Here is a 72,089-nt window from a genome sequence, read left to right as displayed (position 1 = left end):
CTTTATGTACAGAAACAATAAAGGTTTCTGGACAGAACCTTTTACATCAAATTTGGCAGGATGGTCAGAAGGCAAAATTCAATAAGACTAGAGTGGGATCATTAAAAGATGATGATAGAAAAAGCATGAAATCCATGGTAAAAGGGGGATGGGGAGATTTAGAGTGGGACTATAGATATATGAAGGAGTCATATAGTGTGTGGAAAGAAATGAAGAAAGTGTTGGATCAGTGGCCAGAAAAATCTAATAAGAAAAATTCAGAAAGAAAAAAGTACTGAATCGTCACCGGCCTATGTGCAGGCAACGAGCAAAGGATTTCCAATCACAAGAAAAAGGAACTGTGTACTTCACATTCTCCGGTGCGACTTAAATGACTCAAATAATGACAGCATGTCCAGCTAGCACTTCATGATGTGGAAACCCATACAAAATGTCAGACATTGAGATGATATGCAAGAGCTTGCCAAGTGCCACAAACCCTACTAATTCTAATAATGTAAGCAATATGTTTTTATTTGAAAGCAGAGTAGGTAGCAAGATTTATCACATGCTGCCAATACCAAACAGGGAAAGGAGTCACCATCTGCTTTTGTCATAAGGTTTAGAGAAGCATGGGAGCAGGATTATTGGCTGCCTGTTGATAACTTGTTATAATTGATTATGAATATTTGGATCAGTTAATATAATTACCTTAAAGGTTGGGTAGGTAAGAATTGTCTAAAGAACTTTTTTTCAAATTGGCTTAAACTGTCTTTATATACCAATACATAATTAAAATGTAAGTACTTTGAAAAAGAGAGTATAAAAATTGAGTGACTATAGTGTATTTAATCTTCAAAAAACACAGCTCATTAATTCCTACCGGGACGAAACAAGTGATTGGCTTGCGCGACTGTCACTCTCCGTCGCCATGACTACCGCCGCTATTACTGGCTCTGCCTACGTGCGCGCAGTCGCGCACCCGTTTTTAGGTGGGAGTGAATGGAATTAATGAGCTGTGTTTATTGAAGATTAAATACACTAGAGTCACTCAATTTTTTATACTCTCTATTTCAGAGTACTTGCATTTTAATTATGTATTGGTATATAAAGACAGTTTAAACAAATTTGAATAAAAGTTTTTTTAGACAATTCTGACCTACCCTACCTTTAATGTTGTAAATTAATATTACAATCAATTAACCTGTTTGTCCCGTGAACCCTCAAGATTAATTGTTTATTAATTCTAAGAAATTTAAATTTCCGGGGCATGAGAAATGTCTTTCTTACTTTACAGTACTACTAAGAGCAAGTAGACATGATCTATGATTAGAGACTCCAGATATGAGCTTGAGACATGGACAATTTTATGTGTGACATGAACAAGACTTTATTAACTAGACTAAACACTTAAACTACTCTTACATACACATACGTACATGCATACAGCATTGTTTGAAATTCAGCAGATCAACAGCCTTGAGCAAACCATCAGTTAAGTTCTAAAACGCCCTTCTTTAAAAGTGGTAGGGATACTTAATGTTTAAAATAATGAGACTAAGTTTGATACTTGCATGTTTAGCCCATTTGAATTAAACTGTCCTGATGCAATTTGTTGAGGCTCCAGTTGATCTTTGCTGATGTTGTCTTGATGAGAGAGAACCAGTGGGAGTCAGAGGATCTTTGGTGAATGGAAAGACAAGGCTGCCGCAGCCTGTCACAAGCTTGGGGGTCCTTAGAAAACTTTTAGTACAGCATCATCTTCACATCAGGATTTCAGAATGGAACTAAGAGTGAAAGAGGCTAAGAGAGTTGATCTTGTGATCAGTGATTTTTAAAGCATAAAGATGTCACACCCTCTGGGATGATACAGGATTTGTAGACAGTGAGCCATATCGAGCTAAATTAAAAACCACATCACAAGTGTATGTCAAGAAATATCCACTGTCATATGACAAAGAGATTGGCATACATCCAATCATTGATCATTTTTTTGGCACAAGGGGTCCTCATACCAATTAATTCACAATACAATATGCCTACCAACACAGTTGCCAAAGCAGATGGAAAGAGTTGGCATTTAACACAAGATTTGCACACAGTAAATCAATTGATTATACCATTAGCGCCGATTTGTACCTACCATTATGAATTTTATTTCATGCACAAATTATTTTTTACAGTTGTAGATGTTTTGTTTTTGGGTTTGATCATGTCATGTTTCCTTGCCTGTCATGTGATCTCTTGTAAGTCATGTGATACTGCCATGTGTTCCCTTGTCTGATGTGTCATGTTGTCATTGGTTCATTGTTTCATTGTTCACAGGTGTCCCTTGTCTAGTCATTAGTCTTGTGTGTATTTAAGCCCTCATGTTTGCCATGTGTCTTTGTCAAGTATTGTTTCCTGTAGACCACTGTTCGAGTTCGAGTTCGAGTTCGAGTTCGAGTTCGAGTTCGAGTTCGAGTTCGAGTTCGAGTTCGAGTTCGAGTTCGAGTTCGAGTTCGAGTTCGAGTTCGAGTTCGAGTTCGAGTTCAGCCATGATTTTGTTTTATGTTTGGTTTTGTTTGTAATAAACTGCACTTGGGTTCTCATTTACACTTGCCTCCAGTGGATCCCTTTACAGAATACTTGACCTCGACCATGAACCCAGTAGTTGCCCTCCTAAATCTACGCCAGGGAAATCTTTCTCTGGAAAATGTGGAGGAATTTTGTGGACTGTGCTACCAGGTAAAATGTAATGATGTGGCTCTCAAGGACATTTTTCGGTTTGGGCTGAACGATCCGGTGCGGTCCCAATTGCCCAGTATATTGACTATGCCCTTGTGTTAAGCGGCTCAACTCTTACTGTGGGTTTAACAGATGAGGAACACCGCAAACCTCCAGTATCCTCTCAGCCTGAACCACTTCACCATGTCTGCCAAGTCTGAATTTCTTCACGTCATGCCTGCCAAGCCTGAGTCTCTTCACGTCATGCCTGCCAAGCCTGAGTCTCTTCACGCCACGTCTGCCTCTGAGCCAGTGTCTCCGGACAAGATGGCCGCTGCCGAGCCAGTGTCACCGGACAAGATGACCACCACCACGTCACTTCACGTCATGCCTGCCAAGCCTGAGTCTAGGAGTTGTTCTCTTTCATCCACATAAGCCAAAAATACATTTTCTGGATTTTCTCAGTCTAGAATAGCCTGGGAAAACCCAGACAACTTCCAGCAAATTTAGATTTGCTCTGCAAGTAGTCTGGCATTCAAGCCCATTTCTAATCCATCGAAATCGAGGCACCAATCAGAAACGTTGGGGCGTGCTTTACACGATGACGACAGCGCAGCGACAGTGAAGCAGATTTTGTACATTACAAAGACAAAACTTACTTGTGTGTAAGAATAAAAAATACAAAAATACAAAATCAACTATTCTTTTCTTGCTCACATTAATATATCGAGAGATATTGATAGGCTGCTACGACACTAAGATAACATTAATTTAATAGTGGAGGTCAAGTTCTACATGTACATTTTAAGAAGTTGATAAGTATTTTTAAGTAGTAATACACCACGTTACAAGCTTACCTCCGTAATACTCCTCCGAGCAATATTCAGTCGACCAGGACTTGGAGTGTTTGGCCGAAACTTTTTTTAAATGTGTTTTTGACGGAGTAGACTCACGTTGTCTTTTTTTGACGGCGTCTGTCGATCCTGTCGCTTCCCCGTCTTGCTCGTCCTTTAATCATGACCTATACACTGGCAAATCGTGTTCTAATCGCAATATATATGCCTTACAACTGGGGCAAATGCGATCAGAGCTTGATGTTTTCTGTTCGACCGTCAATCCGAGATGTTTCAGTCGGTCTGAGATGCTATTAGTTTTTCCAAATTTTGCAAAAATGTTGATGGAGTGGCGGTGGACACCAGCTATTATCATATTTCTTTTACAAAAACGGCAAAAGTCGTCAGAAGCCATTGCTACATCTTCCTCAAAATCACAAACAGAGAATTGCTGTCTGAGTCTCAGATGTTTCTCCGTCGCTCTGTATACGTCATCTCCTTCATCTCTCTGATTGGTGGTTTTAGGTCTATCCAATTGCGCCCAGAGGCATTTGAGCGACGTCCGTTGGTGACGCCCCCTTTGGAAATGATTTGTCTATGAAGCTTTGCCAGACCATAACTCAGTTACTACTTAGAATGGTCTGGTTTTAACCAGGTGAAGTCTTGAAGGCTCCAAATTCAAACATAATTTCACATTTCTCCTACATAAATTATCCATTTTAAATACACATTCATCTTTCCAGAGGTGAAGTATCCCTTTAATATTAACAGTAGAAAAATGAGAAAACAACCTACCGTATTTTCCGGACTGTGAAGTCACGTTTTTTTAATATCATGAAACACTGTGATTTATTTCAAAGTGACTTATATCAAATAGTCTAAATGATGACTTTCAAAAGTAGGCACGCCAAGAAGGCTATTCACTGTATTTTGGTTCATTTTTGGTGTGCGCCAGAAAGATGTTCAAGGATACAAGGCGCATCATGTTGTTTTCTTTATTTTTGTGGCATTGTGACATGTGGCATTGCTATGTGGCCCAGATCTGGCAAACAGGAGCGGTCCGCCCAAGTGCCATAATTCCACGCTGCATGTGGGCCAGATCAGTATTCCACAAGTGCCAGATCAGTATTCCACAAGTGCCAGATGTGGGCCGGATTTGGGCCGAAACAATGTTGCTATCTGGGAAAGGTGTTAACTGTAATCTTGATCTAATCTAAAACTTACAAAGGATTAAATTCATCACAATTATTTAATGAATTGTCAGCAAAATTTTATAATCATGACAGGCCTAGCTTTATTGCACATTATGAAATTTGGCTGATGATTAATTGTCAGGTTTAGGGATTTGACGATTATGCTGATTAATTTTCTGTTTTAGGGCTTTGTTATACTTTTTTTTGTTTTTTTGTTTGTTTTTTGTTTAAAGCTATCACGTCCCACCACAGAAAAATTCTCATTCCTTCAAAAACCATAGTTGGAGATACAACAGACGTTGAGCATTTGTTTAAAACTTAACCCTCCTGTTACCCTCAAATCTACCAAATGTTTTTTTTACCAATTTGCAATTTAAACCCCCATAATGTGATTTTTTTACCCAAAAGTTTAAGTCAGGTACCCTATGTTTCTTTGTTGACTACTTAAACAGCCCTTTAAATAAAACACCACCAACCCCACCCCCGCCCCTTATACATCCAGAATACCTATTGCACGACTATGGACAAATTAGCAAATCACTATTAAATATCACTGATTGACATAAAATTAAATAATATATATATTTTTGGTGTTTTAATAGCTTTATATGATAATATTATACAATTTATTTTATCAAGGATAGGTTTGGGGTCAATTTGACACTCCCATTGATAGTCTCAGGATGCCTCATTGTTGGCACGACACAGGACTCATGGTAGCGTTCACCTTTTCTTCTCTGGACAATTGATTTTCCAACTTTGCACTAGAATTCTGCTGTCTAATCCTTATACTTCCTGCTGAATTTCAAGTCAATCTTTAATGTTTTTATTGGAGAGGAGTGGCTTCTTTGCTGCCCTTCTTTGCTGCCCACCGGGTCATTGTCCAAAAGTCTTGGCCTCGCTGTGTGTGCAGATGCACTTACACCGCACCTGCTGCCAATATTGAGCAGTTCTGCACTGGTGGTGACATGATTCCCTAGCTGATTCCTCAGGAGGAGAAGGTCCTGGCACTTGCTGGACACTCTGGGATGTCATATAAATGAAGATGACTTGACATGTCCTAAAGCCTTCTTCACTGCAGCCGAACCTCTTTTCTTGAAGCTCTTGATGATCTGGTAAATGGTTCTTTCAGGTGCAAAATTCTTTGCAGCCATTTCCTTACACATGAGGTCATTTTGATGCAAAGATAATGGCTTCACAACTTTCTTTGGAGGAAACCATTGCTAACAGAAGAACACAATGATTGGAAGCACTTCTTCCTTCCATTTATAGCAATCATGTGCTGATGATATGATTAGTAAAATTATGTTAACTGGTCATTTGGTGCCAAGGACAAAAACAGTGAAATTTAGGGTTTTGTGATAAAGCTTTTTTTGCAAATATGTAAAATGCCTCTGATCACTCTGCACAATAATCTAGAAAAATGTGAATCCACATCATAAAAACTGAAGCAGCAAATATTTCAAATTTGTCCAAATTTTGGACACTGTCATTCAAGTGGGAAGTGGGACCATAATAACGTTCCTTTTTTGGAAGGTATTTTATCTGCTAGACCAGGGGCCGTGGATCGGTACCAGTCCGTGGGACATTTAGTACCGGGCCGCACAGAAAGAATAAATAACTTACCGTATTTTCTGGACTATAAGTCGCTCCGGAGTATAAGTCGCATCAGTCAAAAAATGCGCCATGAAGAAGAAAAAACATATATAGCCTAAGTCACACTGGACTATAAGTCGCATTTATTAAAAAAAAATTAAAAAAAAAAAAATGTTACAGACGGGACAGTTCTCCGTTACGGACGTGAGCGCTCTGAAAGCGGCACTAAAATACTGCTTTTTATACTTTCACAGAGATCTCAAACAGAAAGCACAAAGCCTGTTTTTAAATTTAATTTCGTTTTGTATTAATTGTATCTTAATTTTAATCAATGTTTCATCAACCAATTGCCTGGATTGAATAAATAAGAAGTAAATATATTAGAAAATAGACAATCACGACACGGAGGCGCCGGCGCGTGAACTGGAGCTTGTCTCATAAATTAACCGAAACTCAGTGATAAGGTAGCCTACTTGCCTCACAGACCTGAGACATATATAGAAAGCTTGAAATGTCTACTTTTAAGCAGAACAATTCAAAACGAAAGAAAACTGACTGTTTTCTGCTTATGTAATTCATTTGAAATGTGCATTTCTCTCTGGTGCGTTCACTACTGCGAAGATCGCAAGTCAGCATCGTCAACTTCATCTTTCCAGCCGACACTGACACAGAAAATACTTGTTTATTAGTAAACAATTAAAATGTCTCTTGCTATATTTTACATATTCATAATCATTAATTTTCCCGTTTCGTTGTGACAGCTTTTAGGTGCTTTATTGGCAGCGCCACCCTTACATGTTACATGAACGCATCAGCACCGAAAACATGGAAAAAAATTGTTTTCTTTTGAAGGGGCATTTTGTTTGTGTTCAGGCTTTCTCGGTTGTCTTTAGGCGCGATGTTACGAGGACGCTGCTAATAAAGTTGCGAGTAGGCCGCTTATTATTATATTTAAAAAATACCCCAGTTTCTATGCCGGTCGTATCATTTTATTTTGATGTATTTATCCGCCACACCTTAAAGGCCGGTCCGTGAAAATGTTGTCTGATATTAAACCGGTCCGTGGTGCAAAAAAGGTTGGGGACCGCTGTGCTACATGAGACAACATGAGGGTCAACACTAGGAGTCACTAGGAGGCTCATCTGAGGAGGATGCCTCATAATCTGGGTCCTCCTCGACATTATCGTCTATCTCAGACTCAGACACATGACTATGTCACTGTCACTTTCAAAGAACTATGCCAAAGTCTAAACACAGAAAACCTTTGCATAGCGGTCATTTTCAATTGAGAGAGAGAGCATAAAGAGAGAGCTCACAGAGCACAAAGAGAAATGTTTTATAAGGCTTCTGTGGAAGCTTTCATATTTGCTCTTCCCCTATATTATGTTTTCCCCTCCCCCATGGCACCAAATATCAAAGTTCATGCAAGAATTATGTTTTCCCTTCCTTGGAAATATATAATTGGCACTGGAAATATCTAATTTCTTGTGAGGATTATGATTCCCCCCTCCACTATATTGTGTGAATTATCAGTGGTTCTTCGCAATACTTCAGGTAGGCCTATGGTAATGTTAGGTTAGGACCCTAAAGCAGAGGGAAGTTCATAAAATCTCAAGTTATAATGACCTCAATATCATCCAAAACAAATGTGTGATTTGTGTCAAATCACCAATGTGTGAACAACCAAAAATTTGATATTTCTTATATGTTTTATACAGCAAAATGAGCCTGGGGTCAAATTGACCCCAAAGAACACCGATGCTTCAAAATGTGCACAGAAAATTTAAAAACATATCTTCATGTGATGTGTAGTTCATGAACGATTCGTTCATTTTGAACGAATCTTTAATATGACTCGGGACTACCGAGTTGTCTCAGAGATTCGTTCATTTTGTGTTGACCGCACATGCGCATTACGCAACATATTGGTTCTGAATCTGTACTGGAAACAGAAATGATTAGTTAATCTTTCGAGTCTCGAGTTCGGGTTCGGGTCCGAGTCTTTCGTTCTTCCTGTCAGTCCCATAGAGGCTATGCTGTCAGTACCGGAAAGAGAAAAGATTAGTTAATCTTTCGAGTCTCGACTCTCGAGTTCGGGTCCGAGTCTTTCGTTCTTTCTGTCAGTCCCATAGAGGCTATGCTGTCAGTAACGGAAAGAGAAAAGATTAGTTCATCTTTCGAGTCTCGAGTTCGGGTCCGAGTCTTTCGTTCTTCCTGTCAGTCCCATAGAGGCTATGCTGTCAGTACCGGAAAGAGAAAAGATTAGTTCATCTTTCGAGTCTCGAGTTTGGGTTCGGGTCCGAGTCTTTCGTTCTTCCTGTCAGTCCCATAGGCTATGTCAGTAACGGAAAGAGAAAAGATTAGTTCATCTTTCGAGTCTCGACTCTCGAGTTCGGGTCCGAGTCTTTCGTTCTTCCTGTCAGTCCCATAGAGGCTATGCTGTCAGTAACGGAAAGAAAAAAGATTAGTTCATCTTTCGAGTCTCGAGTTTGGGTCCGAGTCTTTCGTTCTTCTTGTCAGTCCCATAGAGGCTATGCTGTCAGTACCGGAAAGAGAAAAGATTAGTTCATCTTTCGAGTCTCGAGTTCGGGTTCGGGTCCGAGTCTTTCGTTCTTCCTGTCAGTCCCATAGGCTATGTCAGTAACGGAAAGAGAAAAGATTAGTTCATCTTTCGAGTCTCGACTCTCGAGTTCGGGTCCGAGTCTTTCGTTCTTCCTGTCAGTCCCATAGAGGCTATGCTGTCAGTAACGTAAAGAGAAAAGATTAGTTCATCTTTCGAGTCTCGACTCTCGAGTTCGGGTCCGAGTCTTTCGTTCTTCCTGTCAGTCCCATAGAGGCTATGCTGTCAGTAACGGAAAGAAAAAAGATTAGTTCATCTTTCGAGTCTCGAGTTCGGGTCCGAGTCTTTCGTTCTTCCTGTCAGTCCCATAGAGGCTATGCTGTCAGTACCGGAAAGAGAAAAGATTAGTTCATCTTTCGAGTCTCGAGTTTGGGTTCGGGTCCGAGTCTTTCGTTCTTCCTGTCAGTCCCATAGGCTATGTCAGTAACGGAAAGAGAAAAGATTAGTTCATCTTTCGAGTCTCGACTCTCGAGTTCGGGTCCGAGTCTTTCGTTCTTCCTGTCAGTCCCATAGAGGCTATGCTGTCAGTAACGGAAAGAGAAAAGATTAGTTCATCTTTCGAGTCTCGACTCTCGAGTTCGGGTCCGAGTCTTTCGTTCTTCCTGTCAGTCCCATAGAGGCTATGCTGTCAGTAACGGAAAGAAAAAAGATTAGTTCATCTTTCGAGTCTCGAGTTCGGGTCCGAGTCTTTCGTTCTTCCTGTCAGTCCCATAGAGGCTATGTTGTCAGTAACGGAAAGAAAAAAGATTAGTTCATCTCTTGAGTCTTCGGGTTTGAGTCCTTCGTTCTTTTGTCACGTGACTTGTCACCGTATTGAATACTAATTCACAACCTTTTTACAAACAAGCGCGTAGTTATTTTTTTATTTAATTTTTTTACTTTTACAGTTACGTGATGCGTTTCTGTTCTCAAATGTATATAGGCTATATTTGTGAATTTCTGTCATGAAGATTATTTCCTATAACATTGAATGTGATATTTAAGAGTTGGCTAATGCAAGCTTTATCCGTGGGGGAAACCACTTTGATGAGACTCGTTTACAGTGGATTGTAATTTTCAGTTAATATCATAGACATATGATATTAATTGAATTAATAATGAATTAATTTATGTCAAAATTGCACATTAGTCACTCAGAAATAAATTACCGTTAGGTCTATTTCACAAAAGAAAGAGGACACACTTACTTCTTCGAGTCGCATCTGTTACTGTTTATCTGGTAGTTACAGGACATATTTACATCACATTTAGAAAGAATGATAATTTCTACAAATATATGACACCAAAAATACGACCTGAGGAGCTAGCACTCTCTCGACTCCCATACAGATATTTTCAGTCAGAGAAACAGAGGAAGCTCCCGAAAAAAAAGTTGCTTTATTTTATGATAGTCCGGTATAATGAGACGAGACGTAGGCTACTGACAGATAAAATAAAAACATGATTGTGATAGCTTTTATGATTGGTCTGATTTCTTCAAGCGTTCACTATGTTTTTTTACTATGCGTATCTTCAAGCGTTTACTATGTTTACTATGGTAATGGTTAGCGCGCAAAGTCTTTTGCATCACAAACACAAGGCATTCAAACATGAACGAGAGTTAAATTATTTTAAAAGTCTTTAATGCTGACAGAATCATCCGGCGCTGCCGTCTCCCGACTCAGGTGAACTCCGCCTCTGTTCGTAACCACTCCTCTAGCCCGAGCTGGCCCGCTCTGGCCCAAGGTATTTGACGGGCCAGAAATCCTGGCCGTTGGCCCCCGAGTAAGCCCCGATCAAGCCCCGGAAGTGACAGTGGAAACGCGACTGGCCCTGGCACGCACTAGCACGGCCCGGCCCTGGCCCGACAGTGGAAACGCGTAATGAAAATCGGCCAGCTCGAGGGGCGGCACCAAGCATGCATTTGAAAATCTCACAGCACGCAATTGGATAACACTACGACCAAACACAACAATAAACCCCATACGCTTAGCTACCAGCGGAGCTAACTGGTAGATTAGACTCTTCCGGTCGGCAAAACAGCAAAAACACCCTTCTTGCAAAGGAACGATTCGAGCGCCGTCTTCTGTTCCTCTTTTGGGAAAAAGCCAAGTCTAACTCGTTCATTGTAGCGGCCAAAGCCGTTTCAAACCACTGCTATTTATCCATAGGCATCTTGCAATGTTTACTGATGACTTCGACATCACAGCGCTGTCGTCATCTGTTTAGCTCGCCACTGGCCCGCCTATATCAGATAACCCGATGTGATTGGTGCAGCTCAGATCGAGGGGCATATTTAATGAGCTCCATTGCTCGACACCAGAGTAACTCGCTGAGCAAATTCAACTTGTGCTCTCGCGAGAACTCTGGTTTACCAGGGTAATGGGTTTGTGGCTTGAAGAACGAACGACTCGAACCCGAAGACTCGAGAGATGAACTAATCTTTTCTCTTTCCGTTACTGACAGCATAGCCTCTATGGGACTGACAGGAAGAACGAAAGACTCGGACCCGAACTCGAGACTTGAGAGATGAACTAATCTTTTCTCTTTCCGGTACTGACAGTATTGCCTCTATGGGACTGACAGGAAGAACGAAAGACTCGGACCCAAACCCGAACTCGAGACTCGAAAGATGAACTAATCATTTCTGTTTCCGGCCCTGCTGTAGCCTATCACACATGGCACGGCACTACCCAGCAGACAGATCAGAGTCAGACACTGACGAGTCGACAACTAACGTCTCGAGACACGAGAGGAGGAGGAGAACAAACGTGATAAATATGAAGTTGCAAAGGAAAGAACGTCTCGGATCAGGAGTTGAGGTGAACTAACAGAGTCAGACTGAAATAGCCTGAATTTAAGACCCAACAACTAATCAATTAATAAAACATTTCGGTTTCTTATAATTTGGCTTTGGCTGCATTACCCTATAGTTTATTTTTATTCTTTTTACAAATGTAATCAACATTTTCGTAAGTAGGCTACTAGATGTGTTGGGATATTTAACATGCCATTTTAATTATATTATGCTGAAATGAACGAAATGACTCGAAAAAAGATTCGTTCATTTTGCTGAACGAGACTCAAAGATCCGAGTCAGTAAAATGATCCGAACTTCCTACTATTTTTTTTCCTTCTGACCTTCTCTCGACGCTTCACTCTCCAGTCCAGTGGGTGGCGGTAAAGCACATTCATTTGTTTATACCACCATTAAACATCAGAGGAAGGAGATTCGTTTTCAGCTTGATATCTGGTGTTATGTCGTGGCAGAGTAGGCTACGTACGGTTTTGTGTTGTGGTAACGTTACTGGCTTAATACAAACTGTTACAAAGATAGAATAGAAATATTTATTTTTTAAACAGGTCAATAAATGCCTGTAGCCTAATATCTCTATCCAAATAGACGTGACTAAATTTTGAGGCAAGCAGGAATATCTGAAGGAGTATCAACTGAACTGAGATCTGCTGCTGTGAAGATGGTGTTTGTTAAAGAGGAGAGTGAGGAGGACATGAGTGAACCAGAACCCTGGAGAATAAAACACGAGGAACAGGGAGGTTGGTGTCTATTCTTCATTCATCTTTAAAGAGGTCACATATACCCTTTTACAAAGGTTTTTTTGATTGTTTTTTTTTTGTTGGGGGGTGTACGAATATGTTTTCAAGCCATGATTCACGGACAATGCAAGCACGTCTTTCACAGGACATTTCTGGGTATTTTTTTTTTTACATTTACATTTATTCATTTAGCAGATTTAATTTCATTTATTGATTTTTGTTTTTATTACACACTTTAGATACGACGTTTTTACACAAATATGCTAATCCAAACAGTAATCGAATTCTCTTTTGCTTATTCCGTAGGCGCGGATTATTTAAAGGGAATATCATGACTTCATAAAGCTCAGAAAAATCGCGTTGTAGTCCAAACGAGCCGTTCGTTTTAGTTCTTGAAAAGGTTGTTAAATTGTTAAATACAATATCTCCATTTGAAGTGGACTTTTAACATTGCAGCTATCTGTTTTATGCTCAAACAGCAACATTACAGACTGACTAAATTTGAAAAAATTAAAAAGCATAAAAAGACCCATTGTGGGTTTTATACAGGTTTCCTGCGGTTTTCCACTTAAATAAAAACTCAACGAATGAAAGTAAATTATTATTATATTATTTATATTTGTACCCTCAAATAAAAACGTAGTATACATAGGGCTGTGTATCAACAACAAAGTCATCCTGATACAGAGGCCACAACAATAAGATATATCATGATACAGATCTGCACTAAAACCTGCACCAAGACCAGGTTTTCTTATTGTTCTTTAAGAACATAAACATTAATGTACTCATTCTAATTCATTTGTTGCAATGTACTAATGTCTACTATATTTATAAAATCATATTTACATTGCTGTTATCATTGCACAAATTAACACACACTCTAAGAAACTCTCATGAAAGAAAATGTATTAAAAAGTTAGAAGCTAAAGTAATGTACTTCCTTCACAGTAGCTCACTCAAAGACATTGAGACAGTCACTCACACAGATCGCACTGTGCGCACAGAATCATTCAAGCGAAACTGAAACAGAAACCAGCATTGGGCTCACGTACCCTACCTCTCATTCAGCACAAATCCAAAAATGTCTATAGTCCCGATGTATTTGGAAGCAAAACTGTTATTTATTATGTAAACTGAGCTAGGGCTGGGTGATATGGCCAAAAAAAATTACCACAATAATTTTTTTTATATCCGTCGATACGATATTGATAATTATCACGATAAATGTCAAATCTTTATTTCTTTCAAGTTTAAAAGGCAAATTTTTGCTCCTAAGTGAAAGTGGTAGAAACCAGAGCATTAATTGTGATTTTAAACTACTCGTTATTGTCAGAACATATCATGACAAACACTTGCCAAACAGGTGAACATTTCACAAATCTGAGGTAGAACATTCAAACATTTGTCATTCTTCCTTAACAAAATAAATATCTTAATAGAAAAATTAATTTCTTAGTTTCTGCATGTGCTCATTTTATTTGGTAAAATGTAATATTCTGACTGTTTGAGTTTTATTAAAATAAACCATTGGTCATCCAGTATCATGCATTTAGATCATAACAACAGATAAAACCAGACATAGCCTACAGCACCTTACTATCATGGCAAAATATAACTTTATGGTTTCTATGGTATTTGTATGAAAAACAGTAGCCTTAAATACATTATTAAATACTGTAATTATATTCCATTAGTCCTTTAATAAATTGTCTATATTAATAATTTAATACAATTCAATATGTATATCCCACATTTCATGGTGCAGTTAATATTACTAGGCTAACGTTACAGTAAATCCATGGTAAATGATGGGAATTTGTAGACGGAAAAGCCTTCAGACTGTATTGTTGCGCACAGTGTTTCTCCAGTTTGTCAGCGCTGTTTCATCTGCCTTTAAACTGGTTTAAATCACAGAGACATTGTGTTCTTCGCTGAATTCAAGCGCTTCTCACTGGATCTCGTGACCGAGAGCGATCAGAGTAAATGCTACTCTAGTGAGCTCGCGCTGCGCTGCAGTTTGGACTTTGAGCCGAGCGGATAAATGGTCCGTGTGGCGCGCGGTTCAAATGAGTTTCGTTCCTCCTTTGACGCATAAACATTATCGAACATTTATCGAACTCTTGATATCGTTTTATCGAGAAAAATTAAATCGCGATAATTATCGTTATCGTTTTATCGCCCAGCCCTAAACTGAGCTGTGCACTTCACTTGTCTTCCAATATTCACTTAAAACGTCATCTTTCACATGCGCAAAAATGTGCTTGACATAACACAGTAGGGCACTGGTCATATAGGTAATAAATGGTCATATAGGTAATAAATAGTCCTATGCAGAATATGAAATAATTAGGCTAACTAATTAACAAAACGAAAGAAAAAAATTGTGCTATATTTGTGCATGTAAAACTAACCCCATGTAAAACAAAAATACAGTAAAGCGTAAGATAGTGAGCAACTCTAAAAACATTAGGGCTGAAACGATTAGTCGACGTTGTCGACAACGTCGACAATTAAACATTGTCGACAAAATATCTTGTTGTCGAGTAGTCGTTTGAGCTCACGTGACCTAATGTAAGGGCCTGCAATATCGCGATTTGACCGCTACGGCGCTGTAGCGCTAGAGAGTAATGTTACAAATGCTATTGCGGTAGAAGAAAACACAGCGCAAATTATGACCTGACGGAGTGCAAACGAATCCGAACTAGCAAGGTGTGTAAAGTTTCACAAAACTTCAAACCAAGAATGCTGTCGTGTGCAATACATGCTAGGCGTAACTTGCTTTTCACGGGAGCACAACATGCATGTTAAAGCACTTAAAGAGGAAACAAGATGAGCCGGTGAGAGGTGAATGTTCTCCAGCTGGAGCTAAATAACTAGCAGTAAATCTCTTTATTAGACAATGCAATACTACTAATAATAGCAACAATATTAACAATAATAATATAATTACAGTAATATGATGATTTATTTTTGCATAGAATAAAGCTTGATCGAGCTTAGGAGTCAGGGCTGTTTTTATTATTGTAACACTATTAACGTTAGGTATAACAGGCTTATCACTTGCCTTTATTTTGTTCCATATTCATGAAGACTTAAAAAAGGAGATGTTATGAAGAATATCATGTCAGTTTCTTTTTCATACTGTAAATTAAAAGGTGAATGAGAGTGTCTCAATTGTCAATTTATTTATTTTTTATTCTTATAATAATTGTTTGCAGATTAAGTTTTTCTGTAGTGCAGCTGATTAATTTTTGTTTATTTTTTTCTATTGAAAGAGAACAGAATATTTAACCAATGCTTAGAGAGCATTTGTGTGTGATTTGAGTTGGACAGAAATCTGGGAACTTAAAGAGAATGACCTGTTTGGCTCAAAGTTCATTAAAACAACCATTTCAAAAGCTGAAGTGATTTTCTTTTTTTTATATATTATAGTTAGAATATGCATAACTCAGTATTTTAACTAATTGAAAAAGCTGAATAAACGTTACAAACTTACTGATAAGTCGGCAAAATAATCGATGATTAGTCGATTAATCGTTCTAATAATCGTTAGTTTAATCGACTTTCAAAATAATCGTTTGTTGCAGCCCTAAAAAACATACACATGTGGTGGGAGAAGACTCGGTGAATATAACTCTGAGAGGAGAGCAGAGTTGAATGACTTGAATTGAAATCGAATATGGGACGACTCCTGTCCATGGTCATGTGCACACTAGCCTAACCAGACATCTGCAACTTTTACACCGTCCAGACTGCATGCACTCTACTTGTCCCTTTTCTTGTTGAAAAAGGTTTGAATCAACGATGAATCAGTTTTGACTGCTAAATTCTGCTAATTCTAGTTTAACATAATCTTGTCGATTAACAGTTAATGATCGTCAGGAAAACCCCCAGAAAAGAATATGCTTATTTATTGCCAAGGCAACATTTCTAATTGTTCTTTATTTACATTTTTTAAAACTATTTTATTTCAGCTTTATTGAACTGCACACTGTCAATTTTACTGCTGTTTCAAGCCAGAAATATTTACAAATATTCACTAGGGCTGTAATCTCCCAGTCGATTATTTGGTCGATACGTTCTGGCTCGACCAAAATTCCGATTGGTCGATTTTTTTTTGTCGCGTTCATTTCATCAGGTGGAAAGCATTAATTGCTAATGGGGGTGTTTTCAGAGCACCGCTGTTTCACAGGTAACAGTCTGTCTTCAGAACACCCCCCTTGTTTTCACTTCTTTTGGATTAGCCCAACCCACTGGAGAAGAGACAGATTGAAGAAAGTAGGCTACTAGAAGGTTTGCTGAATATTATTACTTGATCTGGTTTGTTTAATAAATATTATGTTTTTATTAAAGTGGACGTGCCTTTTGTGTTTAAGAGTAAAAGCTTTAAGTTAATAGTCTATTCGTGTCTCAGCCACGAAGCTGAGCTCCTATGTTCGCGAGCTGCACAGAGCGGCTGAAATGATAGTGTCTGTCAGTTATAATACATATGACAAAAACAATTGTCTAAATTATGTTACATATTCCTCAAAAGTTCTTGTGATGATATCACTAGTTGACAACATAGTACTATTTTCGGAAATCATAGGCTATGATATTGCGCAGGTGCACGTGATGCAACGCTGTCAGAGCCGACAGACTCGTGTGTCAGACTCATTTCAGTGCAAAATAATTAGGTCAAAAACGATTTAATATACTGCAAATACGAGTTTTTTATGTTTATTTATAATTCATTTAGACGGACAACAAGGCGCACAGTGCGCAGCTAATTAATTTAAAGTTTTGTTTTTTCCTTACGTAATTTTTAGTCGATTTTTAGTCTAAAATTTCAGGACTTTAGTCGACCAAGATTTTCTTTGGTTGATTACAGCCCTAATATTCACAAATAATTTAATGCCACTCTGGGACACAATTTCAGGCCGGCAGTCTCACACCCATCCAGGTCACTCCAAACCTACAGCTATTGTTAAAGGAACATTCCACTTTTTTGGGTATAGGCTCATTTTCCAAATCACCTAGGGTTAAACAGTTGAGTTTTACAATTTTCGGATCCATTCAGCTGATCTCCGGGTCTGGCGGTAGCACTTTTAGCATAGCTTAGCATAGATTATTGAATCTGATTAGACGGTTAGCATCTCTCTCAAAACAATGACCAAAGAGTTTCAATATTTTTCCTATTTAAAACTGGACTTTAGTTATTTTAGTTACATTGTGTACAAAAAATTAAAAGTTGTGATTTTCTAGGCCGATATGGCATTCCTGTGTAATAATCAAGGAACTTTGCTGCCGTACCATGGGTGCAGCAGGCACAATGATAACACGCAGCGCCTGAAAATAGTCCCCAGCTAGGTAACTTCCAACATGACCAGCACTAAGTTTGTGAAGATACGGTTCAGGATCTGCACAAGTAAATTTCTTCTGAATCGTCTCTCACAAATATCTCCATGGTTACAAGGCACGCTCCCTGTGCAAGCAGGTTGTCACGTTGGTTATGTTGACGGAAGTTAGCCTATTTTCAGGCACTGCGTAATATCATTGCGCCTGCTGCACCCATGGTACGGCAGCAAAGTTCCTTGATTATTTTTTGTTTTTGTTAATCCTGTCGACATTTAGTTGTGAATGGTGCCTCCCACACTGCTTGATCCATTGCATTTCTTTGGTGTGAAATTGCATTAGGGGTGTCATAACCTTATTTATTACAATACAAGGATACATGGGTAAAAAAAAACTAAAAACTATTTTATTCATTTATTACTTTCTTTGTGGTGGGGCCATTGAAAATAGAATAATTGAAATCAGTATATAATTGATTCGAATAGAAAATCGAGAATCGATTCGAATTGATATCTTGTGGCCTCTGTTGAACGGCAAGGGTAGCATGTAGAGCTGGGCGTTTTTTTTTTGTTTTTGTTTTTTGTTTTTTTTTAAACTCGATTTACGTTTCCATTCGTTTTTTTTTTTTTTTTTTTTGTTGCCCCCCATTTAAAACAAAATAATTGCAAACTGTAAATATATTTTAAAAATATATATTTATTGTATTTAATTAAAGTGCATCAACATAAAATTGCAAAGGCAAACCCTTTCTCTAACTGAAAAGTCACAGTGCAGTGTGCAACAAAGATTGTTAAACATCCAAATTATTTATACTGTATTTGGATTGAGCTAATAAAAAACAAAAAATCCTGAGGTAACTCTTAGTTGAATTGAACATGTAAACAGTAACACCATTCGCCATAAAAAATGTAATTGCATTTTAAACATTCTTTGCAAGGAAAATGAGCCTCTCAACAACAGCAGGCTTGAGGCAAGCTCGGTGACAGGTGACAATACCCCCCACCCACACTAAAGACCCTCTCCGATGGGGCGCTAGTTGCTGGAATGGCCAGGTATTTTCTTGCCAGATGACTGAGTCTTGTGAAGTTGGGCTGATGCTGCTTCCACCACTCAAGTGGGTCAGTGTCAGGATCCACCTCAGGACCCAATAAGTAGGTGGTGAGCTCTGCTTTGATTTTGTCCTTTACTGACTGGTGGGACACACTCAAAAAAAAAATTTTGTCTAAAAATAAGATTTATGTATTTGAATTGCATAACAAATTTCCATGCATTTGGATTACATAGTTTTAACATAAACCAATCAATAATCTGAATGTGATTCATATTTTTAAGTCATATCTAAATGAAACAGATAAGATTTATGTAATTGTATTAATAAACTGAATGTGATTTATATTTGTCAGTCGTATGTAAATGAAACAGGTAAGATTTATGTAATAGTACACAGAAAAACGCCCATGTTAAATTAACACTGCTCAGTGTTCATATGTGTGCACACTACAGAGTTAAAGCGGTGTTGAAGTTAATGAGATAATTAAGTGATGATTTAGCATTAATTATGAACACCTGCTGTTAACAAGCAGAATCACTGAAGGAAAGAGAAACACAAGAACTGACTTCAGCCACAGCCTTAGATTGACATCAACTGAAGAGAAAAGAAGACATTAAATCTGTGAAGATCTCAGCAGAGGAGGATTAAACAACTCCACAAACAGCATTACCAGCTTCACTTATTACTAACCAGACTGACTTTATTTCATTTCCGTTTGAATGAAAACAATAGGTGTATTTTAAAGTCACCATGATGGTGGTTAGCGTTTGCTTTAGTTGGACTCTTGACCCTTGACTCTTTAATATAAAAATTCTCTGGCTGCTATAATTATGTGTTTATAAAACATGTTTGTTGCAGCAAAAAAGCCAAGAGAAAAAGAGATCAGGTGATGTTGGCTGTTTATTGATGATGATGACAAAGTCATCATCATGTAATTGCCTGATTCGCTGATCTTGTTCAGTGTCTAATGCTTTGATTATATAGGACTTGTGTTTTTTTTTTGTTTTTTTTTATCCATAACAGAAGCCATTTGATTTTACAGCATGAAATCTATCAAACAATATACTTTTTTTTTTATAGTTAGTGCACAAAAACCTTTCATCTATGGCAATACTTAAACTCACACAGACATCAAGAAACAGCATATGAATCTCAACAATGGTGACAAAAGCTACAAAAATCCTGATGCATAATTTATTAATGCCGCAATGCATGCTGGGAGATATGGGTGAGTTTTGATTGGTTGTACCCAGCATGCACTGCAGCATGAAGCATTTCATTGATTGTCACCATTGTTGAGAGTCATACACTGATTCTTGATGTCCAAGTAATAATGTAGAAAGTTTAATGCACTAAATGTTTTTAAAATTCTTTATATTATTTGATTAACTGTTGGATCTAATGCTGTCAGGTCACACAGCTACTATAATAATTAAAACAAAATCACATAACCCCAATAATCAAAGCATTAGACAATGAAAAAGATAAGTGATTCAGGCCACAATATGATGATTACACCTTCAACACACATCAACTGACCTCATGTTCTCTTGGCTTTTTCGCTGCAACAAATGTGTTTTATAGACACATAATTATAGCAACCAGGAAAAAATTACATTACAGAGTCAAGAGTCAAACTAAAGCAAACGCTAACCACCATCATGGTGACTTTAAAATATAACTATTGATTTCATTCAAACGGAAATGAAATAAAGTCAGTCTGGTTAGTAATAAGTGAAGCTGGTAATGCTGTTTGTGGAGTTGTTTAATCCTCTGCTGAGATCTTCACAGATTTAATGTCTTCTTTTCTCTTCAGTTGATTTCATCTAAGGCTGTGGCTGAAGTCAGTTGTAGTTCTTGTGTTTCTCTTTCCTTCAGTGATTCTGCTTGTTAACAGCAGGTGTTCATAATTAATGCTCAATCATCAGTTAATTATCTCATTAACTTCAACACCGCTTTACCTCTGTAGTGTGCACACATATGAACACTGAGCAGTGTTGATTTAACATGGGCGTTTTTCTGTGTACTATTACATAAATCTTACCTGTTTCATTTACATACGACTGACAAATATAAATCACATTCAGTTTATTAATACAATTACATAAATCTTATCTGTTTCATTTAGATATGACTTAAAAATATGAATCACATTCAGATTATTGATTGGTTTATGTTAAAACTATGTAATCCAAATGCATGGAAATTTGTTATGCAATTCAAATACATAAATCTTATTTTTAGACAAATTTTTTTTTGAGTGCAGTGATGCAGGTGCTGCTTTCTTAAAGAAGGCAGCTAAAGTTTTTTTTCTTAGGTGGTGGGCTCTGTTCTTCTTGGCACATTTGCACAGCAGGACCTTCTTCCTCTGAGCAGAGGGCAGAGAGCTCAGTGACAGCTCTTTTCTTAATAATGTCCAACTTGTCCGGGGTAATGTAGGTGGTACGGAAACGTGGATCCATTAGTGAAGCCATGTCCAGGAGCTCGTCATTCTCAGGGTCACTGTATTTCTGTTCAAGGTAGCACATAATATTTATTTTTATTGTAGCAGTGAGATCTACATCTTTTTCCTCTCGCTGAAGGAGACTTGTTTTGAACAGATGCAGCACAGGTTTAATGTATGAAACGCTTACATAAGATTCTCCGGACAGCGCGTCAGTAAAGTCCTGAAGTGGTTTGACAGCTTTATTTGTGGCATCTAAAACCTCAAGATCTTGCCACGTAGGAACAAGATGGCGGGTTTTCTTGTCAGCACCCAGAACACGGACGATGGCTCTCTCTTGTTCAAGAAATCGCTCAATCATTTTTTGACGTGAACCCCATCTTGTAAGTAGTTGATGAGGAGGAAGACCCAGCTCTGCCTGAACCTCTGCCATGTCCCGTCTTTTTTTCCAACTATATGAAAAGGCAGAAACTGCCTTTTTGCACACTCCAATGGCACGGTCAATCCTTTCATCTTTCACACCATTCACCGTAATAAAGAAAAAAACAACAACAATATTTAGTTTCAGTAAGTGTACATTTTTTTTAGCACATGCCCTACACACAGCTTAGGTACAAAGGTTTAGGTTCTTTACTTTAGAAATGTATTTTTCCCATATTTATTGTAACGCCATATTCATACCATAGTCTTAAATGGTAATAGATAAATCAGTGTAGTAGTAGTTTTGACCAAAAAAAATCTACTCTGACTTTTAAAATAGTCAGGGGAAATACATATAACAATGTTGAGTTGAAAACAATATAAACTGACAAAGAAAAAACAAAAACAAATTTAGTTAAGTGTAATTTAGGTTATAAAACTAGTAATAACTTCTATAGTAAAGGTGAGTAGTACTAAACTTTTTTGTTATATCACACAAACCTTTCTAATTTATTTTCACACAAACTTACCGACAGCATTGTGCAGTCGATGTCCAAAGCACTTGAGGTTTGGCCAATTATTGTCCTTCATAGCTCTGATTGCATTGGAGCCACTGTCGGTCGTCATACAGGTAATGCGCTCCTCTGAAAGGCCCAAGGAGTTCATAGCATCCTTTAACTCTAGTGCAATAGTTTGGCCCGTATGGTCCTGGGGGAAATATGACGTTTGGAGACTGACTCTCAGCATGTCCCAGCTCTCGCTGACATAATGAACCGTAAGACACATGTAAGGCTGCATCGTTCGGCTCGACCACAGGTCAGTAGTGGCAGCGTAAAAGTCAATTCCCTTCAACTCGCTTATTATCTTTTGCCGAGTGTTGTTATACAGCTGAGGAAGAGCAACGTCAGAGAAATACTTGCGGCTAGGTACTGTATATCGAGCGTCCAAAACTTTCAGCATGTTGTTAAACCCTCTCTTCTCAACAGAGCAAACTGGCAGCATATCCGTAGCTATGTAGAGGGTAATTGCCTCCGTTATGGCTTTCCACCTTGCCCCGCTTTTCTCATACGGTACACTGTTTGAAAAGCTTTGTTGAAGAGTTGTTTGCTTTGCAAACGGGGTGCTAGCGCTAACGCCACTAGAGTGGTTTTCTTTTCGAAGGTGGCAACACTACTCCCACTCAGCCGCATGTCTTCGCTTTAAATGCTGAAACAGATTTGTCGTACTGCTACCAGCAACAACAACAGCCTTAAGACATAGTTTGCATCGAGGTGTTGTCTGTTCCTCATCAGATGCCGTAAATCCAAACCAACTCCACGCGACTGAACTCGAAGAGCATTTTTTTGGAAGGAGCTGCTCTCTTTCGCCGGCAGTTTCTGCCGTGTTGTTTGTGTATGCATAAGCTGCCCTCGGGGGAGGGGAGGGGAAGAGGGCTGCGCCACAGAGAGTGTGCTACGGAAACCCTGAAGGAAGATTTGGCGAATGCAAAATGTATGTATTGTACGCTATACTGCAGAGGGGGAGAAAAAAATCGAAAAAATCTTTTTTTTTTAAATATGAATTGATTTGACCTACCAACTCGATTTTTAAATAAAATCAGCCCTAACAGAGTGAAAAGCAAAGGTCCTAGTACTGGGCCTTGTGGTACGCCACACTGAACTTGTGATCGATGAGACATCTCTTCATTTACTGCTACAAACTGATAACGGTCAGATAAGTATGATTTAAACCATGTTAATGCAATTCCACTAATGCCAACATAATTTTTGAGTCTATTTAAAAGAATGTTGTGGTCACAGGGCTCTTCGCTAACTTTTTTCCCAAGGAGTACATGTGCTCCTAAATTAAAAATAAATAAATAGAACACAAAGAAATATAGGAGCACACTGAAAACGTTTTAAAAAAAAATTAAACTGCTCAATTCATATGGATTAGTTGTATGATCTTTTTATGAACCTTTTTCGAAGCATCAAAGTGGTAGTTGTGTATGCTGTCAATGGAGGGAAAGAAATCTCTCTATTTCATCAAAAAGTTATTTGTTTGTGTTCCGAAGATGAGTGAAAGTCTTATGGGTTTGGAACGACATGATGGAGAGTAATAAATGATAGAATTTTCTATTTTGGGTGAACTACCTGTTTAATTATGCAATTATTATTTTTAGCCTACTTCAAAATATATAAAAATAATGAACACCTCAATAAAGTATAAAGTGCTAAAAACAAAACAAATGCCCGCTTGCTTTTTTCCTACATTAAGTTCAAAAATTAGTTTTTGTCGTCTTCCTGTCCTCAGTGTCGACTGTTTTGGTCGTAACTTCAGTTTCTGCACTTGGTCTTTTGGTGAGACCTAAACGTTGCTAATAAAATGTTGATACTCATTTGCAAGTATTGATAGTGTGTGGGAGTTCCTTGCACTTGGTCTTTTGATATAATGACTATAGACTTCATACTGTGTTGTGTATCTAGCTCATTAAGTGTTACTTGACCTTTTTTTATGGTGTAGGGGCCTGTTTACACCTGGTCACTTCATGCGTTTTTACTGATCAAAACGATTCCATTTACACCTAGTCACATACGTGTGTTTTCGCAAAACTGATATAAATCGGATCTTCTATTCCCGCGCTATATGCAGATTTAATGTAGGCCTATGCAGAGATCACGTCACCAAAAGCAACTGATATGAGCTGCATTTTATTGATCATAAGCTCATTTCAAAATCAGCGATAGAGAACTACAGCAGCCCTGGTAGCCCTAATATCATTTTGTTTCTTTACTATTAATGAATATGATTGTTAGTTGAGCGTCTACGACTTACTTTCACTTTCATTTGCGGCAGTTTGCGTGTTGGCTTGATGAATAGATCGCTCATCTGTCGTGATGCGTGTTGCAGTAGCGTCATCATATCTAGCCATAACATGACATATAGCCATTAACACGCTCTCACACGTTTATTTTTAGCACTGTGTCCCGCACATTCCTGCACTATTTCAGTGATTGGCTCATTGGTTGCGAATCGTCGCTCTCTTTTGAATAAAGTTAAGCGCGTCGTCATGTTATTTTCACATCGCGCCGTTCACATTACATCTTTTACGTCATGCCCCGTCCTCTTGCTTGCTTTCCATGTGAAATCAATGGTATGCTTCACTTGATCGCGCTGTTGTTCAGTGTATTGAGAACAGCCCGTCACTCGCGCACTGTGCTCGTAAATTATTTTTCAACTGTAATAAACTATCCGGTTTTTAAATCGAGTTCCTAGAAAAGCGCTATATAAATGTAACGAATTATTATTATTATTATTATTATTATAGTATAATAATATATTATTATATTATATACTATTATTATAGTTTTGTTTTCTTCCAGTTTCGCTCCATTTTTCTGGCTGCTCTCTTAAGGGCCCGATTGTGCTTGTACTACGGCGTTGGACTTTTCTTTGATCATCTTTAAGCACAACGGAGCAACTGTGTCTAAAGTGCTGGAAAACAGAGAGTTAAAAGTTTGTCGCAATATCGAGTTCTAAGGTATCTGGGATGCTGAGATGATGAAACTGATCAGGAAGATTATTGATAAAGCAATCTTTAGTGGCAGAAGTGATAGGTCTAACATATTTGTAACACGGAGTCGGCTTTGCAGCCTTGGCTAAATGAAGTTTACACAAGACCAGATAATGATCTGAGATGTCATCGCTCTGCTGCAGAATTTCAACGGCATCAACATTGATACCGTGTGATAATTTTAGATCTAGGGTATGATTATGACAATGAGTAGGTCCTGACACATGTTGTCTAACTCCAATAGAGTTAAGAATGTCTTTAAATGCCAATCCCAATGCATCTTTTTCGTTATCAACATGTATATTAAAATCACCAACAATTATGACTTTATCTGCAACCAGTACTATCTCTGATAGAAAGTCAGCAAATTATTTTGATAAAGTCTGTATGGTGGCCTGTATACAGTAGCCAGCACAAATCTCAAACGCGATTTATCATTTACACTATATATTGCTATATTAAGCACCAACACTTTAAAATAATTATATTTGAAACTAGACTTCTTAGTAATTCTAAAAATATTACTATAAATTACAGCAACACCTGCCCCTTTGCCTTTCAGACGAGGCTCATGTTTATAACAGTAATCTTGCCGGGTGGTCTCATTTAAAGTAATGTAATCGTTTGGTTTTAGCCAGGTTTCTGTCAAACACAGCACATCTAGATTATAGTCTGTAATCATATCATTAACAATAAGTGTTTTTTTTAATAAGGGATCTAATATTCAGCAACCCAAGCTTAATCATTTTCTCATTTGTATTATATCTGTTGTTTATTTGTTGAACATCAATTCAATTTTTACCTTTAGATGGGTTTGGAAGTTTTTTGTATGTCCTAATTCAGGGAATAGACACAGTCTCTATATGATGATATCTAGGTGAAAGAGGCTCTATGTGATGGGATTTATCTGACCTTGTTGAGGTGAGACAGCTAGCAGATGGTCGGTTTAGCCAGTCTGTCTGCTTCCTGACCTGAGCCCCAGATTGTCATGTTCATCTCAGAGTTGCCTTGAGGTGATACAATCTCTTCATCTCCTGCTTCGTTCCCCCTATGTCCAAAGGGCTGCCCGTCATAAGTTTGTTTACTCTCACGAAACTTTGTCTGTCCCAGCTGTTTGGTGCCATGCCCCCATGCAAACCACGCCCATCACATTCAAATCTGCGATCCTTGGTCTGTGTGGACAACACTGTCACCCCTGACAATGCACTAACCAGGACATCATTCATGTTTCTTAATATTCATTCATTAAATAACAACACCCTCCTTATCCATGACATAATTTAGGAAAAATCACTGGATTTTTTATGTCTTACTGAGACATGGCAGAACAAGAGCTCATAACTCTGAAACATGCCACTCCCCGAGGTTATGGCTATCCAGAAGCCTTGCAGCCTTCACTGATGATTTTAACATTCATGTGGATTCCAGTAGTTGTTCTCATGCTGTTGATTTTCTATCACTGACTACGTTTACATGCAGCCAATAACCCGTTCAAAACCGGGATATTAGCAATAACCCGGTCGCGCACGGCCATGTAAACACCGGCAAAAACCCGGATATGCTCATATCCCGGTTTTTAAAAACCCGGATATTATCCCTGGGGTACCCCTTTTCTAACCCGAATATTTGGTCATGTAAACGCGTATCGGAATATCCCCATCAAAAGGGACATTGATTTGTGTTCTGCGCATGTTCTATTCGCAAGGAATCTTGGTCTTTTGAGTAGGGACGGCGCATACAGAAACCCGCGTGCAGTATACCGGAAGTAAACAAGAAGTAGAGGTAAACATGGCGAGACGCAGCACAGCACCACACTTTTGGAGCGAGGAGGAAAGCGCAAACAAAGGCGATCGCTATCTTCCCCGAACTATTCATTATCCGCATGCTGCTGCTGTTGTTGTTGTTGTTGTCTTTGGATACAGGAAAAAGAATCGGAAATGACGCATATTGCGTCTTGAGGAAGTCCGTACGTCCAGACGCTAACCGCGCGTCGCCGTTTACATCGGGATATTGTAAATTCCATGTATACAGGAGTAACTCTCTCTGCTCACGCATGTAAACGCGTTATTCCGAATGTTTCAGAAACCCAAATAGTGACCCTAACCCGACCATAACCCGGATATTGGCTGCATGTAAACGTAGTCACTGCTGGACTGCTTCAATTTTACCCCACACATGACAAAGGGCATACCCTGGATCTGGTGTGCTGTGCTGGCATAACCCCCTTTCACCTGCAGTGCACTGACCTGGCTGTCTCTGACCACTATGCCATCCTATTCTTGGTCTCTGTGCCTCTCCCAAAGCAGTGCACCAAACGGCCAATTCACGTTCAGGAACATGAAACGGGTGTGTACTTCCATGCTATCTTACTCCCTAGCGACCCACCACCCCTACCAAAGAGTTGATGGCACGATGGAACACTACAACTGTGACCTCTCTCTCAGCCTCGACTTTGTAGCCCCTCTCACCATGCGTTACATATCTTTCTCTCGTCCTGCCCCTTGATTCACCCCTTAGCTCCGCAGGATGAAGACCATAGGATGTAGGCTCGAGAGAGACGATGCAGAAGATCCGGACTCGCTGTCCATCGTGAAGCTTTTAAAGAACACATCATAAACTACAAAGAAGCCCTTTCTCAGGCAAAATCAAGGTATTACTCCACACTCATCAGTAACCACCTTCCCCGCCATTAACCGTCGTCTTCACCCTCCTGATGCAGCTAAACCCTCAGATGCAGCTGACCTCTGCTCCAGGTTCCTGGATTTTTTTCCAGCAGAAAGTGGACACTATCCACCAGCAGATCCAGTCTCCTGGGCTCTCCCCCTGCCCCAACAGGATTCTCACCACTCAGCTGCCCGATCACCTCAGTGCTGCCTATCCGCCTTTACTCCACTGGATGCCGACCAAGTAATTGAACTGGTCATCTCAGCCAAGACTTCAACCAGCAGTCTTGACCCAATGCCCACCACCCTGGTCAATGCCTGTCTTCCCATCCTCTGCCATCCAATGGAAAACATCATAAATGCATCTCTTGACTCTGGTGTGGTACCATCCAGCTTTAAAATGGCGGCAGTCATCCCCACTTTCAAAAAGCCAGGCTCAGACCCAGACGACCCCAACAACTATCATCCGATCTCCAACCTACCTTTTCCTCAGCAAAATCCTGGAAAGAGCAGTGGCTGATCAAAATCACTAATGATCTCCTGCTTGCTGCTGACAATGGCCTCATCACAATCCTCACCCTCCTTGACCTTTCTGTGGTTTTTGATACAGTTTCCCAAACCATCCTTCTCCACCGCCTCTCTGAATTCATCAGCCTCAAGGGCACAGCACTGTCCTGGTTCCGGTCCTACCTCACAAACCGGAAACAATTCATCACCCTAAATGGTTCCAACTCTTATCCAGCACCCGCAAACCATGGCATGCCCCAGGGCTCTATGCTTGGTCCTCTGCTGTTCACCGTTTACATACTACCCATAGGTCATATTATCCGTAAACATGGACTCAACTTCCACTGTTATGCCAATGACATTCAACTTTATATCAGCACAAACCCCTCCTCTAGAGCTGCACGATTCTGGCTAAAATGAGAATCGCGATTTAAAAAAAAAAAAAAAAGTATTTATTTATTTTTTGCTTGGAATCAAGATCACGATTTTCTCACGATTCTGAAAAGCTTTATTATTTTAAAGATCTACAAATCCTGAACATTAGGTTACCAAACAAGATAGAAACAAAATAAGACATAAAATGCTTGCTTCAGTCAAATTTAAATAAATGCAGTAAACAAAAAGAATGTAATATTTAAATAAATAAAAAAAGACAATTAAACATTGACAACATTCAAAGGTATTACGTCAGGCTAGACCTATTAAAGATTCTTAGCAAGAAACACTATCAACATTTTTGGGTATGGTGTTGTGTTGAATAGCGTTGCTTTTATAGACGTTTGTTTTGACTGGCCGCTGGTAACGTTACTTTGTGATTGAGCAGTTTTGTTTTTAACCATCTCATACTGTAGTTTAATTGAGAAGTTTATAATAACTTTGCTTTTCATTTATTACTTAAAGCTCAGTTGAAGTTTTTCGATAGCTACTACATTAAAAACTACTAGCCTAACTGATAAAGTTCACACATTATTTAAAACAAGTGAACAGTCAGTAAAAAAATAAGAACAAATACACAAATTACATAACATGAATACTAAATAACAAAGTTTACAAAGTCTAACAGTATATTCAGGTACATAAATGAATAATTAAGCCTAAATGTAAAATAACACCATTTGTCACTGTATAAATTGAATATAGTTTAATCTTTGTTAAAGCTTTATTTTGTTTTATTTATATCAATGACACAGAAAACAGTAGGCCTATACATAATATTAAGTGTGTGCTGTCACTTTAAGACCGACTGCACGGACTGAAAAAAACGGACAAATAGCCATTTCTTTCTCAGCTGTTCACATCTGACATAAAGAGAGAATACTTGTCGAGATGCTCATTTAGACCGGTATGTTGACAATTTTGTGTTTATGTGTCTGTTCAAGGGCAAGGAAACGTGAAAGAGGAAGCAATTCTGCATTTGAGCGCTGTCTGAAACACGCCTCTCTTTCACGGCGCTTCGAGTGCGTGTGGCTGTGCGCACATATAACGCGCGAGTCCCGGTTTTCGGCTCTTCTTCCGCGATTAAAATTGTTTGAATGTGTAAATTGTCAAGTCAATACACCTCCAAATTATGAACTTTCACTCTATGATGGTTAAATTTAGCATTTAATCCGCGAATCACATGCGTGCCGAACCGAATCTTGTGCGATCCGTTCCACCCGCATTATCTTGTTGAATATCTTTGGCAGAATCGTAGAAATGCAGGATTAGAAATCCAGATCGCGTGGGGGTTGAATCGAGATTGCGATCTTTTAACGATTAATCGTGCAGCTCTACCCTCCTCCCAGCTCCCACCCATACAACTTGTCAACTGCCTCCAGAAACTCAAATCATGGATGACCACAAACCTACTCAACAGTAATAAGACAGAACTCATGGTGGTGGCCCCTGCACCACTGCTCAGGAAAGTTGGAGACCTGGCCCTGGTTGTGGATGGCTGTTCCACTTGCTCATCTCCTGAGGTGCGCTACCTGGGCGTCATCCTGGACTCCACTCTCTCCTTCTGGTCCCACATCAACAACATCACCAAGTCTGCCTTTCTACCACCTCAGAAAGATCTCACGACTCCGGCTTTCACTCACACATTCAGCAGCTTAGACCCTTATCCATGCCTTCATCACCTCCCATCTGGATTAATGCAATGGTGCCCTGTCTGGACTGCCCACCAAGGCACTTAGCAGACTCCAGTATGTCCAGAACTCTGCTGCCTGGGTTCTAACCCACACAAAGCCCTGGCAGCATATCACTCCCATCCTCCAATAGCTCCACTGGTTGCCAGTCAAGTCACGCATCATCTACAAGATCCTTCTGCTCACTTACAAATCTCTCCATGGACTCTCACCAAAATACCTTACCGATCTCCTCAACCCCTACACTTTGACAAGGACCTGCTGGACACCCCCCACACCAGGTTGCAGACTTTTGGGGACAGGGCTTTCTCTGCCGATGCTCCCACACTCACCACACTGGAACAGTCTACCCCTCCACTTCCGCTCTGCCCCATCCCTGCCCATGTTCAAAATGCACCTCAAAACATTTATTTTCCCCAAGTCCTTTGACCCCTATCCTCCCCCCTATTTATTAAGTTTAAATGAATTATATTTTTATCTAACAACAATTGTTTTAAAAGTGAATGCACTTTAAAAAAATGAATGTCATTTAATTTCGATGAAAGATGCAATGTTTGATTTAGTTGGTTATATTTGATTATTGCGCTCGCTTGCACACTCTTTTGAGCATAGGGGACAACACAGTACTATTTATAGGTTGTTTTTTTTTTCTGCCTGCCACAAATGCAGATATTTTTTTTGTGATTTTTACAGTTTATTTACACAACAATGTCATTTGAAAGTTTGACAACGGCATTTTAAGCGTGTCTGTGTAAACAACAAAAACGGGAATTTGTGAAAACTGTGATGCATGCATACTAAGTATTTGCGAATCGCGTAAATGTGCATGTGTATTACGTTTTCAGTCTAAAGGTGTGTAGTGTTTCTTTGCATGAAACATTTCAAAAACAAAAAGGACTTTTTTTTCAGTTTTTATTAGGCCCTATATTTTCATGTAAATTATTTTATTATCCATTTGTCCAAATTGATTTTCATAATTTTCATTTTAGGCTTGATGAAAGTGAAAGAGGAAATACAAGATCTGAATAAAGTGGAGGAGAAACATCACCATCAGAAAACTCATGTTGTCACCGCTGGAGAAAAACCATTGAGTTGCTTCAAATCTGAAAAAAGTTGCTCACAAAGCAGCATTCAAATGACAGAAGTCAAAAGGCCTTTCACCTGTTCTCAGTGTGAAAAGACTTTCAAACAGAAAAGACAACTGGATAAGCATGTGCTAATTCACACTTCAGAAAAGCCTTTCACGTGTCCTCAGTGTGGAAAGTCTTTCACACGTAAAAGAAACCTTGAGAATCACATGTTAATTCATGCTGGCATAAAGCCTTTCTCCTGCTCTCAGTGTGGAAACTCTTTCACACGTAAAGATAGCCTTAATAATCACATGTTAATTCATGCTGGAATAAAGCCTTTCACCTGCTCCCAGTGTGGAAAGAGTTTTACATATAAATCACACTTTAAGGATCATTTGGTAACTCACGCTTCAGAAAAGCCTTTCGCCTGCTCTCATTGTGGAAAAACTTTTACACGTAAAGGAATCCTTAAGAATCATATGGAAATTCATTCTGAGATAAAGCCTTACACCTGCTCTCAATGTGGAAAGAGTTTTAGATGTAAAGGACACCTCAAGAACCACTTGTTAATTCACACTTCAGGAAAGCCTTTCACCTGCTCTCAGTGTGGAAACACTTTCACACGTAAACAAAACCTCAAGAATCACATGAGTATTCACACTGGAATAAAGCGTTTCACCTATTCTCACTGTGGCATGAGTTTTAAATATCAAGCACACCTTAATGATCATTTGGTAACTCATATGTCAGGAAAGCCTTTCACCTGCTCTCAGTGTGGAAACTCTTTCACACGTAAAAGAAACCTTGAGAATCACATGTTAGTGCATGCTGGCATAATGCCTTTCACCTGCTCTCAGTGTGGAAACTCTTTCACACGTAAAGAAAGCCTTAAGAATCACATGTTAATTCATGCTGGAATAAAGCCTTTCGTCTGCTCCTACTGTGGAAAGAGTTTTACATATAAATCACACCTTAAGGATCATTTGGTAACTCACGCTTCAGAAAAGCCTTTCGCCTGCTCTCAGTGTGGAAAAACTTTTACACGTAAAGGAATCCTTAAGAATCATATGAAAATTCATTCTGAAATAAAGCCTTTAAGCCTTTCACCTGCTCTCAATGTGGAAAGAGTTTTAGATGTAAAGGACACCTCAAGAACCACTTGTTAATTCACACTTCAGGAAAGCCTTTCACTTGCTCTCAGTGTGGAAACACTTTCACACGTAAAGACAACCTCAAGGATCTCATGAGAATTCATACTGGAATAAATCCTTTCACCTGCTCTCAATGTGGAAAGAGTTGTACACAGAAATCACACCTTTAAGGATCATTTGGCAACTCATGCGTCAGAAAAGCCTTTCACCTGCTCTCAGTGTGGCAAGAGTTTCACCAGTAAACGAGTTTAATAGTCACGCGATAAATCACACTGAAGAGATGTCTTGCGCATGTCATCTGTGTGAGAAGAGATTTAAACGAAATACGAGTCTAAAAACTCATCTTCGCAATTCTCACTCTGCAGTTAGGCAACTTAAAGGTACAGTAAGCAACAGAAAAGCTGCTGAAAGTGGATCGGCTCGAGCAGTACAACACACTTGTAGCCAATCAGCTATAGGGGGCATGTCCACTCATGATGGGGGACGAGAGAGAGAGTGAGAAAGAGGGAGATTTGAAGAAAGACGAGAAAATTTAAAGATAGAGATGGCTGAGAGACATTACAAAAGATAAAATGTCATAGAAAAATCACTGGAAAAAGAAGGGTTATGCTCGTGCAAGAACTTTAGGAGCCTTATTATTATTATTATTATTAGAAAAGCTTTCCAGCACTGAGAGACCGAAGCGGGAAGGCCTGAAAATGGACGCTGTTATTGCGTTGTTTCTACTCCACATGTGAGTAGCATTGGTTTTGCTATTTTTCACAGAACCAAGATATGCTTTTGTTGTAATGTTAACTCTAGGAACAGGACAGTTTTGAGTTTCATTGTTTTTCTGGATCTGCTGTGCTGTTGCTGGCGACTAACAACAAACTCTTGCTTGTAGATACTCTTGTGAGCTGAATATTACATTTTTGTTCTTGGTTGTCGTCTGTTCATCTTCACTTTATTTTTCGCAAAGCATTATATTGCTTAGTTTCAGTTACAATAAAAATGTAGCTTGCACTTGATGTTGTGGGAATAAAAAATGAACAATCTGTTTAACATCTGCTGATCTTATGTCCTTACATAACATGAACAAACTAACATGAACTAACATAACATGAAACATTAAAAACTAAGGTAGAGTAACTTGCATTTAGTATTTAAGGTTATGATGATGAAATCAGATGAATAATTATCTTAAAGTTTCCAGCAAGAAATCCCTGCCAGTTATGTTCTCTTTATTGTAAGTCAAATGAGTCAGATTACTGACACTCTCACCCTGTGTCTTTAATGGCTCTTGGAGCCCCTGTCTCAGTGTTTCAATAGTTATGCTGATTGGATTAGGATTGCTAACCCTCTGGAGTCTAGGGCAGGTTCATATACCTGGATGCTTCATTTGCATGCTTTGTTTAAGGTCGTCACCCAGGTGCTTTGTCTCCACTGCCCACAAAAATCTATATAAGCTACAATGTACACTGCTTTAGCTAGACTTGATGACTGCAGCTACCGACAGCTCGTGTTCTAGGATAGAAGACTTCTAGCTCAGCATCTTCACATGAGTATTTCTCCGAAAATGGAAAACTTGTAATCTTGTGATCAGTCATTTTTAAAGTGTGAAGATGAAAAGTAAAAAGATTCTTATAAATACGAATGTGTCATATTGTTAGCAAAATTTAATGTAAATTAACAAATGGGGAACGAAGATTGAAGTTCATAGAGACCAAACATGCTACACATGTGATTTAGGTTAACCATACCATGCAAGTCTGAAACATTAATCCAAAAGAGAGAATGAATACATAGGCCAACCCCTATAAAAGGAAATCATGAGATGGGAAAATTATACAGGCCTACATGTACATTCCTAAAGTTGTAATATAATAGGCCTATATAGGATTAAAAGGGCTTATTTGTCCTTCTCAACAATAATTAAGTGAGAGTCACAACTTTCTGCAAATTCCTGCTAACTCTGACACATTTGTATTTATAAGAATCTTTTTACTTTTCATCCTCATCTTCAAACATTTCATCACAAGATTACAAGTTTTCCATTTTCTGAGAAATACTGATGTGAAGATGATGCTGAGGTAGAAGTCTTCTAAGGACCCCTAAGTTTGTGCCAGGCTGCAGCCTTGTCTTTCCATTCACCAAAGATCCTCTGACTCCAACTGGTCCTGTATCATCAAGACAACATCTGCAAAGATCAACTGGAGCCTATACAAATGGCATCAGAACAGTTTTATTCAAATTTGCAGACATGCAAGTATCAAACTTAGTCTCATTATTTGATACATTAAGTATCCCTACCATTTTTAAAGAAGTATTAGAACTAAAGACTGATGGTTTGCTCAAGACTGTTGAATCTGCTGAATTTTAAACAATGCTATAACCTTTCACTTTCCTGTATTCTGCTTCAGCTCTCTTTCTCTCGACAAATTGTATGCATAGGTGTATGTTAGATTAGTTTAAGTGTTTCCCCTGAAAAACAACCCCACACCATAATCCCCCCTCCACCAAACTTTACACTTGGCACAATGCAGTCAGGCAAGTACCGTTCTCCTGGCATCCGCCAAACCCAGACTCTTCCATCGGATTGCCAGACAGAGAAGCGTGATTCAGGGAACATGTCTCTGCTGTAGAGTCCAGTGGCTCTTTGCTTTACACCACTGCATCTGACGCTCTGCATTGCACTTGGTGATGTAAGGCTTGGATGCAGCTGCTCTGCCATGGAAACACATTCCATGAAGCTCTACGCACTGTTCTTGAGCTAATCTGAAGGCCACACAAAGTTTGTAGGTCTGTAGCTATTGACTCTGCAGAAAGTTGGCGACCTCTGTGCACTGTGCACCTCAGCATGTGCTGACCCCGCTCAGTGATTTTATGTGGCCTTCAACTCCGTGGCTAAGTTGCTGTTGTTCCCAATTGACCTATGGCTAAGCCACGCCCCCTCCACTCACTCGGACAAACAGTCAGCATTCGGTGACAGGCGCTATGGCAGCTGTCACAGTAGGAGACATTTCACAGGAGGCAATTGATGATTTTTGGAGACAGAAAGATTATCTAGCATCTTGAAGTCACCGAAAGGGCCTTAAAGGGACAATGTGTAGGTTTTTAGGTATTTTATTATCTAAAATCAATATTTTTATTCATAAATATGTCCTCAATGGTATACAAATACCTCTGCTAATTATCTGACTTATCCTCGTAAATGAAGAATTTATTATCTATATATACATGGGACGGGTAGGTCCACAGAGGCTTCCATGTAGTTCCGCCATCTTAAAAAACTATAATAGCAGAGAGGGACAAAAAGTACTAAGCCAACGCGTTTCCACAACGCATTTTCGTTCAGAGCCAGCGTCACGTGACTGAAGCCAGCAGAAGCGGAAGAGCAGAGCAGTGAGAGGCGCTTGTCATTGCCCCGGCAAGTTTAAAAGGCTGCACTGTACGGTTATTTATAATGGAGGACCATACATATGCTGAGTCACAGGATAAGGAGTCCTTGTCGTCGAAAAAGTCCAAAATAGACCGTAAAATGAAACGTGACCGGAGATTACAAAAAACAAGGGTTAATGTCGGGATAGCTAATGCAGGAAAAAGCTTTCAAAAGAGATGCTGAAGGTGCCTGCTTTCTTCTCGACAGGTAAGTCAATGTTGCGGTCTTAACACTAGAAGTGCCAGAATTCCATAACTACTAGAACTGCCGCAAGTGGTCAAATAGATTCCAAACTCTATATCTTTAATGATAAATACCCAATTGAGAGATTAATGCATTCATTGTATTAGGATATATTTTAAAAACAAAACAACTCCAAACTGTAAATTTAAACAAGTTTAATTGTACATTTATAAATAAATAATATCCGTAGATGTCCTGAACCAAAGCGACAGAGTAGCCTATGTTTTCATGTTTCCACTGTTCGATCGCACCCGTGCCCGCGCCCGCCTACTACACACACACACACACACACACACACACACACACACACACACACACACACACACACACACACACACACACACACACACACACCATATTACAGCATTGCAATCTTGACATTGCAGCCTGTTCATTTTAGCCATAATAAAATAGTCAACCTAACATATAAAAATTCCACTGCTCTGTTTATGTAGTCAGTAGCCTAGTACAATTCGTACCATTTTTGCGCGTGTGAAGAGGATGATTTTTCCGTCGATATTGGAACGTGAGTGAAGTACAAAGCCTATAATAAAGAATAGTTTACTATCCAAATACATTGCAAATGTTGAAACATTTTTATTCTAATTAGAGAGTTACGTGAGCCTAACGCCGCTTACTTTCACTTTCGCTTATAAAGTATTTCATTTTGGCTTGTTTATAGTTATTTTTTCATTCTTGTTCTGTTCTGAATATCATTACATTTAAATGATTTGTTGAATATTTTTTGTGTATTTTTTTTACCACATTTTAGTGTTGTGTATATTGGTATAGCCTATAATAATACCGCAAAATTCAGTGCGGTCAATATGACCGTCTATGGCCGAAATAGGTAAATATGTTCATTTGTTTTTTTGCCTTATGTGTAATTTATATGAAAAACATTTTAAATGAAAATACAGACACTTTTAGGAAAAGTCAGGTACCGGCAGGATTTTATTTATTTTTTCAACAAAGTTATTGCAGATATAAAATTGCCATGGCACTTCTAGTGTTAATTACAAGCTTTTTTTAATTGCTTGGTTGTGAACTTTATTATATAGACAGTAGAACATTTATAGTTAAAAGTTAAACAGGCTCTTTGATGAATAGCAGCTATTGAGTAAAGTAGAGAAGGCCCTAAAAACAAGGTTGTAAGTTTTGTTTGTTCAAAACTGTAACATTCGTTTGTTCGTTGTGTCAAGTTGCAGTTTGTTTGAAATAACAAACCAGTTCACCCGAAGGAAAACTCGATGAAGTGCTATTATAAGACATCCTGTCATAGCTTTTTGGTACATAACGGCTACCGTAGATGCAACATGCATTTGAAAATGCAAGGCGCTGGAGAGCACTATTTGTTTGAATGCAAAATACTATTTCACCGCTAGATGGGAGAAATTCCTACACAATGTCCCTTTAACTATGCATTGGAGGGTTATATTAAAATGTTTATTGTTCTGGTGACTGTGGGGGCCATTTTAGTACAGTGAACTCATTGTCATGTTCAAGAAACCAATTTGAAATGATTCAAGCTTTGTGACATGGTGCATTATCCTGCTGGAAGTAGTCATCAGAGGATGGGTACATGGTGGTCATAAAGGGATGGACATGGTCAGAAACAATGCTCAGGTAGGCCGTGGCATTTAAACGATGCCCAATTGGCACTAAGGGGCCTAAAGTGTGCCAAGAAAACATCCCCCACACCATTACACCACCACCACCAGCCTGCACAGTGGTAACAAGGCATGATGGATCCATGTTCTCATTCTGTTTACGCCAAATTCTGACTCTACCATCTGAATGTCTCAACAGAAATCGAGACTCATCAGACCAGGCAACATTTTTCCAGTCTTCAACTGTCCAATTTTGGTGAGCTCGTGCAAATTGTAGCCTCTTTTTCCTATTTGTTGTGGAGATGAGTGGTACCCGGTGGGGTCTTCTGCTGTTGTAGCCCATGCGCCTCAAGGTTGTGCGTGTTGTGGCTTCACAAATGCTTTGCTGCATACCTCGGTTGTAACGAGTGGTTATTTCAGTCAAAGTTGCTCTTCTATCAGCTTGAATCAGTCGGCCCATTCTCCTCTGACATCTAGCATCAACAAGGCATTTTCGCCCACAGGACTGCCGCATACTGGATGTTTTTCCCTTTTCTTTGTAAACCCTAGAAATGGTTGTGCGTGAAAATCCCAGTAACTGAGCAGTTGGTGAAATACACCAACAACCATGCCACGCTCAAAATTGCTTAAATCACCTTTCTTTCCCATTCTGACATTCAGTTTGGAGTTCAGGAGATTGTCTTGACCAGGACCACACCCCTAAATGCATTGAAGCAACTGCCATGTGATTGGTTGATTAGATAATTGCATTAATGAGAAATTGAACAGGTGTTCCTAATAATCCTTTAGGTGAGTGTATATATGTTATTAGGGCTAGGGGAATTAACGCGTTAATCTTTGCGATTCATTTGAGATGTTTAACGCATTAAAAAAAATAAAGCAATTGACGCAGCACCTTTTTGGACTCGTTTTAAGGACTTCCTGTTGTGGCTGCTATTGAAAAGGCCGAAAATATGCCGTCCCGCCCCTCTGTGTTCGGCGATCAGGTTTCATTCTCGCGCAGCTTGTTTAGTAACTTCACGAGCGGGTCTTTTCCGCTCCGTGTGTCCGCCGCACTCTCCGTTCCGGGTGTGTGTGTGCTCAAAGTTCCGCTTCTTGTTTGCGCTGCGTGTTCTGCTCTGTCGTTAACGGCCCAAACGCTCCAATAATGTACCGATCACGCAGTGGAAAAGCAAAGTCCGCTCAAATAACGTGAAATTTCTCAGTAGTAGACTTCTGTTTGCTGAACTGGTATAGCCATGCTGGGCAACAATGGTAAAAATACCTGCTCTGATCACATGCTCTGGTAATAATAGCTTTGTATGACTAAACAGATTTTTTTTTTTTTTACTAATTATCAAAATAAAGTAAAGTCACGTGCGCCCTCTTGTGGGTATAGGAGACAATACAGTACTTTTTATAGATTTTTTTTCTCTTCTGCCTGCCACAAATGCAGATACTTTTTATTTACATGACAACGTCATCTTAAAGTTTGACAACGGCATTTTAAAGGAACACTCCACCGTTTTTTGAAATAGGGCTTATTCACCTTCTTTCCTACATTTAGATAGGTGGGCAAATGCATTTTTGTCTCAGTGCATGCATTGTTTTAGTTTGACAGGGTCGGCGCTAGCTTAGCTTAGCATAATGAATGGAATCCTTTGTTGCCAGCTAGCATGTCCTGAGTAAAAGTGATATAAAAAAAATAAAAAACCCACCTAATTACTTCTTGTGGCCTGCGTATTCACAACAAGTACAAATAGCGATGCAGATTAACACTAGACGATTTCCTATGCAGATATTGACTTGGGACTATATTAGGGGGAAGCACAGGTGAAGCACTGCTACTTGGGCGCAGAGATATCACGCCCAAGTAGCAGTGCTTCGCCTGTGCTTCCCCCTAATATAGTCCTTAATATATAAGTCAATATCTGCCTAGGAAATCGCCTAGTGTTAATCTGCATCACTATTTGTACTTGTTGTGAATACGCAGGCCACAAGAAGTAATTAGGTGGTTTTTTAACATTTTTTATATCACTTTTACTCAGGACATGCTAGCTGGCAACAAAGGATTCCATTCATTGTGCTAAGCTAAGCTAGCGCCGACCCTGTCAAACTAAAACAATGCATGCACTGAGACAAAAATGCATTTGCCCACCTATCTAAATGTAGGAAAGAAAGTGAATAAGCCCTATTTAAAAAAACAGTGGAGTGTTCCTTTAAGCGTCTCTGTGTAAACAACAAAAATGTGAATTTGTGAAAACTGTGATGCATGCATATTAAGTATTGCGTAAATGTGCATGTGTATTACGTGTTCAGTCTAAAGTTGTGTAGTGTTTCTTTGCATGAAACTTTTCAAAAACACAAAGGACATTTTTTTTCTTTATTTTTTTAGTAGGCCCCCAATTGATTTTCATCATTTTCATTTTAGGCTTGATGAAAGTGAAAGAGGAAATTCAAGATCTGAATGAAGTGGAGGAGAAACATCAGCATCAGAAAGCTCATGATGTCACCGCTGGAGAAAAATCATTCAGTTGCTTCAAAACTGAAAAAAGTTGCTCACAAAGCAGCATTCAAATGACAGAAGTCAAAAGGCCTTTCACCTGTTCTCAGTGTGAAAAGACTTTCATTCAGAAAAGAAGCCTCATTAATCACATGTTAATTCATGCTGGAAAAGGGCCTTTCACCTGTTCTCACTGTGCAACGAGTTTTACGCAGAAAAGACAACTGGATGAGCATGTGTTAATTCACACTTCAGAAAAAACAACTTTCATCTGCCCTCAGTGTGGAAAGTATTTCACTCGTAAAAGATACCTTGAGAGTCACATGTTAATTCATGCTGGCATAAAGCCTTTCACCTGCTCTCACTGTGGAAAGAGTTTTACACAGAAGAGACAACTTAAGGATCATTTGGTAATTCACACTGAAGACAAACCTTTCACCTGCTCTCAGTGTGGAAACACTTTCACACGTAAAGCAAGCCTTAAGAATCACATGTTAATTCATGGTGGAATAAAGCTTTTCACCTGCTCTCAGTGTGGAAGGAGTTTTACACAGAAAGGACAACTTAAGGATCATTTGGTAATTCACACTTCAGAAAAGCCTTTCACCTGCTCTCAGTGTGGAAAGTCTTTCACACGTAAAGGAGGACTGAAGAATCACATGTTAATTCATGCTGGAATAAAGCCTTTCATCTGCTCTCAGTGTGGAAAGAGTTTTACACAGAAAGGACAACTTAAGGATCATTTGGCAACTCACACTTCAGAAAAGCCTTTCACCTGTTCTCAGTGTGGAAAGACTTTCAGACGTAGAGAAAGCCTTGAAACTCACATGAGAATTCATGTCGGAAAAAAGCCTTTCACCTGCTCTCAGTGTGGCAAGAGTTTCACCAGTAAACAAGGATTTAATGGTCACGTGAGAAATCACACTGAAGAGATGTCTTACGCATGTCATCTGTGTGAGAAGAGATTTAAATGGAACACAAGTCTAAAAACTCATCTTCGCAATTCTCACTCTGCAGTAAGGCAACTTAAAGGTATAGTAAGCAACAGAAAAGCTGCTGAAAGTGGATCGGATCGAGCAGCACAACACACTTGTACCCAATCAGCTATAGGGGGCATGTCCACTCAGGATGGGGGACGAGAGGGAGAGTGAGAAAGAGGGAGATTTGAAGAAAGATTAGAACATTTAAAGATAGAGATGGCTGAGAGACATTACAAAAGAGAAAATGTCATAGAAAAATCATTAGAAAAAGAAGGGTTATGATCGTGCAAGAGCTTTAGGAGCCGCAATATTATTAGCAATAACATAAATTAATAGGCTAAATACAATACAACAAAGATAAAAAATGAAATAATCTGGGCTTATAAGGTTTTTCAGGTAGGTTTAACAGTTGTTCTTAGGTACAGAAATTGTAATCAAATGCAAATTGACACTGCATATAATCTTTACTGTACAAATTAACTGTAGCCTATAAGTTACAAAAACATTATTCAGTGAAGAGCAGGGAGTGAGTTCTTTGTCTTTTGTAGTTTAACATTAGATTAACATGAAGAACACAAACAACGGCAGGAATATTAGCACATGTGTTCTTTCTTTACCGTTTACTTTAGCCATAACTGACTGTTTAATTAGATACTCACAAAGGCGGTCATTTTGAGATAAATTTGTGTGAACTTGTCCGTTTAAGTGCAAGGAGACGTGAAATAAGTAATTTTATTATTTTCTCACTGGCCGCGAGCACAGAGCGGAGAGCGCCATGCTCTCGCAATGAGAACAGCCGCCCTGAGTGAGTGCAGCTTCAGCGGGTTCAGCGCCGAGGCAGGAAGCACACTCACTGTGCCAGTCAAAGGCTTAATATTCTCGAGAAAAGGAGTTTTCCCATAGCGTATAGCTACCCAATACAAGTGAACCGTTCTCAAAAGGGAACCTATTCTGGTAGACCCCCAAAACGAAATCAAGTCTTTGAAAACACTTCCCCCTTTGGTTAAATGACTTTACTCGCTCTCTTAGACAAGAGTGTCGTAAGGCAGAGCGAAAGTGGCAAAGAGATAAACTTCAAATTTCATATGAACGTTTAACTGCATGCTTAATCAGTTACCAAAAATCAGTGAAACAGGCAAAATCCAAATTCCTCTCAAAACTCATCACAGAAAATGCAAATCGGCCGAGAATGCTGTTTAATACAATTGATTCTGTGCTAAAACCCTTACCAGCCCCTACTCTTGTTCCATCTCGAGAAACATGTGAGAACTTTTCAGAGTTTTTTTATGAAAAAGTTTTGACTATCAAGGGTTCCATTAAGTCAGCAATATATAATCCACCTTTGACCTGTTCACCAATCGATTCACTAACTTGTTTTCATCCTGTTTCCTCTTCTCAGCTGGTTGATATTGTTTCTAAGGTAAAATGTTCCAGTTGTGAGTCTGATGTCGTCCCTACTCGTCTCTTTAAGGAAGTGTTTGAAACTTTGTGCCCAGCTGTAACAGATATTATTAACAGTTCTCTAGCCACCGGAATTGTCCCTGCTAGTTTTAAACATGCTGTAGTTCACCCTCTGCTTAAGAAACCCCATTTGGATCCATCTCTCCTCAATCATTTTAGACCTATATCCAAGTTGCCTTTTACTTCTAAACTTTTAGACTTTAAACTGGCTTTAGATCTATGCACAGTACAGAAACTGCTTTGTTGAAGGTCATCAATGACCTTTTGCAAATCCTCGACACCGGATTGCACGCAGTGCTTGTCTTACTAGATTTAAAGGTTGGGTAGGTAGGAATTGTCTAAAAAACTTATTTTCCAAATTTGTTTAAACTTTATTTATATATCAATACATAATTAAAATGTAAGTACTCTGAAAAAGAAAGTATAAAAATCGAGTGTCTGTAGACCTCTCACGACTGTTTTAAAGACAGCTCATTATTTCCATTCACTCCACCCCCTCCCTTCTGGGCTCCTTCCAAAGCCACGCCCCCAAAACACATGAACGCGCGACTCCGACCGCTGAGCTGGAAGACGCATTATTTACCTGAGACGAGCGGAGAGGAGCGCAGTGCATGCAGTGACATCATGTCAGAATCACATGTAATAAAAAAATCTAACTTTATCATTATGAATATAAACAAATAAGATGTATTTTAGTACTCACTATCAAGCTAGCATTGGTAAAGTTTAAAGCTGCAGTAGGGAGCTTTTAGAAAACGTTGACTTAGCTTGAAAATTTGAACAAGCACAGCTTACAGGTCACTCCCCCTCGCTCTCTGCTGCGCTACAGCCCTCCCTCCACAGCGGAGCCTGCCATGAACGCGCAGGCTAGTAAACATGCAGGGACACTGATGACGGCGGATAAACAGTTATCGCACATTCACTGGTAGGGACGAAACATCAACAATATGCTTTACATTGACTATGGCCTGCCCATACTTTGACTACAAACTTGGTCCTCAAATCATTACGTATTTTGCAATACATGTAATGTAACTTCATAACGTTGCACTCTTTCTATAAGTTATAAATAGCTAGCAAGATAATAATGGTAACGTTACAGTATCTAAATAATTATTCTAGTGATGTGTAATGCTAAATAAGGTTTGCTAGTACATTATTTCAGCAACATGACAAGCCAGTGAATTAGCAGGTTTCTATTGTTGCTTTGCACAGTGCGTGACATTTTATCTGTATGCTATGCGGCTAGAGCTTTGACACTGAGTCAATGGGCTCCGACGGGCTTGTTTATCGTCATCGGTCTTTTTCCGTTTACCTGTCTTTGTTGCATGAGCTGGTGCCACTCGAGAAATTGGCAGTTTTGGTTGTTTGTCCGCCATTAGCACAGCTGCGCGGCACACCGGCTATCTTGATTTTGAACGACGGTACGCGCTGTGCGAGAGAGGGGGGTGATGATCAGCGCGTACACAAGCATGATTGACACTGCTAAGACACTCCTCTTGGCTCTGATTGGTTGTTTCTTACCGGGAGCGGTGTATTTCTGCAAATGGCAATAGGACCACTGGGAGGAGCTTGATTTTTTTCACAGATTATCTGTCTCATATTCTACTGTCAGGACATAATGACAGTTTTAACAAATATGTAAAAAATACATTTTTACAGAAGTTACCAACTGCAGCTTTAAGCGCTGCTTTTGATACGATCGACCATAGTATCTTGCTGTATCGGTTGGAAAAAGTGGTGGGCATTCAGGGTGTTGCCTTGCAGTGGTTGGCCTCGTATCTCAAAGACAGAACCTTCTCAGTAAATATGGGGAAATTTACTTCTGCATCTTTTCCCCTACTTTGTGGTGTGCCTCAAGGGTCCATTTTAAGCCCGCTCCTCTTTTCACTCTATATGTTGCCACTGGGTGCCATATTTGAGAAACATAGGAAATCCTACCACTGTTACGCTGACGATACACAGTTTTATCTACTGGCAAAAACTGATATGTCTTATCCCCTGGAAGCACTGTGTGACTGTTTTGAGGAGATCAAATGTTGGATGGCAAATAATTTCTTACAATTAAATGAAAGTAAGAGCGAAATTTTTATTTTAGGCCCATCTAGTTCCTCATCTACTTTTAATTTCGGTTCCTTCCCTGTCAGTGTTCGACCTCATGTAAGGAATCTCGGATTTACATTGGATTCGGCACTTAATTTTGAAAAACAAGTCAGCTGAGTGGTAAAAGGCAGTTTCTTTCACTTGAGATCGATTGCAAAAGTAAAACAGTTCTTGTCTCCAAAAGATTTAGAGACTGTAATCCACGCCTTCATTACATCACGGCTGGACTACTGTAATTCCCTGTACTGTGGTCTGCCTCAAACTACAATCTCTCGCCTGCAAGTTGTTCAAAATGCTGCAGTGAGACTTCTGACCAGTACAAAAAAGAGAGATAATTTCTCCTATCCTAGAAATTTTACATTGGCTTCCGGTTAAGTTCAGAATCGATTTTAAAATGGCAGTTTTTGTGTACAAGGCGCTATCCGGTGTTGCACCAAAATACATATGTGACCTTCTGACTTTGTACACTCCCCAAAGAACTCTTAGGTCTTGTAATCAGCTTCTTTTAACTGTCCCACGCTTTTGCTGTAAAACCAAGGGTTGTCGGGCCTTCTCTGCTGCGGCACCTAAACTCTGGAACAGTTTGCCCTTCGCTGTGAGGTTTGCTCCATCATTATTCAGTTTTAAATTCGGTTCTTAAAACTTATTTATTCTCTCTGGCTTTTAATTAAGTCGCTTTTGATTGATTTTATATGATCTATTAAATGGATTGTATCGGGTGTAACGTGTCTATAATTGTATTTTGCCTTGTCTATTTCGATGCTTTTTATTTGCACACTGTAGTTCTGTACAGCACTTTGGCACAACTCTGTTGTTTTTTAAATGTGCTATAGAAATAAAATTTGACTTGACTTGAACACTCATTTTGTATTTTTTCCTGATTTTGATAAAACACAACATGAGTGACTTATAGACCATGTTTTGGTCTGTACAGTATAAAGCATAATTTGTTCACTATGCAGTGGAGCACATGCTAAAATGACACATTTAAACTGAAGGCTAAAGATATTAACAGAATAAAGTACGTACCTGAAAACCATACTTGAATAAAAGTAGACATACCTTACAGCAAGTTATATGCCACCAATTGTAATATCACTTCAGTAAAAAATCTTAATGTATCTGATTTGAACAGTACTTAAGTGTTTTACTTGTACTGAATGAAGTATCAAAGATGTACTATAGTCCTCAACACCTAAAGAGACATGCCAGTGAAAAACAAGTAACAGAAGATTTGTGAAAAGAGCATTCACGTTTATTTTCTAAAATCAAAATAAAATGGAACAACTCAGTATTGCAATACATCAAGGTTGAAACAACAACCTCTTAAATGTCTACAAACATTCAAGCCTCAGTTAAATGCTCAAAAGGGCATAAGGAAAATAAATGCATTTTTAGACATGACTTGAACTCAGACAGAGAGGAAGTCGATCTAATATAAATTGAGAGCTTGTTCCACAGTGTGGGGCCAGCCACTTCAGAAGCTCGGTTTCCCCTTGATTTTAGCCAGGTTCTAGGTATCTGAAGGAGAAATTTTGTTTCAGATCTAAGACTTCTAGTGAGAGAATATGAATGGAGTAAGTCAGACAGATAAGAAGGTGCTAAATCATTTAAATATTTATACATAAGTATTCAAATTTTATATTAAATTCTGGAATTTATCGGTAGCCAATGAAAGGATCTCAGAAGAGGGGTGGCATGGTCAAATTTCCTCTTTTCCTTCAGGAATCTCGCCGCAGTGTTTTGAACAACCTGTATGCATGCCGTTTGAGACTTTGGTACACCAAAATAAAGGGAGTGGCAATAGTCCAGGCGTGAGGTAATAAGAGCATGGATCGCAGTCTCCAACGAGGAGGAACTTGGGAATATAAGATTTGATTTTCGCTAGATAACGTAGATAAAAAAAAGTTAAATCCAATGACAGCACTAATTTGCTTATCAAATTTTAGGGAACTATCTAACATCAAAGTTCTGAACTTGGGAGGAGATAAATAGATCTAGAGATCCAAGGTCAAAATCACGTCTTGACAATCAAAAACAATAACTTCTGTTTTGTCTGAGTTCGAAAATAGGAAATTCTTGGCAAGCCAAGCTTTTACCTCCTTAAGACATGCTGTCAAACTGTCTAGAGCACTTTTATTTTTCCTTGACAAATGCATATAAATCTGCATGTCATCAGCATAACAGTGAAATGAGACATTGTGTTTCCTAAAAATAGAATGAAGAAGATAGAGGGAGAATTGGACAGGAGCTAAGACAGAACCCTTAGGCACACCGCAGGATCAATTTCGTAGAGAAGAGGAGAAACACCCCATTTTTACAGATAAACTTCTATTTGTTAAAAAAGATTTGATCCAACTTAAAACCTCGCCCCCTAGGCCAACACAAGCCTCCAGCCGAGAAACGAGAATCATATGGTCAACAGTATCAAAAGCAGAAGAAAAATCTAACATTACTAAAATGACGTAATCTTCCGAATCTGTACCCATGTAAATATTGAGAACTCTAATAAGAGCGATTTATGAGCTGTGCAGAGATTTAAACCCCGACTGAAACTTTTCAAAAATATATTTGTCATTTTAAGAAGGTCTGAAGCTGTAAAAATATTATTTTTTCCAATACCTTGGAAATAAACGGCACAATAGATATAAGAGAATTTTTTTATAAAATAAAGGCATCAAGTGACGGTTTCTTTAGTATGGGTGTAATTGAGGCAATTTTCAAACTCGAGGCTATAGCTCCCTAAATCAAGGATTTATTAACGACACCAACCGAGGGCCGACAGTATCAAATAATTGTCTCAGATAACGAGGATCTAAAGTGTCATACGTTCAGGGATGTCACGGTGCCAAAATTCCAGTAGTCGGTACCAATACCATTAAAATGTTACAGTCCTCTGTACCAGTTTCGGTACCACAGAAGAACTATTGAACTATTTTATTTAACTATTTGAAAAAAATAAATAAATCAATGAGTTTATTATTTATGATGTAATCATTATAAGTAAATAATTCATATAAACATTTGAAGGCTACATGCTGTTAAAAAGTAAACATTTATGAAAAAGATCAAGTGAAAAAATAAGCAACTCTCTACTACACACGCCTAATAATAATAATAATAATAATAAATTATTATTATTATTATTATTATTATTTATTATTATTATTATTATTATTATTATTAATGTTAGTATTATTACATTGAGATGTAGTTAAATCTCCTACAAGAAGCCAAATTTTTTCTGTTAATTTCTTCAAGTTAAACCAAACTTTTATTTTGATGGGTTGAAATGGTAAAATGCTGATGGAGTGACTCTCTCAGAGCGGCTCTAGAGATGAAGTTTATGCGTTCATGTCCTCATACAGTGAGGCTGAAAACACAGCGAGCGTCACGAGTGCTTCAGTGTGTGTTTTATGTGTGTGTGTGGTAAATGAAACCACGAGTCTGCACCATTCATTCACACGGAGACACGCAGAACATCCAGGATTCAAAAAAAGTATTTTTGCGGTTAGTTAGTCTGGAGCCCTGTGCTTAGGTTAACACTGAAGTGACTGAAAGGAGCGCCTATTAGTGGCTAGTCCACCGAATGTACCTGGACCTTGGTACTACCGGTACTACAGAAATGCTGGTATCGTCACATTTTCAAAATTTCAGTACCGAAGTAACAGTACTTTGACAAAACTACAAAAGGAAGGTTTAAGTTTAAACATTTCTTCCTTTACAGAATGTAGAGAGACAGGATTGAAAGAGGTCCATAGGGTAGTAGAACTTATCTCTGTCGGTATTTCCTGATCGGAGACTTGAAATTGGACTCTCAAAGCTAACAAAATCCTCACAGAGTGCCAAAGACGGGCAGCGAAGAGAGTTTATAGGGGGATTTAAAACGGAGTTAATGACAGAAAAAAAGTGCTTTTGGGGTGATGTTTCTCAATCAGTTTAGAAAAATAGGAAGCCTTAGCTTTCTTAACCACATTCCTTTAAGATCTCGTACGAGACATGTAATTGTCTTTTTTCCACTTTCTTTCTGCTTTCCTGCACAACTGTCTCAAGGAGTGTATACTATGATCGACCCATGGCTCCGATTTCTATGTAGATTTTGACTTAAAAGACTTGTAGGGAGCAGTAAGACTTAAAATATCTTCCCAAACAGTATTTAAAAGGGAACAATAATGCTCCACATCAAGGTCAAGTTGTGGGAATTCTAAAAATAGAAGAGGATTAACCTCATTATAGAACTTAATAAAATCTACTTCAAAATGAGGTAAATATGCACAGGCTTGTGTGGTGTTTGAAAAAGGCACAATAGAAAGCTGAGGAAGAGACATTTTAAATAAAATAGGAAAATGATCAGAGATAGCAGAATCAACAACTTCAACTTCAGTTAAGCCCCGTTCACACAGAGATTCTGGAAAATACACGGATAAAGTGACCCGGGTTTTGACCCGGGTTCGTTTGATTTTGGTTCATTCACACTGCCAGTGATTTTCCGGAATCAGAGAGTGCGTTCACACACAACCTGTAAAAATGCCGTAAAGACACGTGACATGGATGTGACTTGTAATCTCAGCAGCGTCTTAGGTTTGCTTATGAGCTGCGATCTCTCTCTCTCTCTCTCTCTCTCTCGAGAAACCACGCTTGTGCATTTTTTTCTCTGATTCGATCATAAACTTGCGCATTACGTACCGTTTCACAGCTGGCGAACGATCCCGGCTTCAGCGTCATCACATACGACACAGCATTATTACGGCTTTTGTTCACACAGCGCGCGTTCCCGGGACTGAACACAGCAATGTTACTAGGTCCCCAACACGGCATCGGTACCCAATCCCGGGTCGAGTTTGCGTTCACACAGAAGGCGCTCTGGCAATTTGCCGGCAATTTCCCGGGTTCAAAGCGCTGTGTGAAAGGGGCTTTACAGATAACCCATATGACAGAATTTGATCCATGTGTCCATGAATATGTGTGGGATAATGAACCCACTGCCGAAGGTTAAAAGAGTCAATGATGTTTAAAAAACTCACAGGTTAGCCGCTTAGAAGGGCAACATATGCACATTTAAATCACCTAAAATCAGGATGCATTCATATTAAGTGATCAAGTCACCTACAAATTCCGAGAACTCCACTATGAAGGCTTTGATTAAATGTGGTGGCCGATAGATCAGAACTTATACCACGGGTACTGTGTATGTGCATGCGTATTGTGTGTTCAGTTTAAAGTTGTGTAGTGTTTCTTTGCATGAAACCTTTCAAAAACACAAAGGATTTTTTTTATTTTATTTTTTTTTTATACTTGGCCCTACATTGTCATGTTAATTCTTTTATTTTCCAATTGTCCCAATTGATTTTCATAATTTTCATTTTAGGCTTGATGAAAGTGAAAGAGGAAATACAAGATCTGAATGAAGTGGAGGAGAAACATCAGCATCAGAAAGCTCATGATGTCACCGCTGGAGAAAAATCATTGAGTTGCTTCAAAACTGAAAAAAGTTTCTCACAAAGCAGCATTCAAATGACAGAAGTCGAAAGGCCTTTCACCTGTTCTCAGTGTGGAAACTCTTTCACACGTAAAACAAGCCTTAAGAATCACATGTTAATTCATGCGGGAATAAAACCTTTCACCTGTTATGTGTGTGAAACAAGTTTTACAAAGAAATCACACCTTAAGGATCATTTGGTAACTCACACTTCAGAAAAGCCTTTCACCTGCTCTCAATGTGGAAACACTTTTGCACGTAAAGGAAACCTCAAGAGTCACATGAAAATTCATTCTGGAATAAAGCCTTTCGCCTGCTCTCAATGTGGAAACACTTTCACACGTAAAGAAAACCTCAAGAATCACATGAGAATTCATACTGGAATAAAGCCTTTTGTCTGCTCTCACTGTGGAAAGAGTTTTACATATAAAACACACCTTAATGTTCATTTGGCAACTCACACTTCAGAAAAGCCTTTCACCTGTTCTCAGTGTGGAAAGTCTTTCACACGTAGAGAAAGCCTTGAAACTCACATGAGAATTCATGCTGGAAAAAAGCCTTTCACCTGCTCCCAATGTGGAAAGAGTTTCACCTTTAAACAAGGATTTAATAGTCACATGAGAAATCACACTGAAGAGATGTCTTACGCATGTCATCTGTGTGAGAAGAGATTTAAATGGAACACGAGTCTAAAAACTCATCTTCGCCATTCTCACTCTGCAGTAAGGCAACTTAAAGGTACAGTAAGCAACAGAAAAGCTGCTGAAAGTGGATCAGATCGAGCAGCACAACACACTTGTACCCAATCAGCTATAGGGGGCATGTCCACTCATGATGGGGGACGAGAGGGAGAGTGAGAAAGAGGGAGATTTGAAGAAAGACTAGAACATTTAAAGAGAGATGGCTGAGAGACATTACAAAAGAGAAAATGTCATAGAAAAACCACTGGAAAAAGAAGGGTTATGATCATGCAAGAGCTTTAGGAGCAACATTATTATTAGAAAAGCTTTCCAGCACTGAGAGAACGAAGCTGGAAGGCCTGAAAATGGACGCTGTTATTGCGTTGTTTCTAGTCCACATGTGAGTAGCATTGGTTTAGCTATTTTTCACAGAACCAAGATATGCTTTTGTTGTAATGTTAACTCTAGGAACAGGAGAGTTTTGAGTTTCATTGTTTGTCTGGATCTGCTGTGCTGTTGCTGGTGACTAACAACAAACTCTTGCTTGTAGATACTCTTGTGAGCTGAATGTTAAACTTTTGTTCTTAGTTGTCATTTTTTCATCTTCACTTTATTTTTCGCAAAGCATTATTTTGCATAGTTTCAGTTACAATAAAGAGTAACTTGCATTTGATGATTCAATCGTGCTCTTTCCACAAGTTTTCTTCCAGCTATATGCTCCATTTTTCAAAATTGAGAAATTATTTCCTTTAATACAGATATAAAATGGATATTTTAATATCCAGTGGTGTAAAGTATTTGAGGAAATGTACTTTGGCTACTTTGACTATCAAAGATGTTAGCTACTTTTAATCTCTACTTGACTGCATTTTTAAATATGTTCCATTTGATTTTGATTTTAGAAAATAAACTTGATTTCTCTCCTCACAAATCTTCTGTTATTTATTTATTTTTTTACTGGCATGCCTCTTAGGTGTTAAGGACTATAGTACATCTTTGATCCTTCATTCAGTATGAGTAAAACACTTAAGTACTGTTAAGATTCTCTAAGATTTTTACTGAGCGGCCGCTGGTTGCTGAACTGCTGCTGCAGATCACTGCGTTCCGCTGCAATGGCGAGAGAGGCTTCTTGTCCGGAGAAGTCAGTGAAGAGATGCGTCCTTCGCTGAAGGAGATTAAATCTAATTCCTATGGTGGAATGGGCTGCTTATATAGTCAGCAGCCACGCCCAAGTGCCCTGATAGGTTTGCGCGTCCTCGCTGCTTCGCCATAGGTTCGTGCAGTTGCCGCAGCCCAGCCAATCAGCGCCCTTAGACAGCCTGCACTGGGCTTGCTGTGCAGATACACTGCGTTTTAAAATAAAGGCTTCAATATTCTCGCGAAAAAGGAGTTTTCCCATAGCGTATAGCTACCCAATACAAGTGAACCGTTCTCGAAAGGGAACCTATTCTGGTAGACCCCCAAAACGAAATCAAGTCTTTGAAAACACGTCCCCCTTTAACACTCATTTTGTATTTTTTCCTGATTTTGATAAAACACAACATGAGTGACTTATAGACCATGTTTTGGTCTGTACAGTATATAAAGCATAATTTGTTCACTATGCAGTGGAGCACATGCTAAAATGACACATTTAAACTGAAGGCTAAAGATATTAACAGAATAAAGTACCTGAAAACCATACTTGAATAAAAGTAGACATACCTTACAGCAAAAATGACTCCATTAAGTTATATGCCACCAATTGTAATAACACTTCAGTAAAAATCGTAATGTAGGCCTATCTGATTTGAACAGTACTTAAGTGTTTTACTTGTACTGAATGAAGGATCAAAGATGTATTATAGTCCTCAACACCTAAAGAGACATGCCAGTGAAAAACAAGTAACAGAAGATTTGTGAGGTGAGCATTCACGTTTATTTTCTAAAATCAAAATAAAATGGAACAACTCAGTATTGCAATACATCAAGGTCGAAACAACAACCTCTTAAATGTCTACAAACATTCAAGCCTCAGTTAAATGCTCAAAAGGGCATACGGAAAATAAATACGTTTTTAGACATGACTTGAACTCAGACAGAGCGGAAGTTGATCTAATATAAATTGGGAGCTTGTTCCACAGTGTGGGGCCAGCCACTTCAGAAGCTCGGTTTCCCCTTGATTTTAGCCAGGTTCTAGGTATCTGAAGCAGAAGTTTTGTTTCAGATCTAAGACTTCTAGTGAGAGAATATGAATGGAGTAAGTCAGACAGATAAGAAGGTGCTAAATCATTTAAATATGCGTATTAAAATTTTATATTAAATTCTGGAATTTATCGGTAGCCAGTAAAAGGATCTCAGAAGAGATGGTATCATGGTCAAATTTCCTCTTTTCCTTCAGGAATCTCGCCGCAGTGTTTTTGAACAACCTGTAAGCATGCCGTTTGGGACTTTGGTACACCAAAATAAAGGGAGTTGCAATAGTCCAGGCGTGAGGTAATAAGAGCATGGATCGCAGTCTCCAATGAGCACTTGGGAAGATAAGATTTGATTTTCGCTAGAGAATGTAGATAAAAAAAGCTAGATCCAATGACAGCACTAATTTGCTTATCAAATTTGAGGGAACTATCTAACATCACAGCCAAGTTCCGAACTTGGGAAGAGATAAATAGATCTAGAGATCCAAGGTTAAGATCATGTCTTGGCTTGGTCTCTGGGGGGTCAAAAACAATAACATAACAATAAGTAAAAAAAATTACTTCCTCAAGACATGCTGTCAAACTTTCTAGAGCACTCTTATTTTTTCCTAGACAAAGGCATATAAATCTGCATGTCATCAGCATAACAGTGAAATGAGACATTGTGTTTCCTAAAAATAGAACCCAGAGGAAGAAGATATAGAGAAAATAAGACAGGAGCTAAAACAGAACCCTGAGGCACACCAAAAGATATATTTCGGAGGGAAGAGGAGAAAAGTCCCATTTTTACTGAAAAACGTATATTAGCCTAGTTCGAAAAGATTTGAACCAGCTTAAAACCTCGCCCCCTAGGCCAACACAAGACTTCAGCCGAGAAACAAGAATCATATGGTCAACAGTATCAAAATCAGAAGACAAATCTAACATTACTAAAATGACGTAATCTTCCGAATCTGTACCCATGTAAATAATATACTCTAATAAGAGCGGTTTATGTGCTGTGCAGAGATGTAAACCCCGACTGAAACTTTTCAAAAATGTTATTGTCATTTAAGAAGGTCTGAAGCTGTAAAAAAATAAATAAATTGAAATGAACGGCACAATTGATATAAGACGAAAGATAAAGGCATCAAGTGAGGGTTTCTTTAGTATGGACTATGGGTGTAATTGAGGCAATTTTCAAACTCAAGGGTATAGCTCCCTCAAGCAAGGATTTATTAAATAATGACACCAACCCAGGGTCGACAGTATCAAATAATTATCTCAGATAACGAAGATCTAAAGTGTCATACATTCAGGGATGTCACGTACCAAAATTCCAGTAGTCGGTACCAATACCATTAAAATGTTACGGTTCTCGGGACCAGTTTTGGTACCACAGCAGAACTATTCAACTATTTTATTTAACTATAAAAAAAAAAATAAAAAAAAGAGTTTGTTATTTATGATGTAATCATTATGTAAGGGATAATGTATTGCGAGGCGGTTGTTATGGAGAATAACAACCCCTCGCGGAGGGGTCTTGAATCAGCCTGAAGGGGTTGTTATTCGCTATAACAACCGCCTCGCTATACATTATCCTGATTATTATATGGCTACCTACAAAATAAATTAATAATTTGACACAAAATATTGATTTAAAAAGGAGTTTATTGATTTAAAAACTATTGTATTGCTTCCGCTAAAGAAAATAGTCTGTTCCGCGTCCATAGCAACGCTCTGTTTTTCATGGCAATGGTGTGTTATACCAAGAAATAACAGACCGCATTCTACATTAGAATTCAACCAAGCCATATAATAAAAGTAAATAATGCATATAAACATTTGAAGGCTACATGCTGTTTAAAAGTAAACATTTATAAAAAAAGATCAAGTGAAAAAATAAGCAACTCTTTACACACACCTAATAATAATAATAATAATTCATATTATTATTTTGTAATTTTTTTAGTATTAATGTTAGTATTATTATTACAATGAGACGTAGTTAAATCTCCTGTACAAGAAGCCTAATATATTTCTGTTAATTTCTTCAAGTTAAACCAAACTTTTATTTTGACGGGTTGTTAAATGAAACGGTAAAATGCTGATGGAGTGACTCTCTCAGAGCGGCTCTAGAGATGAAGTTTATGCATTCATGTCCTCATACAGTGAGGCTGAAAACACAGCGAGCGTCACGAGTGCTTCAGTGTGTGTTTTATGTGTGTGTGTGGTAAATGAAACCACGAGTCTGCACCATTCATTCACACGGAGACATGCAGAACATCCAGGATTCATATTTAAAAAGTTTTTTTTGCGGTTAGTTAGTCTGGAGCCCTGTGCTTAGCACTGAAGTGACTGAAAGGAGCGCCTATTAGTAGCTAGTCTACCGAATGTACCTGGACCTTGGTACTACCGGTACTACAGAAATGCTGGTATTGTCACATTTTCAAAATTTCAGTACCGACTTGGTACCGAAGTAACAGTACTTTGACAAAACTACAAAAGGAAGGTTTAAGTTTAAACATTTCTTCCTTTACAGAATGTAGAGAGACAGGATTGAAAGAGGTCCATAGGGTAGTAGAACTTATCTCTGTCGGTATTTCCTGATCGGAGACTTGAAATTGGACTCTCAAAGCTAACAAAATCCTCACAGAGTGCCAAAGACGGGCAGCGAAGAGAGTTTATAGGGGGATTTAAAACGGAGTTAATGACAGAAAAAAAGTGCTTTTGGGGTGATGTTTCTCAATCAGTTTAGAAAAATAGGAAGCCTTAGCTTTCTTAACCACATTCCTTTAAGATCTCGTACGAGACATGTAATTGTCTTTTTTCCACTTTCTTTCTGCTTTCCTGCACAACTGTCTCAAGGAGTGTATACTATGATCGACCCATGGCTCCGATTTCTATGTAGATTTTGACTTAAAAGACTTGTAGGGAGCAGAAAGACTTAAAATATCTTCCCAAACAGTATTTAAAAGGGAACAATAATGCTCCACATCAAGGTCAAGTTGTGAGAATTCTAAAAATAGAAGAGGATTAACCTCATTATAGAACTTAATAAAATCTACTTCAAAATGAGGTAAATATGCACAGGTTTGTGTGGTGTTTGAAACAGGCGCAATAGAAAGCTGAGGAAGAGACATTTTAAATAAAATAGGAAAATGATCAGAGATAGCAGAATCAACAACTTCAGTTACAGATAACCCATATGACAGAATTTGATCCATGTGTCCATGAATATGTGTGGGATAATGAACCCACTGCCGAAGGTTAAAAGAGTCAATGATGTTTAAAAACTCAGAGGTTAGCCGCTTAGAAGGGCAACATATATGCACATTTAAGTCACCTAAAATCAGGATGCATTCATATTAAGTGATCAAGTCACCTACAAATTCCGAGAACTCCACTATGAAGTCTTTGATTAAATGTGGTGGCCGATAGATCAGAACTAATACCACGGGTACTGTGTATGTGCATGCGTATTGTGTGTTCAGCTTTGCATGAAACTTTTCAAAAACACAAAGGATTATTTTTTTTATTTTTTTTTTAGTTTTTAGTAGGCCCTACATTGTCATGTTAATTCTTTTATTTTCCAATTGTCCCAATTGATTTTCATAATTTGCATTTTAGGCTTGATGAAAGTGAAAGAGGAAATACAAGATCTGAATGAAGTGGAGGAGAAACATCAGCATCAGAAAGCTCATGATGTCACCGCTGGAGAAAAATCATTGAGTTGCTTCAAAACTGAAAAAAGTTTCTCACAAAGCAGCATTCAAATGACAGAAGTCGAAAGGCCTTTCACCTGTTCTCAGTGTGGAAACTCTTTCACACGTAAAACAAGCCTTACATATCACATGTTAATTCATGCTGGAATAAAACCTTTCACCTGTTATGTGTGTGAAACGAGTTTTACAAAGAAATCACACCTTGATGATCATTTGGTAACTCACACTTCAGAAAAGCCTTTCACCTGCTCTCAATGTGGAAACACTTTTGCACGTAAAGGAAACCTCAAGAGTCACATGAAAATTCATTCTGGAATAAAGCCTTTCACCTGCTCTCAATGTGGAAACACTTTCACACGTAAAGAAAACCTCAAGAATCACATGAGAATTCATACTGGAATAAAGCCTTTTGTCTGCTCTCAATGTGGAAAGAGTTTTAGATATAAAACACACCTTAATGTTCATTTGGCAACTCACACACTGTAAAAATGAATACGCTATATCTAATCAATAAAATTGTGGCAATTTGAATCTGAATCTCAACAATGGTGACAATTATAAAGCATGTTGCAGTGCATTCTGGGTGCCACCAATCAAAACTCATTCATGGCTCCCATCATACATTGCATGAATAAATAATGAGCTTATGATCAGAGGTGATCTGTTTGTCACCATTGCTGAGATTCATACGCAAATTCTTGATGTCTGTGTGCCTAAAACATTTTTAAAAAATTTAACATATTTGATCATATGGATTTCATTGAAAAGGCTAAAAATATTATGCTGTACAAGGACTGTTAAGATTGTTGCTGGCGACTAACAACAAACTCTTGCTTGTAGATACTCTTGTGAACTGAAAGTTAAACTTTTGTTCTTAGATGTCATTTTTTCATCTTCACTTTATTTTTCGCAAAGCATTATTTTGCTTAGTTTCAGTTACAATAAAGAGTAACTTGCATTTGATGATTCCATCGTGCTCTTTCCACAAGTTTTCTTCCAGCTATATGCTCCATTTTTGGATGTGTGACGGTATGGTTTGCTTTTCTGTTGATTAAATGATTAAATACAGTTTATGTAAATATACTAACAACAGTGTCAGTTTATTCAATGATTTTAAGTTTTTGTTTGTCCTTGCATCAGATTTGACATTAATATTGTTTACTGGATAAGTGTAATGTAATATGTGTCATGAATCATTGATTTTTTTTTATTTTTTATATATATGCAAAGTAATTTGAGATTTTTACAATATTTGACTTTGTTGCAGCACCCCTGTTCTCAGTCTGTCAGTAACACGTTTCCCAAAGTCAACTATGGTTGGAAGTTCCAATAGAGTTCAATGGAACTTGTGACCATATAGTAGGCTAACGCTACTTTTGGGAAACGCACCCCTGTTTAGTTCCTGTCTCTATGAAGCTCCTCCTTCCAAAAAGTGCAACACGTTCTGATTGGTCAGCTGGACCAGTGTGCTGTTATTGGTCAAATGCTTCGAGCGTGTTTGGGAAATGACACACCCCTTGTCATAACTGTGGCTGCAACCAAAATCCTATACTTTCCTACTACTGTATAGAGTATAGGCGCAAAAAACATATGTGACAAAATAATTAATTCTGAATTCACAGTACTCACAAAAGAGTAGGCAAAAAGTACCCGGATGACCTACTACATCCGGTGAGATTTTGAAGTGTGCATACAATGTACACTTTAATATCCCATGAGGCAACAGGAAAGGATTTATGACTGGCATAAATGCTTCGTAACTGATGCAGGTAAGTCACATGATAACTTAATGACAACTTAATTTTTAGCGGTCGTGAAGTAGCTTCTCAAGAGACTATGTGATTTCGGACACAGCCTCAGAGTTTCAACACACTACTAATTTAACTCATCCAAATCTTGTCCCTTTGTGTGTGTGTGTGTGTGTGTGTGTGTGTGAGAGAGAGAGAGAGAGAGAGAGAAAGAGAGAGAGAGAGAGACTTGTGCTGGAATTATTTACTAAATGAGGGTGACAGAAAATACTGTTCAGAGATGGTGATAACAGAGAAACATTCCCTTTGGAGTGACTTTGTGCTTTGTTGCATTGCAGACATTTTTAAATGAAGAGCAATATTACATACTAAAAATTCACAGATTTACCTCACGTTGCTAGACTTGGCACTGGTATGAATGGCACATTTGAGGATCTCTATTAGAGTGATAAACAAAATCAATGCAATGCTCAAAATAATCTACATTTATTCTCAGCTAGATCAATCAGACCAAAGAAGTGTTTGCTTCCTTATAAAAGCAGAAAGTAAATGTGAAAATGTTTACTTCAACTTGTTTACAACTGCGCATTGATAATACAGAGAGAAGATTGTCATATTTTCATGTGAATATGCTTATGAAGCTGCTTATGTTTATTTTAATAGCTGAAGTCCTGAGGATGTGTGACGGTATGGTTTGCTTTTCTGTTGATTAAATGATTAAATACAGTTTATGTAAATATACTAACTACAGTGTTAGTTGATTTAATGATTTTAATTGAACAAATTCATTAATTCACAAACAAGTTTTGTTTGTTTGTACTTGGATCAGATTTGACATTATTGTTGTTCACAGGATAATGTGTAATGTAATATGTTTATGAATCACTGATTTTTGTTTTACATGCAAAGTAATGTAGGATTTTCAGGGTTTTAATGTGCACAGTCCCTCTGGTCCTCTGGTTGCTCCTCTGGGATCTTCAGTGGTTTTGCCCTGTTATGTTGATGAACCTTTACCAGTGAAGGATCTGGAGGTGGAATGGAGAAGAGCAGACTCAGAGACTCTGGTTCATCTGTATCAAGATGGTGAGAGTCGAGCAGAGGTCCAGCAGCAGGATTATCATGATAGAGCTCATTTCTTTACTGATCAGATTCAACATGGAAACTTCTCCCTCCGTCTGGACAATCTGACAGCTGAAGATGAGGGAAATTACACATGTAAAGTTTACAGTAAGCAGGATTCTGGAGAGACTGTGGTTCAAATAAAAGATGTTGGTAAGTCTGAACTAAAATTTATGTATAGAAATTTTATAACTGAACAGAACTTAAAACTTCATTACGTGATACACTTTTATTTCAGAGCGTTTGGTCGTATCAGGATCAGATGAGTCTATATCTGCGTCTGTGGGGGAGGACGTCACTCTGAACTGCTCTGTAGACTCTCACATCAAACCTGAACACATTGAAGAGGTTTCATGGAAGAAAACCATTGAAGATGAAGATATTCTGGTTCTGCTCATATGAAAACAATAAGGCTTTTCCAGATTCATCAAATGAGCAATACAGAGACAGAGTTGAGTTCTTCACTGATGAAATCCCCAAAGGAAACTTCTCTTTCAGACTGAAGAGTGTCAGAACTGAGGACAAAGGAGTTTACATGTGTCAAGTGTTTGCTGGAGGACTTTCAGCCAATTCAACTGTAGTACTGGAGAGACTGGGTGAGTAACAGAAATAAAATTAAATCTGACACATTTGAATATAAACACATTGTCAAGGACGGGACCAGCCCTAAATATCCCAGGAATCATAACCATTCATTTCATGAAAAAAAAAAAGTCTGTTTTTTTTTTTTCCCAAAGGTTTTTCTTTCTCACACATAATGGTGTTGATTCTCTGTATTTTTGCATTTGGATCTGCACTTCTACTCTGCTTCATAATCTACTGCAGGTCACATAATGAAGGTCTTTCATGTCTATAGATGTTCAAAACATTTTTATGTTTCCAATTTGATTTGTTTCATTCCTTACTGATGGTGTTTTTTTTTTGTTTTTGTTTTTTACTCTAGTTTTGCGTCTTCAGGTTTTGCTGGTGTTTTGTCCAAATATGATTTTGTTTTTTGCTTTCATCCTCTGGGGTTTTGCTGAAGGTGAGTATTTCAGTAGAGCAGATGACACCAATATAAAAAAAGCACAATGTTTGATTTTAACATCAGCTTTATTTCCCAGGTAACTGAAAATGTTTTTCAGTGTTATGTTTTAATAATGTAGCAGTGGACTTACTCAAGATCAGAGAGTTAAAAATCGTTTTTCTTTCCTCCAGATATTTGTAAATTCATTAAACTCTGATTGTGTTTCAGGATCTCTACATGAGACGGTCTCCTGTTGTGTGAGGATGTTGGAGGTGGAGATTTATAACCTTTTCTCACTGCACTTGATATAATTAAACTTATCAATTTGATGGTGGATCCAGAAAGGTTCAAACGACAATCACCAATGACAACTGGAGATTCACCCGTTGTAAAACGCAAAAGACTTCGGACTGGCTACAGAAAAAAAGAGACTGCAACCGGGCCCATGTGAAAACAAGGATAAATATCGGAAGGGTATTAAATGTAGTTACGCAATGCTGATGTTGTTAACATTAACATTAACAAAACATTGGATTCATCCGCGCTGTGCCATGCCGAGGCACAACGCACGTAAAGTTGATAATTCTGCAAATAACTGCAATTGCAGATTTCGAACAGAGATGGCGACAAAGAGGAATAACTATGGACTGCAGCTTTAAAATTAATCAGTAATTATTCACTGTTAGACTTTTCAAGGGTTTTTTACAGTAACTTACTGGCAACACTGTTGCCAGTAAGTTACTGTAATTAAGAGTTACAGTACCAAACCGTATTTCAGTTTTGTGTAATACAGTGCATTACTGTAAAAACGAAGCTAATCAGTACAGTGCATTACTGTAAAAACTAAGCTAATCAGTACACTACTGTAATTATTTTTATTTGTACTAAATATAAATTAGATTTGATAATTTTGATATATGATTAATTTTATTTTTATCCTACATAAGTACTACTTTCATACAAACCAATTAGACAAAGTTATCACAAAATACCATTTTTTTATTTAAAACATTTCATATATATCACAAAATAAACATGCCAATGCTGGAAATGATGTGTGAAATTTTTACACATTAATGGGTAAGTTTAGAGACAACATTTTTTGTGTTAATTTTAACTCATTCATTGTGTTAATGATTTTAACAAAGTAAATATGTCAGAGAGGTTAGCACAAAGATGTGTAAACGTGTTAAATTAACACATTATGTGCTGTCCTTCACTGCAAACATTTTTGAAAACATACATAAAATCATAAACAAAACATTAGCATTTGACTAAATGAATGTAGAGTCATTGGTTGTTTAGCTTATACAAGTATTATAATGAAATATCAACCATTACATTCATAAAACTGCAGAATATAAATACATTAAGCATTCAAAAAGGAAATGTCCAAAACAGGACAAAACACAGTTCTTTTCACAATACAAGATACATAACCCCACCTAAAAAAAATAATTTCACTTATTTCCAAAAATGTGTTGGATTCATGTACACTGGTGGCCAAAAGAAGTATTTAAGTGGCGTAATGTTTTTGAAAGAAGTCTCTTTGATGCTCAAGAAACATTTATTATTATTATCAATGTCTGACTGTCTACTCCATCTTTTCTACAGCATAGGAGTAAAAGTCATCAAAATAATCTTTAAAAAGCCAACACAATGTTTTTGTCCACCTTTGTGAATAAATGAACTTCTCCAAAGATTGGTTCCTGTTCAGAACTTGATTGACAACATCAGAGTGTTCCCTGGTCTGCATGCGTGCCCACAAACACAAATGTACTCAGTCCTTCAGAGGAGATCCCGGTTCCAAAACTATATGAGAGAGAGAGAGAGAGAGAGAGAGAGAGAGAGAGAATATTAGTGTCACATTATTTTTAACCTCCTTTTTTGTTAATTTTTATTATTATTTTCACAAAAACTTAAGAATATATATTTGTAAACAGCTTTTGTCAATAAATAGCATACAAAAGAACTAAATTAAATTATGCCAGATAAAATTTTAATACTTACAAATCCTAAATTCTGTCCAAAAATGCTGAGATGCATAGAAAGAAGTTGAACGACTGAAATAGATGATTTTAGCCCATTTCAGCTTGTCTGCAGTGAAGGGGTTCCTGTTTGAGACAAATACACAGTAAGAAACATGCAAGAAATCACTGTGTGATGATCGTTCTCCTTCCTACAGTAGTTAACCCACCTGTGCGCTGATATTAGGACCTTCCTAGTCAGGTGGAACTGCAATGGTAGAGTCGCTGGCTAATAAAATATAAAAATAATGCAAAAATATAAACTTAAGTTGTTTAGAATGCTAGATTTGGTCTTAGTGAGAGTTTTACTGCAGTGCTTACCTGGATACATTTAATCTGGTGAGACTGAACAAAGACAATGGTCCATCTTCTGATTGGTTCATTTGCTGTGTAATAAAGTTAGACATAATGCAAAGGTCACTTATTTGATATAAAGTTAGCCAATTTTATAGAGATTTTATAAGATATTGTTAGCTACCTAGTCTGCACCAGTGGCTCAAAAGCAATTTTCACATAGTGTATGCTAATCATTTCAGCAAACTTATCTCAAAATATATCACAAATGGGCTGGCCTACCTCTGGAATCTTGCTAAGTCACTGGCGCGAATTGGCGCTTTGTTGCAGTTGCCTTTAAACACAAAAATGGAAGTAAATATTAAATTCCCTTAAAAAAAAACTATAATATGGTATAGTTTGCAAACTAATGCTAAAACTATAAAGGTTCTCATCAGTAGGCCAACATTAAGATATAAACAGAATTTCACATTAGTTTATTCACATTTATTGTTAATGTAAACGCGTTGCTCGTTGGCATATTTTAACTCGACAATTCAATAATCTAACAAAGTGTGTAAAATGAAACGTTAGCTCAGTTTACCATGGTAAAGTTCGTTACCGCCATGTTGACGACGAGTAACGTTAGGCTAACGTTAACGTTATAACATACGTTAAACTGGGCACAATCCTGTCAACATACACAGAATGTTTTTTTTGTTTTGTTTTTTACCTTGCTTGCTGATCTCTCTCTCGGTGAAGTGAATTCCGTCTCTTCCCCGGGCCAGACACGAACGTCGCGATCCAACAAAAGACAGACCCCATTACCTACACTGGATGTCTGTCTGACGCGACACGACAAATCCCAGACAGTGTAGTGATGCGCCGCGGCCGTTATATTTCAGACGTAGTCCGATACGAGTCCAAGCGCTCGCACTAGTTCTTACAAGGGATAAACAGGTTTGCATTTAAAGGTCCGGTCGCTTCAATGTGTCCAATATAGACAGCCTCTGGCTATTATAGCGTTGTAGACACGTGGTGTAAGGCAAAAATTAGGAAATTAAAAGCACGGTGGAATGGTGCCAGCCAGAGAGGCAGTTACGTCAAATACAGTAGTATACAGCAAATTTAAAAAATACAGTAAGTCTCTGTATGTGGTGTTAGACGTCACAGAAAATTCCCATGATGCAATTGGAATCACAGTTATTTACTGTAAAGAGAAATAGCAGTATAATACTGGGGGATTTAAAGTAAATAACTGTAGAAATTACAGAAAAGTCTAACAGTGTTCAAATGCGGTGAACATAAATGTTACCCTGGATCACAAAACCAGTCACAAGTAGCACAGGTAAATTTGTGGCAATAGCCAACAATACATTCATTGTATGGTTTAAAATGATAATTTTTTCTTTTATGCCAAAAATCATGAGGATATTAAGTAAAGATCATGTTCCATTAAGATATTTTGTAAATTTCCTACCGTACATAAAACATTTATTTTTGTGAGTAAATGCAGCACAATCGCAAACATAAATGGACAACTTTAAAGGCGATTTTTTTTTTTTTTTACCCTCAAATTCCAGATTTTCAAATAGTTGTATCTCGACCAAATATTGTCCCATCCTAACAAACCACACATCATTGGAAAGCTTATTTATTCAACTTTCAGATGTTGTATACATCTTAATTTAAAAAAATTGACCCATGTGACTGGTTTTATGGTCCAGGGTCATAAATTGTGCATTATATGGACATTTTAAATAGTTTTAATATGTTATTACAACTTTAGAGTTAAGTTTGTGGTATTTTTAATTATTTATTTATTCTTTTTTTTTTTTTTTTTTTTTTTTTATGTTCACAGACATGATTAGAAGATGGATTGACACTTCAAGTATTGATATACAAATTTCTGTTTATAACGTATTGTTTCTTTCAGGTCAGTAAATTAAAATAGTCCACCAAAGTATTTTATTTTTACTTTTATGATCAATAATTCACAATAATATTTACTGGTACATTTATATGTGTGTCTGTGCTATAGTTCTTCTCAGACACAGCTGGTCAACAATTGTACAATATACAGAAGTTGATAAAGCAATGTTAACAGCCCTCTTTGTGTTAATGCTTCTGCTGTGTCTAATTACAGTAATTAAAGGTAGGAACATTTTATATATGAAGAGACACTTTTGTACAGATCATCAATCTTATTTATTATATTTTATATATATTTTTTATATTTTATATTTTACAATCTTATATTTTTAAAGGCCATTTTCCCACACTGACCACTGATGAAGGAACATTCCGGTTACTGACAAAACCCTTGTTATATTGAATGTTGACATACGGGGTCACCTCTGTGTAGTAGAAAAACCGCCAATATGCCGGCCAGCAGCTCAGTCATTCAGTTTTATGCTGAGGAGCAGAGATATGGTCCTGGCCATTCAGCGGGCTGGTTCAAGGTTGTGGCAGGTGGGACATAATGTCTCCATTCCTTCCATCAGCGAACGAGGGTTGCATCAGTAACCGAGACGTTATGTTGAATGACGACATATGGGGTCCCTATTGAATGCGACACAACCACTGAACTGTGTTACGAGTGTTGGAGCTGCAGATGCTGGGAAGCTGTAGCATGCCCTTTTGGCAACTGCTGTCTCTAAATCATAACCTACCCAGCTCCCCATGTAAGCCCAACATTTTTGTCCTCCATGCCTATGGGGTGGAAGAAACAGGGCTTACCATGGAGACAGTCGTAGCTGCTGTTCCTTTTGTATGTTACCTCAAGGGAAGTGTGCTTCGGTTCTCTATTCCCATTTTTTTTTTAGCCATGACCATAGTTTGTTAAAGCTGGGGAAGCGTACCTCATCCAAATAGAAAGTGATGGTACTGAAGCTACTTCCTACATATGGATACATATGGATATACGAATGGACTGACATGTGGGGCAGTGCTATGGAAAGGTCTCTCGGGTAGGTCCTGCCTAGAAAAGGATGGAACTACTACAGCCGCAGAGACAGAGCAGAACAGAATCTGCCAAGGGAAAGACACTGGTTTACTGATGGGGAGACCGTACTGTCGATGAAAACACCTGGGATTACCGGAGGACTGACCGACTGGGCATGCATCTCGAGTACTGGGCCTGGCGTCGGGCGCCTCCGCCATGTCTAACTGCTGAAGGATGCTGGGAGACAATTCAATCCATGTTTCGCCAGCTGGGGAACTTATCTTAAAAGCTTAGAAAGCGCTTGTGTCCCACTTAAAGGGGAATGGCACTGCAAGCAAGACACCAAGCAAGTCTTCCCACTCTTTACATGTTTATACACAAAACATGGAAATAAACCATCTCAACCTGGAGAGAACCTCGCAAAGGTGTTATTTCTTGCCAAGCCTGTTGGTCTGCAGATGTCCATCAGAGAGGTGCTGTGCGAAAACACCAAGGAGGAGGCAACACAGTGGAGTGAGCCCACACTCAGAGGGGGTATGGCTTGCCTTGGGACTGGTACGCCAAGACGATGGCATCCACTTTCCAGTAAACCAACCTCTTTTTGGAGACAGCATTTCCCTTCTGCTGTCCTCCTTTTCTGTGAAAAGATGCTCATTGTCCATTTTTTATTGTTGAAGCGCTCAGGGGGGAATCACTGCACTTATCTGTGCAAATACGTCAGTGAAACACCTCTGAATGTGCCAGAGTATCACCAGCAAGAGGGATTACGTCTTTTAGAGGTGAATTGGAAGAGCGATAGTTCATAAAATGGCCACTTGGCTCCAAAGCAAATATCTGAATGAGTGAGCTGCCAGTCTGCTTATAAACCCGTATGTCCGGGGGAGTGGCTCGGCATGCAAATCTCACTCACCAATTTCATTGGCCGTTTTTCTACACCGATGTGATTGGGGCTCCCAAGTTAGACCCTATATGTCATCATTCGACATAACATTGAATGTGACTGACGGAAAGGGAACCATATCTGTCCTTTATGAATATCATATTAATTTAAATGCAATCATGGCTGCAGTTCTGTCTTATACAGAGGCCAGAATGCAGTTTTTTCACTCCCCCCTTATCAAAAAACTCTGCAAACCAGCTTTCAATGATCTGTCTTCTTCACTTTTAGTTGATATAGTGATGTGTTTCCTTATTGTTCAATCAGCTTTGCAAGATAATTTATGCGAATGTTTCTGAAATATTGAATTTTGTGTTTAGGAATAACTAACATCATTGTGGAGAAAAAGTCAAGCAATGTCGAGGCTCGTAAACGGATAAAACATGTATTAGAGGGTTGGGAGCTTGCAAGCTGTCGTGTTTTGCCTTTACTACAATTTATTCTTGTGTTCTACTGTTTTGGAGCTGCTAAAATAGGTAACTTGATGGTCTCATTTATGATAAATGAAAAGTAGAGGATATAGAAAAGATAAATATACTGAATCAAAATATATAACCTAATTAACTTCATTACTGTAATACAGTATGTATAATGTGATTATAATTATCAGATGTGCAGTAATCACCTTCACACTCATAACACAGAGAATACTTAATATACACTATATTGCCAAAAGTATTGGGACACCCCTCCAAATCATTGAATTCAGGTGTTCCAATCACTTCCATGGCTCCAGTTGTATAAAATCAAGCACCTAGGCATGCAGACTGCTTCTACAAACATTTGTGAAAGAATGGGTCGCTCTCAGGAGCTCAGTGAATTCAAGTGTGATACCGTGATAGGTTGCCATCTCTGCAATAAGTCCATCTGTGAAAGCTGAAATACTGTAGCTGCAAATGGTGGGCCAACTCCATATTAAACCCTACAGAATTAAGATTTGGATGTCATCAAAGTTCATGTTCATGTAAAGGTAGACGTCCTAAAACCTTTGGCAATAAAGTGTATTTTGTAGTGTTATATCTTCAGATATGTTTCCTTTTATACAGTATATCTTGCAGTAAAGCCCAAACTATTTTTAGCATTTTTTGTCACTGGAGCTTTGCCACTGATCGTGTTGCTGTCGGATCAGGAATGGTACCTTACATGTCTACGCTTCTGTGAGTATTTGATGATGTATGTTATGCTTTTTGCAGTAATTGAAGAAGCATAAGAATATACTGCTGTTTTATAAATGTTCAAGCTTCTGTTAGACATGAGTTTATCTTAGGTAAGTCTAAATGTGATACATTTGAAAAAGATCAGAGATTAAGTCTTCAGGACTATAGTTGATTTCATAAATTCTAAATGGTACAGTAGTAAAAAAATGTTTTAACCTCATAAAGAATATTAGCTAAACAGTAATGCTGATGGTCCTGTCCAGTCAAAACTGATGAGAAATTCAAAGAATGTGCAGATGTATTGATGTTTTGATTTAATTATTATTATTTTATTTTTTTACCATTAATGCTCAAATTAAGGTTTATACCTATACAGACTACATTTATGTTAATATAAGAAATAATGCAAATGTGTTTTTTTCAGGTTCAGAATGGATTGGGAATATAGTACGGTTAGTTATCATGCTAGTTGTGAATGCAGCTCTTTTCCCCTTGTACTATATTTACTTCAAAACACTGGAACATGAAAAAGGTATGATTATATTCCTGATATTATTAGGATTTAAAATAACTTATATATATAAAAAAAATTATATATATATATATATATATATATATATATATATATATACAGTGCCTCTATTAAGTATTTACTCCCAAGGTGTTTTTATTAGGGCCCGAGCACCGATGGTGTGAGGACCCTCTTGGAATTGCTCTGTTTATTATTATTAGGGCCCGAGCACCGATGGTGTGAGGACCCTCTTGGAATTGCTCTGTTTATTATTATTATTCTTCTCCGCATTTAATTGCATTTTTGAGGGCCTAAACATGCTCGAAAACTCACAAAACTTTGCACACGCGTCAGAACTGGCGAAAATTTACATCTGATATAGGTTTCAGAATTGGACGGGGCAAAATGGCTCGATAGCGCCACCTATAAAAGTTCAACGGAGTGCGCCTCCCGCAACGTTCCACGTACGTGCACGAAATTCGGTACATACATGTAATCACCTAATACCTACAAAAAAGTCTCTTGGAGCATAGCCCTAAACACAACAGGAAGTCAGCCATTTTGAACTTCCTCTCAGATTTTTGTGCAGTTTTTGCCATTTTCATGCCTCGTACTTTAACGAACTCCTCCTACAGTTTTAATCTGATCATCTTCAAATTTGGTGAGTGTAATCTTAAGGCCTTTGCGACGTTAAATTGCGAAGATCTTGAGTTTTCGTCGAAGGGCGGGTCCTCGGCGGCCTGACAAATTTCGATGTTTCGCCATGAAACAGGAAGTTGCTGTAACTCAGGCATGGAATGTCCAATCTGCCCCGAACTTCACACGTTTGATAAGCGTTCTGTCCTGAACACATGACCATGCTCATATTCAGTTATAGTCATAGCGCCACCTGCTGGCAACAGGAAGTGACATGTTTAACACTGTTATGGACTCCTAATAACATATAAAAAAGTGCCAGCAAGTGCTAAACATGCTAACAACATACTAGAAGCATGCTAAAACATGCTAGCAAACTCTTAGCTAAGTGCTAAAGCATGCTATTTTTGCAATTAAATAGGAATTTGCTGTAACTCAGGCATGGAATGTCCAATCTGCCCCAAACTTCACACTTTTGATAATCGTTCTGTCCTGAACACATCTACATGAGAATATTCAGTTATAGTAATAGCGCCACCTACTGGTAACAGGAAGTGTCATGTTTAACACGTTGATGCCATTCTAGCAACATGTTAAAAATGCCATTGACTTCTAAACATGCTAGAAACATGTTAAAACATGCTAGCAATGCTTAGCTAAGTGCTAAAGCATGCTAATTCAATGAAACAGGATGTTGTTGTTACTCAAGAAGGCAATGTCCAATCTGCGCCAAACTTCACACTTTTGATAAGCGTTCTGTCCTGGACACATGACCATGCTCATATTCAGTTACAGTCATAGCGCCACCTGCTGGCAACAGGAAGTGACATGTTAAACACTGTTGTGGACTCCTAATAACATATAAAAAAGTTCCAGCATGTGCTAAACATGCTAACAACATACTAGAAACATGTTAAAACATGCTAGCAAACACTTAGCTTAGTGCTTAAGCATGCTAATACTGCAATTAAATAGGAATTTGCTGAAACACAGGCACGGAATGTCCAGTCTGCCCCAAACGTCACACGTTTGATAAGAGTCATGGCCTGAACACATCTACATGAGAATATTCAGTTATAGTAATAGCGCCACCTACTGGTAACAGGAAGTGTCATGTTTAACACGTTGATGCCGTTCTAGCAACATGTTAAAAATGCCATTGACTTCTAAACATGCTAGAAACATGTTAAAACATGCTAGCAAAACTTAGCTAAGTGCTAAAGCATGTTAATTCAATGAAACAGGATGTTGTTGTTACTCAAGAAGGCAATGTCCAATCTGCGCCAAACTTCACTCTTTTGATAAGCGTTCTGTCCTGAACACATGACCATGCTCATATTCAGTTACAGTCATAGCGCCACCTGCTGGCAACAGGAAGTGACATGTTAAACACTGTTGTGGACTCCTAATAACATATAAAAAAGTTCCAGCATGTGCTAAACATGCTAACAACATACTAGAAACATGTTAAAAAATGCTAGCAAACACTTAGCTTAGTGCTAAAGCATGCTAATACTGCAATTAAATAGGAATTTGCTGTAACACAGGCACGGAATGTCCAGTCTGCCCCAAACTTCACACGTTTGATAAGAGTCATGGCCTGAACACATCTACATGAGAATATTCAGTTATAGTAATAGTGCCACCTACTGGTAACAGGAAGTGTCATGTTTAACACGTTGATGCCGTTCTAGCAACATGTTAAAAATACCATTGACTTCTAAACATGCTAGAAACATGTTAAAACATGCTAGCAATACTAAGCTAAGTGCTAAAGCATGCTAATATAATGAAACAGGATGTTGTTGTTACTCAAGAAGGCAATGTCCAATCTGCGCCAAACTTCACACTTTTGATAAGCGTTCTGTCTTGAACACATGACAATGCTCATATTCAGTTACAGTCAATGCGCCACCTGCTGGCAACAGGAAGTGACATGTTAAACACTGTTGTGGACTCCTAATAACATATAAAAAAAAATGCCAGTAGGTGCTTAACATCCTACCAACATACTAGAAACATGCTAAAACATACTAGTAAACACTATAAGTACTAAACCATACTATTACTACAATTAAATATGAATTTGCTGTAACTCAAACATACAATATCCAATCTGCCCCAAACTTCACATACTTGATAAAAGTCCTGCACTGAACACATCTACAAAGCAATATTCAGATATATAACCCCACCTACTGCCAACAGAAACTGAACTGGTTAACACAGTAATGCAGTACTAACCACATACCTATTGTGTACTAAGCATGCTAAAAACATACTAAACATGCTAGCAACTACTATATACTGTATACCTCCTTAAATGCACATTGCCCAACCATGCTCTGTCTTCCTAAAGCCAACGAGTGACGATGGCACGGGTGCGAGGGCCCTTTCATCGCTGCTTGCAGCTTTAATTATTATTATTATTCTTCTCCGCATTTAATCGCATTTTTGAGGGCCTAAACATGCTCGAAAACTCACGAAACTTTGCACACGCGTCAGAACTGGCGAAAATTTACATCTGATATAGGTTTCAGAATTGGGCGGGGCAAAATGGCTCGATAGCGCCACCTATAAAAGTTCAACGGAGTGCGCCTCCCGCTATGTTC

The 72,089-nt window shown here is 38.3% G+C and overlaps 1 protein-coding gene and 1 long non-coding RNA gene across 5 annotated transcripts; one reads left to right on the top strand and one right to left on the bottom strand.

Moving 5' to 3' along the window:
* Window positions 1–12,126: 12,126 nt before the first annotated feature.
* On the top strand, window positions 12,127–58,077 carry LOC309506766 (uncharacterized protein). 4 transcript variants are annotated; one of them, XM_082180727.1, is made up of 5 exons: window positions 12,127–12,204; window positions 12,310–12,461; window positions 40,464–41,567; window positions 50,448–51,296; window positions 57,025–58,077. In XM_082180727.1, the coding sequence occupies exons 2-5, from the start codon at window positions 12,383–12,385 to the stop codon at window positions 57,603–57,605; spliced, it is 2,613 nt and encodes an 870-aa protein (XP_082036853.1). In that variant the 5' UTR covers window positions 12,127–12,204; window positions 12,310–12,382; the 3' UTR covers window positions 57,606–58,077. The 4 variants fall into 4 exon arrangements, 3 of the variants coding, with proteins under 3 accessions (XP_082036853.1, XP_082036854.1, XP_082036852.1); XM_082180728.1 differs by adding an exon at window positions 31,551–33,515 and having other exon boundaries at window positions 12,136–12,461; XR_014208901.1 differs by having other exon boundaries at window positions 12,136–12,461; window positions 50,448–51,638; window positions 57,025–57,148.
* Window positions 58,078–61,971: 3,894 nt separating this feature from the next.
* Window positions 61,972–64,288, bottom strand: LOC309505731. The gene is made up of 6 exons (XR_014208566.1): window positions 64,026–64,288; window positions 63,596–63,647; window positions 63,341–63,405; window positions 63,190–63,248; window positions 63,003–63,106; window positions 61,972–62,804 (listed from the first exon to the last, which is right to left on the bottom strand). It is a non-coding gene; the product is annotated as an uncharacterized lncRNA (long non-coding RNA).
* Window positions 64,289–72,089: the final 7,801 nt, after the last annotated feature.

The sequence above is a fragment of the Leuciscus leuciscus genome (genome assembly GCF_965113295.1).
Source record: "Leuciscus leuciscus genome assembly, chromosome: 1".
NCBI lineage: Eukaryota > Metazoa > Chordata > Actinopteri > Cypriniformes > Leuciscidae > Leuciscus > Leuciscus leuciscus.
Note: the sequence above shows the minus strand (reverse complement) of the source record. Positions and strands in the feature narration are given on the sequence as shown.

Coding starts and splice junctions, on each gene's coding strand:
- LOC309506766 (XM_082180727.1), top strand. CDS start 12,383: ATGGTGTTTGTTAAAGAGGAGAGTGAGGAGGACATGAGTGAACCAGAA. Junction 41,568..50,447: donor TGCAGTAAGGCAACTTAAAG/GTATAGTAAGCA, acceptor TTTTCATTTTAG/GCTTGATGAAAGTGAAAGAG. Junction 51,297..57,024: donor TGCAGTAAGGCAACTTAAAG/GTACAGTAAGCA, acceptor TTTGCATTTTAG/GCTTGATGAAAGTGAAAGAG.